This window comes from Aegilops tauschii, chromosome 3, assembly GCF_002575655.3.
Source record: "Aegilops tauschii subsp. strangulata cultivar AL8/78 chromosome 3, Aet v6.0, whole genome shotgun sequence".
In the NCBI taxonomy this organism is placed as follows: Eukaryota; Viridiplantae; Streptophyta; class Magnoliopsida; order Poales; family Poaceae; genus Aegilops; species Aegilops tauschii.
The window spans coordinates 611,357,078-611,428,310 of NC_053037.3; the positions used below are offsets into that span (position 1 = coordinate 611,357,078).

General features: G+C 45.4%; 5 protein-coding genes and 1 long non-coding RNA gene across 6 annotated transcripts; 1 reads left to right on the forward strand and 5 right to left on the reverse strand.

Moving 5' to 3' along the window:
* Positions 1-2,373: 2,373 nt before the first annotated feature.
* On the reverse strand, positions 2,374-3,295 carry LOC109764737 (alpha-amylase/subtilisin inhibitor-like). The gene has a single exon (XM_020323521.3). It carries the CDS (start codon positions 3,264-3,266, stop codon positions 2,544-2,546), a length of 723 nt encoding a protein of 240 aa, XP_020179110.2. The 5' UTR covers positions 3,267-3,295; the 3' UTR covers positions 2,374-2,543.
* Positions 3,296-7,777: 4,482 nt separating this feature from the next.
* Positions 7,778-9,463, reverse strand: LOC109764725 (glutathione S-transferase U8). Its single transcript, XM_020323514.4, has 2 exons — positions 8,658-9,463; positions 7,778-8,469 (listed from the first exon to the last, which is right to left on the reverse strand). The coding sequence occupies exons 1-2, from the start codon at positions 8,970-8,972 to the stop codon at positions 8,095-8,097; spliced, it is 690 nt and encodes a 229-aa protein (XP_020179103.1). The 5' UTR covers positions 8,973-9,463; the 3' UTR covers positions 7,778-8,094.
* Positions 9,464-12,277: 2,814 nt separating this feature from the next.
* Positions 12,278-14,124, reverse strand: LOC109764724 (glucan endo-1,3-beta-glucosidase GV). The gene is made up of 2 exons (XM_045233952.2): positions 14,022-14,124; positions 12,278-13,321 (listed from the first exon to the last, which is right to left on the reverse strand). The coding sequence occupies exons 1-2, from the start codon at positions 14,026-14,028 to the stop codon at positions 12,378-12,380; spliced, it is 951 nt and encodes a 316-aa protein (XP_045089887.1). The 5' UTR covers positions 14,029-14,124; the 3' UTR covers positions 12,278-12,377.
* An 18,869-nt stretch (positions 14,125-32,993) lies between these two features.
* On the forward strand, positions 32,994-36,508 carry LOC109764723 (gamma-secretase subunit APH1-like). The gene is made up of 6 exons (XM_073511312.1): positions 32,994-33,245; positions 34,424-34,579; positions 34,698-34,783; positions 35,258-35,383; positions 35,614-35,741; positions 36,072-36,508. Exons 1-6 carry the CDS (start codon positions 33,133-33,135, stop codon positions 36,204-36,206), a joined length of 744 nt encoding a protein of 247 aa, XP_073367413.1. The 5' UTR covers positions 32,994-33,132; the 3' UTR covers positions 36,207-36,508.
* Positions 36,509-36,921: 413 nt separating this feature from the next.
* LOC141042559 (uncharacterized) lies at positions 36,922-37,200 on the reverse strand. Its single transcript, XR_012205758.1, has 2 exons — positions 37,061-37,200; positions 36,922-37,019 (listed from the first exon to the last, which is right to left on the reverse strand). It is a non-coding gene; the product is annotated as an uncharacterized lncRNA (long non-coding RNA).
* A 40-nt stretch (positions 37,201-37,240) lies between these two features.
* LOC109764722 (mitochondrial import inner membrane translocase subunit PAM16 like 2) lies at positions 37,241-39,457 on the reverse strand. The gene is made up of 4 exons (XM_020323511.4): positions 39,199-39,457; positions 39,016-39,103; positions 38,035-38,165; positions 37,241-37,534 (listed from the first exon to the last, which is right to left on the reverse strand). Exons 1-4 carry the CDS (start codon positions 39,199-39,201, stop codon positions 37,412-37,414), a joined length of 345 nt encoding a protein of 114 aa, XP_020179100.1. The 5' UTR covers positions 39,202-39,457; the 3' UTR covers positions 37,241-37,411.
* Between the last annotated feature and the right edge of the window lie 31,776 nt (positions 39,458-71,233).

Consider the following 71,233-nt stretch of genomic DNA (forward strand, 5'->3'; position numbering starts at 1 on the left):
TACAATAACAACTGGTACTCTGCACTGAATAAATCCCCCTTTGAGATCATATATGGACATACTCCTCGTTTCTTTGGAATATCTTCTTCAGGTACAATTGCTCCAGTGGATATTCAATCTTGGCTGTACTCAAGGCAGTTGATGATTGATTCAGTCAGACAGCATTTGTTGCACCAGGCAGATAAGAAAAGAACTGAAAGAGTTTTCGCTGTTGATGATGTCACGTTCCTTAAACTGCAGACCTATGTGCAACCGTCAGTCGTCAGAAGGGCTAACCATAATCCTTCAAGTTTTTTGGACCTTACAAGATCATAGAGAAGATTGGAGAGGTTGCTTACCGACTGGAGTTGCCTCCTGACAGCCGTATACACCCAGTGTTCCATGTCCCAGCTTAAGAAGTTCATTCCGCCAACAACTCAGGTACAAGCCCAGTTACCTTCTCCTGCAGCATTTCTACAAGTGCCTGTGCAGGTTCTGGATCACCGCGTTCGTCAGTCTGGACGAAAGACAGTTATGCAAGGTTTGATCCTCTGGAGCGGTGGTACTCCAGCTACATCTACCTGGGAGGACTTGGACTCGTTGAAGCAACAGTTTCCGCGTGCTCCGGCTTGGGGACAAGCCGGTTCACAAGAAAGGGGGGATGTCAGCATCGCCAAGGAGAAGACTGAACCTCTAGTTCGGTCGGAGCGAGCTGTTGCAGATCAAGGCAATGTAGTTGTTCCGACAATTGAAGCTGGCGCGGGAGAATTCGAGCGAGAAGGTGGGCCGGCCCGGTGGCCCAAGCAAGCGACCAACCCACCGCGTTGGCAAAGGGACTACATTGGTTAACGGTCACTAGTTTAAATAGGCGTAGCTGGCTCTCTGTAGTGGTTGGCTAGGATTTGGATGACGGCTTCGGCCGGTTGTAATCAGATAGATGTGAGGGTGGATGGGCGCATAGCTACTGAATAATTCCCCAATTTTCGAATTTGAATCCCTAACCTCTACCAGATCTTGTGTTGCTTACATGAACGAACGTGGGTAGAAGAAGGTCTTAAGATCATCTCTAGTAGACCCGTATAAATGGTCAAACCCGCAAAATAACTGTTTTTTACAGTTTCAGTCGGAGAAATGAGCCCAAACAGACCTCGCAAAATTGTTCGACCCTTAAAATTTTTTAAGGGGCCCTGCAAACGCAACGCGAAACCCTCATATATACAGTTTTGAGGGCAACTTTACCAGGGCCCTGCATACCGGTCAACGTTGGCAGTTGAGGAATCTTTGCTCCCGCCAACGCCATGAAGCTCGCCCGGCCGCCGCGCCCGTCCGCCCCGGCCCCCGCGCTCGCCCGCCGGTCGTCCAATAGCCGGCCAGCCGTCCGTCCCGGCCGCCGCGCTCGCCCGTGGCTCCGCGGCCCTCGAACGGAGCTAGCTAGCTAGTTCAATCCATTCAAACGAAGCTAGCTAGCTAGCAGCTCAATCCATTCGAACGGAGCTAGCTAGCTAGCAGCTCAATCCATTCGAACGGAGCTAGCTAGCTAGCTAGCAGCTCAATGGATTCGAAGAGCTAGCTAGCTAGCTCGATGCGCCGGCCCTTGGATCCCGTCGCGGCTCGCGCCGCCTCGGCAGCCCTGGCCTCCGCGCGCGCTGCGCTCGTCTCTTGTTTTCCCTCGTCCGCCTGTTCATCAGATTGTCGCGAGGAAGAGGACGACTAAAAAAAGAGCTAGCTCTGAGTCTGTTCGGTATATTAGGAGAATATTCTTTTTACCGGTTGATTATACGGGGTCTGAGTCTATCCTCGCCCGCGCCGGCCTACATATACCCTTTTTCGCGAACTGCAAAAGACTTATGCGGGTCGGGATTTTGCGGGGTCTGCTAGAGATGCTCTAAGTAGGGGAGCGTGGAGGCGCAGAGCGGCTGCATGCGCCATTTGAGATTTATTGAGCTCAAGAATCCAAGGGGCATGCGGTTCATGACCTCCATTTACTGTCAATGTTAGATCGCTCTTGGGAATTGACAACGACAGCATTTTTGACGTATAAATGTATTGCCTAGTCTCTCCCATCAGATTAGTCTTTTGGTTGTATTGGCTAGAGCATGCACTTCTACAAACGTTACTACTCTCCTATTTCCAAGCTTCCCTCATTTGAGGTCTCCAGTTTCTTCTAGCTGTGCTCATTTTTCCTCGATTTGTCGTATATAGATCAATTCGTTGCTTTATCTATCAAGCAGGTGAAAGTATTTTTCCGGTAATTTTTTTATTGAAAAATAATAGGAAAATATTATTTATTCTTGGCAATGATCGGTTTACTAGCGATGTGGGTGAGGGTAAGAATGAAAAACGCAAAGATTTCGTAGCTTTACGGGACTTCAACACGCAGACGAAAAAGTCATATATTTCGGTATAGAGGGAGTATTTATTTATTCTTGGCGATGATGGGTTAACTAGCAAGCTAGTACTGTAGTATATAATACTCCCTCTGTAAACTAATATAAGAGTGTTTAGATCACTACTTTAGTATTCTAAACGATCTTATATTAGTTTACGGAGGGAGTACATGATTACTAGTGAGGCAGGTCCATAGGAGGAAAGCACGGCTTAGGACATTTTTCGAACACAACCACCAGGGGCAGCCCCTGCCACCCTTTTTCCTTAACTACCAGCCACCACTTTTTGTTATATTTGTACAACACCAGATCACGGCAACCGCACGGCTCATCTTTGCACCCCGGGGCATAGCACGATGTCAGCTTGTATGCGCCGTGATGCCTCTCGACGCGAAAAATGAACTTTTGGTCCCTGCCATCTGTCAGCACGTCGCTCCCCTCCGTATTTATGCAGTGGCCGACGGTCACATGCAAATTATGCGTGATACCTGCGCCGATGTACCACTGGAGACGCTGCTTGCACTTGTTGACGGTGTCGCCGAATTCGATCACGACGTCGGTCGAGAGGCGGGGTGATGCCTCCTTGTCGGAGCCGTTGATCGCCGCCGCCAGCTTGATCGACACAGCCACGCTTCTACTGCTGGTGGAGTCGTCGCATAGTGCCAGATTCACGTTCCTAGGGCACCCGGACTTCCATATAGAGCTGTGGTTAACACATTGACCATTCAGTAAGAGGTCCACTGGCATGAGATTGTAGAAGTTGTCACCTGTTAGCTCATGATCTTCTGTGTCATAGATCGGTTGTGGCTGAGCTCGCGTAGCTTGACATGGGGCGCTCAACTGCAAGGCCATAGCCAAGCCAAGGAGTGGGAGGATGACCAGGAAACGTATGTGTTCCATGGCAATGAATGTATTAACTCACGGTTAAGTTGGTGGCGTTGCTTTGCTCGGGGCATCCAGATAGTACGATTATATAGATGGTGTGGGAGCAACCTTAATTTGCTAGCATTTACATAGGATATATATGCATAGTAGTTTGAGATTGTAGGTGGACCACATTCAATTTCCTAGTTTAAGTTCTTTCCGCCACAATATTTTTCGTAGATAAGCCTCATTAGTGTCATGGATTTTTTTTCTTTGATCAATTTATTCTATGTGCATAGCCACGCAGATATACAGTGCTCCATATACTAATGAAATCTTTTCTATTTATTCTGCAGATAGGTAGTTGGACATCCAATCCTCCATTTATTAATGATAGGTTTTATCAAGAGAGAATTAGGTATATCGAAAATCTAAAGTACTATGAGATCGTAGGTGACTTCATTTAATGGTATAGGTTTGGTTCTTTCTGCCACACTATTTTTTGTAGATCGGCTTTATTAGTGTCATAGATTTTTTTTTTGGATTCGGTATGTAAATATACTCTTTATTCATGATTTTTTTTTCTTTATTTTATAGATAGATAGGTGGGTATACAATTCTCGATTCACTAGTGATGGAGAAATAATTATCTATATGAAAAATCTAAAGAGATGAATTCACCACCTAGCCTTACTCCCATTATCCATATGCTGGCTGTGTGTATGGACGAGATGGAAGCAACATAGGTAGATCCTGGAAGGAAAGAAGCAATAGGTCGAGTTACTGCAAGTCATCTTCTGCTCACGAGGTCATTTGAGCTCGTGATGAACAGTAAAATCCAAAAAAATGATTTTTTTTTTGGGTGCAAACATTGAAAATTGTTTTACGTGATCACAAAATGTCATCTTAAAATGATGTTCATGGAAGTGGTGGTAAGAAAAAGTAAAACACTCCAAAATGCTTTAAAAATAGCAGCTTTGGAGCGTAATTATTGTGTTTTTCGCAACACAAATTCCAAGGATGTCATTTCGTGATGAATTTTTTCGAGCTCGTAAAACTTTTGTCAATGTTTGCATCAAATAAAATTCAGAACATTTTGATTTTTTTGAAGAAAATGGATTTTACTGTTCATTTGAGCTCGAGCTCAGAAACTCCATGTCCTACTCATTGCCACTACCATGGGATATAGGTGCTAAATGAGTTTTTTTTTCTCCAGTTTAGAGGAGTGATTGTGTGAACTTGGTAGATGGATCATCGTCCAGGCATGCAATAGAACAAATTCGGGCAAACATGGTCGATTTTTTTCCTTTTTGGTTGTTCAATTGTGTGGGTTATATAGCTCACGGTTTTATGGGTGCACATATATCTATAATATAGCCGTCTCATGACCCTCTCTCTGGTTATGGTTATGAACATGTTATGGCACATCGTAAAACCTTGCTCATATTTTCACTGGCTATGACCTATGGTCTTCAGGGAACCTTGCTCATGTAGAGAGATTCTTAATTTTGTTATATCTAGAAACAAATGACCTTTTTGTTTGCCGACATCCATGTGCTCCCCAAATAAAAACTCACAGCTCCCCTTAATCTACACTCTTTTTTGTTTGTGAATCTCTTAGTCTACACTTAACGGAGTAATGACAGTGGGAGATAGCTGTCTTCGACAAAGCTAATAACTAATTACATAAAGTGGGCTGATGCGGTCAGCTAACAGATCCATCTTGTTTAATCTGTCTAGTCATTGGTTTTAATTTCCATCCATATCGCTAACTGATCCATCCACGTGTCCACCACATGCAGTTTGCAAAAAAAAGGAGAGCTGGCACGATGGACCATGGAGTACCCTATGGCTTATATAACCGTACAAGGAAACTGAACTGAAACTTTGAGCACAAACTTTATCTAAACTGATGTAGTATAAACGTAACACAACTCATGTTTTGTAGATTCATCCATGAGAACCAAAATTCAAACAAACAAGAATTCAAAATCAACAACTTACATTAGACATTCCTGAGGCATCAAATGCATGAGCATGCTACATACACAAAGTTTGATGTCAAAAAATTGAACCATGGGAGGTTTCCACAAAATTCCATGTGAATTCTTGGCAGCGTCCTGAAGAAGCAAAATCAACTTCAGCTATTGGATCCCAAACTTAGTCAGGAGGAGAAAAACACCTAGGAGAACTTCCTCGCCTAACCCTGCAAGATGTCTACATCATAAATCACACATTTAAGCATGTAGCATGTAAAAAAACAGAACATGGATTTTCAAGCCAGATCAAATTTACGGAGAGCCTGGCCATTCTTTTCTTCCTTTCATAGAGAGAAAAAGAAATACATATGGCAGCTGAGCAAAAAATGAAAATAATACTTCAAAAATGCAGTTTGCCGTTCTTCATTGGCATGCAGTTGGGCTGATCTCTCCACAATAATTTCTCTTTAGTTAATGCTCAAAGCAAGCAATAGAACAAGTTCAAGGCAAAAGCATGTACTAGTAGTACAGGGCAACATTGGTATACGTTATTTTCATTTTTGGTTGCTTAGTATGTGGGTTATCTAGACCACAGTTTTAGGGGTGCATTATATAAACAAATTTATCCGTCTCGGGACCTTACAAAGAAATACAACAGTAAGTCCGAAGCCACCGTCTAGGCAACATCTGTTGCTACTCCGATCCAGTTGATGAAGGGATGCTGATAGTCCGGGCCTAATACCAAACAGACCTCGCAGCCAAGCCTAACATCTAAGACCTGAGGCCCCAACCAAGCCACTTGCCGGGTATGGGGTACACACCGGTCTGGCACGCTTTCAGAGGCCGCCGCCGCCAACTGCCACCACTCCACTTTTAGAGATGTACTGATGCATCAAGCTTGCCCGGTCTAGCTGCCGTCGACGCCACCACGATGGCAGACAACGCGACCATCCTGCGCTCGTCCATCAACACACGTCCAGCAGCGAGACCCCGCTGCTCCATGCTGCAGAGACCAGCCATTGTTGACATGTCAGATGCAACGCCGCTCCTCCTTCGTGAACACCACCTGCTACCACTGGTCCCATCCCGTCCACCTGCAGATCCTCTGCACTCCCAACCGAACCCTAGTGCCCCTGACAACACCTTCAGGAAGGTCACGACGCGAACAGCGCCGTGTCGCCAGATCCGAAGAGGATTGATTTTCACCCGCCCGGGATCGGGGTGCGTAGGTTGGGCCCTCAGCCGCGCCTTGATGAAGGAAAGCGGCGCCCATGGGTGTCGCCGCCGCCGGGCCGGCCAGACTGGCCAAGGTTTCCCGCCCACCCAAAGTACACCACCAGGGCTCACCATCACCGGACGAGAGAGGCAGCATGAGAAAGGGGAACCTCCAGATCTGACGCAATGGAGCACCGCGCCACGGCCGGACTCCAACAGCGCCCCGCCGCCCGCGCAGTCGAGCACGCTGGCCACCATCGCCTGCAGACATCACCAGCCGCCGGACGACGCCGCCTCGCCAACAGGGCCGCCGCCCAAGGATCCGCAGGCCACCGATGCAATACTCCGACGGAATGATCCGGGCGCCGAGATCCCCGCCGCCACCTTCCCCGGCGCCCGCGCGGGCTTTGCCTTCTGTCGTCTCCGGTGGCGGCGAGTGACGAAGGGGAATGAGGGGAGGCCGGGCGGCGAAAGATCGGATCGCCCCTGAGTTGCCCGGGGGCGACGCAAGGGCCGCGTCTGTTTTCCTTTAAAATTGGGAGAGAATTTCACTTCCCCGGCTCGTGGCCTGCTCATGTTATAAACCATGTCCAATTGGGGGAGAGTTTCACCATAGGTTACAAACATATTATGGCACGTCATAAAAGCTTGCTCGTGTTTCCATTGGGCATAACCTATGGTGTTTGGTGAATCTTACATTTGATTACTCCCTTTATTCATATATATAGGGCCTAATGCATTTTTCGAGGTAAACTTTGAACACATGTTAGAGCAATAATATATGGCATGCAAGTTACATATAGCATACCATCAAATTCTTACAAGAAAGGAGCTTGCAATAATATAATTTTCACATTATACATCTCATATATTATCAATCTTATCAATAGTCAAAGGCCATCACGAAAAACACATTAGGCCTTATATATATGGATGCGCGTTTCAAATTCTTAAGCTTCATAAGTAGGCATTGCAAGTAGGTAATGTTTTTACAAATGACAGGACAGATATTCAGTTTCCAACCAGAACTAAGATAATCATTCTAGTAAAACTGAATCACATTATTCTTCAACTCCTACTCATCGGAACCAAAAATTAAGCTAGTTGGTCACAGATGCAGTGTGCTGTCCTTGAGATCTGCTATATAGGTCTAATTTATTAATTTGCCTTGGGCAGGCACGGATTAAGAATAGATTTATCCAGAACCCAACGAAGCTGGTCAGTGGTACAGAGCTATGGATGGTGGGTGCAGGAAGGCAATTTTAGATCTCTGCCCTGCTCTGAGCGTTGTCATCATCAAAATTAGGACAAAATAATTCCAGACCCTCTCTCACGATACGTATACCATCAAAATTAACAAGAAATATTGATTGCTCGTAATGGTGGCTGCACCCTGTACTGAAAAAGAAATACAATCTGCCATGTCTCTACCGATTTCTGGATCTGAGAAAGCAAGACAAGTTACTGCAACCAAATGGGAATTACACCGTAGTATAGTACACTAGGACTCTGTAGAAATCCGGCACCACACTTCAGTAGCTTGTTCCTTCTCCCAGGAAACCATGATCATTAATTAACATGTCTCCCCGCAAAAAAAAATAAAAAAATTAACATGTCCATACGATTGATTCATGTCATAACCATGATATCCTCGCACTGATAACACTGGATCACTTCTGAACCTCTGCCATTGCTAGAAACTTCTTCTTCACTGCAGTGATCTTGGCGACCAGTTCATCCATGTTCGGCAGGCACTCCTTAGCACGCTCATCGCCGGCATATTCTTTCGCCCAGCGGCACAGAGCAGGGAACTGTTCATCTGTGAGTAGATTAACCCCGGAGATCTCTTCGAAGGCTCCAAGCCAGCGAGCTAACCCACTTGCAGCTATGTCCACAAGGCCAATGGAGTTGCCTCCAAAGAACCTGTTCCCCTTGAGCTGCCCCTCGAGAAGCAGCAGATTCTTCTTGGCTTCCTTCAAGAAGTTCTCCTCCTCTTCCTTGTCACCATCAGCCATACATATCGACATCCAGAACGGCCTAGCAAACTGCAGTATAGCGTTCAGGACAGAAACATGCTCCCTCCGTTCCCAAATGTGCGTATTATTTTTTGAAAAAATCAAACTTCTCTAACTTTGATCAAGTTTGTAGACAAAAATATTAATTCTTAGAATACCAAATAATTATTACTAGATTCATCTGTGAGTATTGTTGAGAAGTTCACAAGAGATGGTACCTTTTGGTCGATGAACTGCGCCCAGAAGCGGGCCGTGGCCCTCTCGTAGGGGTCAGCCGGCAGCAGCCGCGGCCCCTCGAAGGCCTCGTCGATGTACTCGACGATGATGAGCGACTCGCAGATGGACTTATCGCCGTGTAGGAGCACGGGGACCAGTTTGTGGACAGGGTTGTGCGTGAGCAGCAACTCGCTCTTGTTGTTGGGCAGGTCTTCCAGGAGCAGCTCGTAAGGTATTCCCTTGAGCCTCAGGGCCACCTCCGGACGATGGCCGTATATGCTGCCAAAAGTGCTCATCACCTTCACCGTCTCACTCATTTTTGCTTCCAAATTCTGGACCTTAAACTCAAAGCCCGTGACTGCTGGCTGATATGAATGGGTGGTACTGTTTATATGGGTCAGGGGATGCTTTGTTGCGGTATCTTCTCTTGAAAGGTGAGATGTGTAAAGATGGGGAGAGAAACTACTCAGCTGCTTCCTTCCAAAGTTGAGATGTGTAAAGAAACCTATTTGATCCTCATCCCAATAAACTTGTTCTTGGCTGAAAGCATCTGTACAGGTTCAGTGGAGTTACTCGGGAGCCACACATGCATGTATTTAAAAAATTTAAGTAAGCGCCTCGAGATGATGCCAGCCATGGGATAATCAAGCCCATTTTATATAAAGCTTCCGTTCAATGGAGTTACTCTGGAGCCAAACATTTTGAAAACTCCTGCAACATTTTTTCAAAATTTCCAAAAGTTTGTGTGAAAATAGTGAACATTTCAAAATTCCAGAAACATTTTTTTGAAGAAAAAGAAAAAAATACAAGAGCGAAGTAAAAAACGGATGAATTAAACCTGTAAAATATAAGAGAGAAAGCAACTGAAAACCCAAACAAGAATTTACTAGAAACCATTTTAATACTCGGCAAACCTTCCACAAAGCCTTCCCAAATCCGTGCAAACAGGAAATGCCTTTTGGGCCAGCCCAACTTCTCTTGGCGCTATTTGGGTCAGCCAACTTCACTTGATGTGTGTGTTACCCCGACATCTTATCTCAAAGGGCGACAAATAGGATTCACTGTTTTCCAATGCAGCAAAAACTAAAAACCAAAACTTTTTTCAATAAAGGATCCTTATTGTTAAATTAAAATATAATCAAGGGTATATAGCATAATGAACATCTTCTTCAAGTTTATGTGTGGACATCTAGGCCAACGCACAGGCAACTAGGAGCTTCACGGTTATTGACGGATTGGCCTCTAGCGTCTTTTCCTTTTCGAGGCAAGGGACTCTAGCAACTGCTTTTCTTGCAAAGTGCATAGGCTGGGAGCTCGGTATAACGCTCGGCTGGGCTGGGCTGGCCAAGAAACACCACGTGCAAGCACTCCCCGCTCGAGGAAAGACTAACTTTCGCTCTTAGCAAAACCAGTCAGATAAAAATCGACAAATCCTGGTTCTGGAAAATCTATCATGTAGGAAAAGTTCATAAACAATTGAAACTGTTGATTTTTTTTAAAAAATTGTTCATTTAAAAAGATATTCATAATTTTATAATTTTTTTGTGGATTTCTAAAATGTTCAAAAACTTTAATGCTCATGAATTTCAATAATTTTCAGGAGTAACGGCTTAGTGATTTTTTTCTTAAATCTAATTGGATTTTCACTATACAAGTTATACACACTCAAAGAGAAAAATCCCTTTACCTTCTTGGAATCCTTTATTTTTAGTTTATTCATGCTTTTTACATACGCCGGGGAACACCAATAAACATGTGCACCTTATGTAAATGCCCACTGAGTTCACATATGACCAAACCTATGCATATCAGACCGCCGCCCACATCTAACCACACAACAATATGGTGCTCGTATTAATCATTCCAGTGAAAATAAAATAAAAAATAGGACACAAAAGTGACATATGGACTACGTGCCTATAGCCAGGCGGGCGCCCCTCTAGTACTCTTGATATCTGCATACCAAAGCCTAATGCAGAGCGCGTGAAAGCCTATCCAAAGACTATGATGCCACCCACGTGGGGTTAAAACATCCTTGATGAGTTGCTCCAAGAATGTATACACCATCTTTTTTTTAGGGAACACCACCTTATAACAGTGGAGTAATTTATCGTCTTGAGCTACCTAAAGTGCTTCTACCCAAAACCATTGGGTAAATTTTCATCCTATGGATTGGAATCGGTAAATGGGCGAAATTACATATTGAGGAGTACCCTTTGCAAAGGTCACCGTCCTGGGTTGCGACAAGTGGTGCATTGTATGTGCGCCACTTGTCGCAACGTGGGAGTTTCCCCCTTGTTTTAAATTCATTTATTAAAGTATTTTAGCTCTTAAACCATGCGTCCAAATCATGAATCATTTTCACCGTTGGATTTCTTGTGTTGAGATCTTTGAAAACGAACCCAGGTAGAATTTGTCGAATAATAGGTCTTGACGAACTTTTTTTTCATGAAAATACTTGAAGAAAAAAAACCGAGCCAGAAGCACTATTGTATTCTCACTTTTTTTGCTTTTCTGAGAGACACAGTTGTGCATCTCGCAGTGGCAAATCTGTGCCTCCATGAGAAACAAACTTGTGTCTCTTGTGGATGAATAAAAAACAATTTTTATTTTTATTCGTGCGACACAATTGAGCCTCTCGCGAAAAAAAACTGTGCCTCCATGAGAAGCAAATTTGTGCCTCCCGCGTAAGAAAAAAAACTTTTTTCTCATTCCACGAGGCACAGCTGCGTCTCTCGTGAAGCAAACCTGTGCCTCTATGAGAGAAGCAAATTAGTGCCTCTCATGGAAGCAAAGCTCTGTCTCCATGAGAAGAAAATTTGTGACTCTCACGAAAAAAATAATGTTTTTATACAGACAATTTATTTTCCGAAACCTAGGGGTAACTAGGCAAAAAAAGAAAAGCCAAACAAAATTCTCTAGAGTCCAAAAACGCATATAGAAAAAATATTCCTATGGAGCGTCCAGAACATGACACCTGGCGCCGGCTGAGAGCTTGCCAAGTGGCGCGCTCCCAACCCATCAAAACTGACCCTTAAGGGGCTTCCGTGACAGGTTCCCCTCAGTCAATTACTCTCGTACATGGCTCCTCCTATTGTACGCGTGGATGAATTGTTGTTAAAAAAGGCACATGTGATGGTCCAACATACGCCACGGGCCGCACCTCTTGTGCCAAAATAAAAAAGGCGCTCCTTAAAAATGGTTGAAAGAAACTTCTGGCTCTAGAAGAAAACCAGCAACCTGGTTTTTCTGACAAGTTTAAAACATATTACCTCCGTCTCAAATTAGTTATTTTAGATTTGTCTATATACGGATGTATCTAACACTAAAATGTGTTTAGATAGTTTCGTAGTTAGATAAATCTCCGACAACTAATTCGGGACGAAGGAAGTATGTTATTTAAAATTAGTTAAAGACATACATGAAATAATATACCTATAATATATCAAAATATGTCTGTTTGTTAGGGAAGAAATATTTACGTCTTTACACAATTCATGCATTTGAAAAAAAATGTTCATTTGTTTGTTTTGCAATTAAAAAAAGAAACATGAAAATAAATGGAAAAGAACAAAAGTAAAAATAAAAAATAAATTTATTCTCAAGGAAGATTCGTTCATAGGCTACATTGTCACAAGCACGCATCTATTTTTATTCAACAAGTGGCAACGCATGGATGCATGACAGGCCAGCTACGTACATAGACGTTGACTTTCGGCTTATTAATTGGGGAAGGTGGTCGGGTAGACAGGTTGCTTGTTGGGGAAGAAGAGCCCGAAGTTCCTCTCGACCTCATCCCCTGGCTTCTTCTTCTCGTTGAACATGGCGAATATGTACGTCTCGATTGCCCCTGACCGTTTCGGCGTGCCGTTGCGGATGTGGTCAATGAGGCCCTGGTTGTAGCTCCGCGCGTTGTCCACCGATGCCCCGAACCCACCCGCCGACGGCCACCCGCTCTCCGACACCACCACTCTGACGTTCGGCGTGCCGGCCTTCTCCAGCGCGGCGTAGATGGAGTCGACCATCGCGTCGAAGAGGCTGGTGTAGTTCAGCCCGTTGCCGTTGTCCCTCACCGTGGTGCCCGGCTGCAACGTCGCATAGTTGAGCCTGATGTTCTGGCCACGGTCGTCCTTGTAAGCGAAGTAGGGGTACACGTTGGCCAGGAACGGGGCGCCGGTGCGGTCCAGGAACCGCGCGATGGGCACGAAGCCAGAAGGGTCCCTGAACACGCCGCTGGAAGGCGGGAAGGAGTTGGTGATCACGTCGAACCTCACCGCCGTTGACACCTTGATGCTGCTGGAGAGGTTGGCGGACGCCAGGGCGTTGTGCACATTCTGCATGGCCGGGAGGATGACGCCCGTGTCACCGGCGGGGACCTCATTGCCAACGGCAATGTACCGGATGAGGACGTCCGGGTAGTAGGCCTGGACGTTGCTCCGGACCCAGCCAGCTGCATATGACGGGTCGCGGGCGAGGCGCTGGACCTCGTCGAGCCCACCGACATCCAGGATGAGGAAGATGCCACTTCCGCGGAGGGCTGCAAGGGCCTCCTGGTCCGGGTTGTAGATGCGCATGGCGTGGATGTTGCGGGACTTGTAGAGTTGCACGACGTCGCTCCGCGAGGGCAGGTTGTCGCCCACCATTCCGTAGCACACACCGTGCACGGCTGCACAAACACAATCAATGTCGGAACTTGTTTGGATCAGATCCATGACAACAAAATCAGCAATTAAGGACCATGTATAAAAGTAAAGCTTAACTTCATGGTAATCATAATACGCATGGATTATCTACAAGTGGCCCGTAATTAAAATTTGTGTAGGTCAATTATCATAGAGAAGAAGAAGGAGGGGGCGGAGACCTTGTGAGGCCAGACTCCGGATCTCGCCGGAGATGGAACACCGGGGTTCGCCTCCGTGTCGCCGGTAGAGAAGCTGAGGCTCACTAGTTCGGGTCATAATTTTCATTTTTGACGCCCCTTGGATTAAACAACGCGTGTGCTCGAGACAGGGACGCCTTAGCTGGTAGCGATATCACCGGTAGGGACTGGTTAGGACCGCGCGCACCGAAGAAGGTCGCCGGCGAAGGAGAGGCAAAGGGTGGAGAGGAGTAGGTCTGGCTGGAGAAGGAACAGCTGGTGGAGGAAAAAGGAAAACCGTTGGGTTTTCAATTCTAATATTACTGCGAGATCGACCGATTCGAAAACGATTTTCAGTCCACTTACAAATAGTCAATGCTACATAAAATTTGTAAAAGCTTTTGTAGGAGTAAGAGCGCTCATAACTACATATGTGAGACTTAATAAGAAGAAAAACAAATGAATCAGTACACTAGAGAGGCAGAGAGGGAATGGAGCAGATGCGTACCTCCCATTTTTGCTTAATGGCGTCAACCCGGATATACTCCTCAAATATGATGCTCGCTCAAATATGTGCTTTGCTCCTGGCTTGTTCCCATAAGTGGTCATTAGCCAGCCTTATATAGTGAGAGATGTGTGTCTTGTTCCATTAGCTAACCAGCTGGGTTTTCTCTAGCTAATGTAACAGCAAGGTGCCACTTGGGTTTTCCAAAAAGGAAGTGCCACTTGACGATGGATTTGCTCCCGTTGCAGACCTGCGAACGTGCCATTTGACCATTTCTATATCTTTCTATACAAAACTTTGGAAACTTGTTGGACTTGCATTGGTAGATGTTGAATCGATCATACATGCACTTCTTTTTCTAAAAACTGATAACGAAATCAATCATACATACACTTGTTTTAAAAAAAAAACTGATAACGAAATCGATCATACATTGAGATGGCATTAATAAGCAATCATGCCTTCTTTGGATAGGACCTTGACAAAACTTGATACCAATCCACGCACGATGTCAGTTGTCATGTCTGTTCGGTGATATCAACGGTGACTAAGATAAGATAATTAAGACGAGCTCGACCTTAAATGATGGCATGCTCAGGTTTAGTTTCCTGTACCTAGTCACTAGTCGACCGGGTCAGGATGATTAGATCATTCCTAAATAATATACGAGAATGGTTGTTCACATCTCATTAGACTAGGTGCTGCGTGCACGCACGTATTAGCAGCCCCCCACGACGTCGATTGAAGGAAAATGATGGCTTACTTGTTACTACGTGTCGACATATTATAGTTATACTCCCTCCATTTCATAATGTAGTGCATATAGATATTTTGAAAAGTCAAACTTTAGAAACTTTCACCAAGTTTAAAAAGAAAACTTTGTGTTTCGTCACAAGTTGACGCTTCTGAGTGCACGTCATCGCGCCATTCGCCGCCGAGTCGACGTCACAAGTCAATGCTTCCGTCCATCTTGCTTTCAAACATTTGGAACGAGGCCAACCTTTGTGTAACCGCGGGCGCAAAGCACTTGGGTCAAATCATGCCGGGAGAGTAGTGGCCTTGTAATATTTATTTTCGCTTTTCATTATAAAAGCAACTCTAAACTCCGTCTTAATTAATGGATGAGGCCAAATCTTTTGCCTCTGTTTTAAAAACAAACAATCGGAGGAGTAGGTTTTACTGGTATTAAAGTTAAGGACCTTTCCTATAACATCGGAAAAGTTAAGGAACGAAAAATATACTTTTCCTTTTTTTTATTATGTTACTATACGAATATAGAGAAAAGTATGTTTTCTGTCCCTCAAGTTTCCCGAAGGTCTACATCCGGTCACTCAACAATTTTTCGGCAACATTTGATCCCTCAAATCTCAAAACCAGACAAAATTAGTCCAAAACCAGATTTAGAGAGGAAAACCAGATATTCTTACATACAACTACACGTACATAATCTCGATTTTGACAGATACTACATAAAACATACAAAACAAGTATGAGGGTAACTACCACTGGCTTGTAGGAAACATTTGTCCTATATATTCCAATCCATAAGATGAAAAATTACTTCTTTCTTGTTTGTGGCAGCACTTTGGGTAGCCCAAGATGATAAACTACTCCACTGCTTTAAGGTGGTGTGTATACGGTTGGAGCAGCCGACCAATGATGTTTAACCCCACCTGGGTGGCATCAAAGTCTTCAGATAAACTTTCACCCACTCTGCATTAGAGTTAGCTATGCGGATGTCGAGAGTATGTTCATTATGCTATATGCCACTTGATTATATTTAATTTCATAATAAGGATACTTTATTGAAAAATGTTCTGTTTTTGTCTGTTTTTTTACTCGGGGTAGCCCAAAAATGTTGTGGAGTACATTTGTAAACTTTACGGACGTTGAGATAAAAATTGGTGAATCCTATTTATCGCTCTGGGCGATAAGATGTCGGTGTAACGCACACATCGAGTGAAGGTGGGCTGGCTAAATAGCACCGAGTGAAGTTGGCTGGACCGAAAGGCATTTCCTATTTTCACGGTTTTGAGGAAGGCTTTATGGATTGTTTGTCCAGTTTTACAAAGGTTTCTAGAAGGTTCTTGTTTGGGTTTTCAGTTGTTTTCTCTCTTGGTTTTGTTCTTTTTATTTTGGTTTTTTTAGGTTAATTATTTTGGTTTTTTTTATTTTGCTCTTGTTTAATTATTCTTTTACAAAAATGTTCAGACTTTTTTCGAAAAATATTAAAATGCTCGAATTAGAAAAGACAATGTTTGCAGATTTCGCGAAAGTTTGGGAAAAACATTTTAAAAAATGTCCATTCATTTTAAAACATATATAGGAAAAAATTCTAAATAATTCTTAAATTCTACAATGGTTTTTAATCCTTCATGGAAAATCCAGTAACCCTTCCTACAGAGGAAATTGAGCGGAAAATGGAAGGAAAAAATGAATCTTAAAAAATTCACACGGTAAGAGCCTCCCATGCACATGCAACGACGAAGTGCAAATTTCAATCTAGTTTCAATAATTTTCTTGTTAGCATACGATGGTTATCCCATGCACTACAGGAATCAGCTATTTTGCCGACATGAAGCCTCTCTGCCGTCAGCTAATCGTCGGGGCAGACGGCGAAGATTTTATTTTGCCGTCATGAACCTGACGGCAAATGATGACTAACGACAAAGATTAGGATTGACAGACGGCAAAGAATGACTAACGGCAAACACATATATTGCCGTCTGTATAAAAACTGATGACGGCTTTGCCGTCTGTAAAAAAAACTGATGACGACAAAGACATATTTTGCCGTCTGTAAACAAACTGATGACGACAAAGATATTTTGCCATCTGTAAAACAAACCACAGACGGCAAAACAAGAAACACACCTCGCGGATCAATCTCTCGGATCGATGAGGTGGCATGATCTTAGACGCACATCTCACCCACTCAAGCTGTCGGACGCACGCCCCCACCCACGCATTGACCCGCACGCGCCCCCAGGACTCCACCCGCCCCACCCATGACCGAACCAGCCTGGCTGCCCCCACCCCACCCCATCCCATCTCTCCTTATCCTCTCACGCGAGCTCCCTCTCTCTCTCTCTCTCTCTCTCTCGAACGCATCCAGCGCCCCTGCATCTCCCTCTCTAAGCCTCGTCTCGCTTCAGCCCCAGCCCCAACGCCGGCAGCCCCGCCCCCAACCCGGCATCCCCGCAAGCCTCCGGCAGCCCCGCCCCCACCGCTGCTCCACCCACCGGCGGCCGCCCGCGTCCCTGCCCCCATGGCGCCGCTCCCCCACCGCCCCGAGCAGCTGCATGCGGGCAGCCAGGGCACCGCCGACGCTCCCCCGTCGCCCTGAGCCGCCGCACATGGCCGGCCCTGCTCCCCAGCGCCACCGGCCCCGACCCCTTCCCCCTCTTCGCCCCGGCCCCCGTCGGCCCGAGAAGCCGCCGGCGTCCGCAGCGCGACGTCTGGCTTCGCGCGCTGCTCGCTGTCGACCACCAGCAGGCACCCGCCTCCGCCTCCGTTCCTCTCATGCGCTGCCACCTTCCCTTGCCACGGGATTCCGCCTCCTCTGTTCTCCCCTGCCGGCATGGGGCTTGGCATCGATGGAGTTGGCGGGGTCCAATGGATCCAGCGCCCAGACGAGGTTGGCGAGCTCCGGCGCGGCTGTGAACGGCTTGAGCTCCTCATGCGTCGGTGGCGCGTTGGTGTACTCTGGATCAAACTATGTACCCTGGAGTGTAATCCATTCGTGTGTAATTCGCTCATCTTGTTAAACGCAGTAGTTTTGTGGATTAGCACGTGACGATGAATAGTTATGTATAGTGAAATTATTTCCTTCGTCGTTGATTCTTGGAACAACAGTGTGTATGGATATTGTGGTGTTTTTGCCAGTTCTTTCCCCTCTGGACAGATTAGATATATATTTTTATATAAAAAAATCTTTGCCGTCTCTGATATTTGAGGTCAGGCCGTTATGTTACACGCTTTTTTGCCGTCTGGCAATTTTCGATGACGGCAAAATCGGTTGACTGACAACAAATTCTTTGCCGTCTGCCCGATAAAATGCTGACGGCAAAATCCCTCTTTCCCGACTTAGTCTATGCCGACATGGTTTGCCATCATGGGCTGACGGCAAAATCCTTGCCATATGTAATCCTGGCTTTGCCGTCTGTAGGAGCCTGACGGCAAAATGCCTGATTCCCGTAGTGATGCATCGCTTGCATCTTCTCGACCGAGACGCCTACTTAAAAAAAAACACCTTTGGTGGCTCCCAAGTTCCTCCATCGAACCGAACTTGTACATACGCTTTCAGCCAAGAACAAGTTTATTGGGGTGAGGATCAGATAAGTTTCTTTACACATCTCAACTTTGGAAGGAAGCAGCTGAGTAGTTTCTCCCCCCTGCCTGTAATCATGGCGTCAAAAGCTCAATCTTTCAAGAGAAATACAACAACAAAGATACCGAAACACCAACAAAGCATCCCCTGTCCCTAAAAAAACAGAGCATCCCCTGACCTCTGTAAATAGCACCACCCGTTCATATCAGCCAGCAGTCACTGGCTTTGAGTTTAAGGTCCAGAATTTGGAAACAAAAATGAATGAGACGCTGAAGGTCCTGAGCGGATTTGGGAGCATATACGGCCACCGTCCCGAGGTGGCCCTGGGGCTCAACGGAATACCTTACTAGCTGCTCCTAGAAGACCTGCCCAACAAGAGCCAGTTGCTCCTCACGCACAATCCCGTCCACAAGTTGGTGCCCGTGCTCCTCCATGGAGAAAAAACTATCTGCGAGTCACTCATCATCGTCGAGTACATCGACGAGGCTTTCGAGGGGCCGCCTTTGCTGCCGACCGATCCCTACGAGAGGGCCACGGCCCGCTTCTGGGGGCAGTTCATCTCTTCTCCTGTGAACTTCTAAACAATACTCCCTCCGTCCGGAAATATTTGTTGAAGAAATGGATATATTTAGATGTATTTTAGTTCTAGATACATCCATTTTTATTCATTTTTCGTACAAGTATTTCCGGACGGAGGGAGTATGTTCCTGTCCGATTAGTATGAAGGTTCCGACTGGCTTCTCGTCGAATACAAAGGGAATAATAAATATGCCAGAGAAAAAATTTCAGAACCTAAAGTCTCATGACTGCCACGTGATTATGACGCAACTGCTTCCGGTTGCATTGAGGGGGCTTCTACCGAAAAACGTCCGATTAGCCATTGTGAAGCTATGTGCATTCCTCAATGCAATCTCTCAGAAGGTGATCGATCCAGAAATCATACCAAGGCTAAGAAATGATGTGGCGCAATGTCTTGTCAGTTTCGAGCTGGTGTTCCCACCATCCTTCTTCAATATCATGACGCACGTCCTAGTTCATCTAGTCGACGAGATTGTCATTCTGGGGCCCGTATTTCTACACAATATGTTCCCCTTTGAGAGTTTCATGGGAGTCCTAAAGAAATATGTCCGTAACCGCGCTAGGCCAGAAGGAAGCATCTCCATGGGCCATCAAACAGAGGATGTCATTGAGTTTTGTGTTGACTTCATTCCTGGCCTTAAGAAGATAGGTCTCCCTAAATCGCGGTATGAGGGGAGACTGACTGGAAAAGGCATGCTTGGAGGGGACTCAATAATATGCAGGGACGGATATTCTTGGTCTCAAGCACACTACACAGTTCTAGAGAACTCTACCTTGGTGACCCCGTATGTCGATGAACACAAGAACAGTCTGCGCTCCAAACACCCGGAGCAGTGCGACGACTGGATTACATGTGAACACATCAGGACTTTCAGCAGTTGGTTGGAAACACGTCTCAGAGGTGACAACACTGTTTGTGATGAGCTGTACTCGTTGTCCAGGGGACCATCTTTGACTGTATTGACTTACAAAGGATACGAGATAAATGGGAATACATTTTACACGATCGCCCAAGATCAAAAGAGCACCAACCAAAACAGCGGTGTCCGCTTTGATGCAGCAACCGAGAAGGGAAAGGACACATATTATGGTTACATAGTGGACATATGGGAACTTGACTACGGACATGATTTTAAGGTCCCTTTGTTTAAGTGCAAATGGGTCAATCTGTCAGGAGGCGGGGTACAGGTAGACCCACAGTACGGAATGACAACAGTGGATCTGAACAATCTTGGGTACACTGACCAACCGTTCGTCCTAGCCAATGATGTGGCACAGGTTATCTATGTGAAGGACATGTCTACCAGACCGACAACAAGAAAAGATAAGGAAGCGAATACATCATACGATGAGCCAAAGCGCCACATAGTTCTTTCAGGAAAAAGGGACATCGTGGGAGTGGAGGGCAAGACAGACATGTCTGAAGATTATGAAAAGTTTAATGAAATTCCTCCCTTCAAAGTCAAGGCTGATCCAAGCATCCTGATAAACGATGAAGATTATCCATGGTTACGGCGCAATAAGCAAAGAACACAAGCGAAGAAAAAGTGAAGACTTTCTCTCCACAACTATTATGATGATACCATGCCAACTTTCAACCTTTTTGTAGTTCATTTGAAATGCCTGTTGTAACAGATGAGTTTTCGTCCGAAATCCTGATACTTCGAAATAGATTGTCCATTTTGTACAGGAAGTGCATCCAGTTTTTGCCGTAACCCTCTCAACTTTTTAGCACATGCTATGTGGGTGAAATGATGACACCATGCCAACTTTCAACCTTTTCAGAGTTCATTTGTAGTGCTTTTCAATTTCACGGTCATATAGCTCATGAAAATCAGTAAATGCATGAAAAATAACAAATTAAGTCAGAAAGGGTTGAAAATTGATGATGTGGCTTTGAATGGTGCATTTTGAACACACAAAAAGTCTGGAGTTCAAATAAGTTCAAAAAATGAAATCCCTTTGTAACTGATGAGTTTTCGTTCAAAACCCTGATACTTCGGAAGAGATTGTCCATTTTGTACAGGAAGTGCATCCAGTTTTTGCCGTAACCCTCTCAAATTTTTAGCACATGCTATGTGGGTGAAATGATGGCACCATGCCAACTTTCAACCTTTTCAGAGTTCATTTGTAGTGCTTTTCAATTTCAGGGTCATTTATAGCTCATGAACTAATAGCAAAAGAATGAACTAAAAATAATCAATGAAAATATGCTGTTATGATCAACTAAAACAAAACTATAATATTCTTCAATAGCCAAAAGAATCAACTAAAAAGCTTTTATAAAACTCCAATAGCAAAAGGAATTTTCATAAAGAATGTTTTTGTTAGAAACTTTAATAGCAAAAAGCATTATCATAAAGATTTTTTTTGTTAGAAACTAAAATAACAAAATCTGTTTTTGAATAGAATCATAAAACACAGTAATATTAAATAGCAGGAAAAAGAATCACTCCAAAATCTATTTTTATAGTAAAGTTAATCACAAACTAGTGATTCACACAAATTTCAAAGAATTCAAATTTAAACTATTCAAATTTGAAAACTAATGGCACTAATAGAAAGTTTATAATTTTTGTGACCTAAAAGCAAAAAGAATTAAAAAATAAACTTTAATAAAATAAATAAAAATAGCAACAGTAAGTATTTTGTTGTAAGTATAAACAAAATAAAATAAATAAAGCAACAAAGAAAAAAAGTGCCATCTACTGGGCCACCACGGCCTGAATACGACTTGAAACCCATCCATGGGCCAGGATTCAGGCCCGCAGAAGGCCCAGTAGGCCCCACAGGCAAAGAGAACGGTTAGGCCCGAAAGCCTGCAGTTGAGAGGAGCTCGAGAGGGTGGGCGCAGCAGCGCTTATAAACCACTCTCGAGCTCTCTCAACTAGCGAGGTGGGACTAAACTTTTGACGTGGGGCGGCACAAGGCCTTTGGTCCCGGTTGGTGCCACCAACCGGGACTAAAGGGGGGCATGCGTACCGGTTCGTGGCACCAACCGGGACCAATGCCCCCCCTTTAGTCCCGGTTGGTGCCACCAACCGGGACCAAAGGCCTCTTTTCAGCAGCCCAAAGGGCGGGAAGCGGCGGCCTTTGGTCCCGGTTGGTGGCACCAACCGGGACTAAAGGGGGGCATTGGTCCCGGTTGGTGCCACGAACCGGGACCAATGCTCTGAGTATATAAGAAAACACTTAGCGTTTTTCAGATTCATCTCTGCAGTTGCCCCGCCCCGACGACGCCGCCGGGCTGCCCGAGCTCGCCCCGTCGACGTCGTCGCCGCCCTCTGCCTCGTCGACGCAGCCGCCCCTGCCCCGACCACGCCGCCGTTGGCCCGCCCCGACCACGCCGCGCGCCCCTGCCCCGACCACGCCGCGGGCCCTCGCCGTGCCTCTGCCTCGCCCTGCCCTGATCGACCACGCCGCCGTCGCCCCTGCCCCGACCACGCCGCCGTCGCCGCCCTCTACCCCGACGCGCGTCGTGCCTCTGCCCCTGCCCCGACCACGCCGCACCTCTCCTTTGGTCAGGCTGGCGCCGCCCCCTGCCTCCCTATTTTTTTGACATATATATCATGTTTTTTTCCAGATTATATGTATATGTGTGAGTATATGTATGTGTGTATATATGATTATATGTCCTCTTTTCAGATTTTTTGTTTTTTGCATTTTTATAAAAATGTATATATGTATGTATGTTCTCTGTGTATATATATCTTCATGTATGCAAAACATAGATTTTTAGAAAAGTTTTATCTATATATGTTCTCTTATTTAGTCCATTTTAGGTCAGTTTCATTTTTAGAAAAGTTTTATATATTTAGGAAAAGAAGGAAGAGAAGGAACAAGGAAGAAGAAGAAATTTTTTTATATATATGTGAAAGTTACATTTTTAGAAAAGTTTTATATATCTAGCTAGGAAGAAAAGGAAGAAGAAGAAAAAGAAGGATAGGAAAAAAGAAAATAAGAAGAGGAAGAAAGGAGAAGAAGAGGAGAGGAAGAAGAGGAGAAATAAACAAGAAGAGGAAAAAAGAAGAAAAAGAAGAGGAGAAGAAGAAATTCTTCTCCTCTATTCCTTTCTTCTTCTCCTCTATTCCTTTCTTCTTCTCCTCTTCTTTTTCTTCTTTTTTTTCTTCGATCTTCTCCTCTATTCCTTTCTTCTTCTCCTCTTTTTATTTCTTCTTCGTCTTCTTATTTTTTATCGGGTATGTCGTTGTCGATATACCCCCTCCCCGATAACATTATTTTCCCATGTATGTATGTCGTCGTTGTCGATATATATAACTCCCTCCCAGATAACTTCGACATGATGGACGGTCGATATTTATACCCCCTCTCGGCCGTGATAACTTATACCACGGGAGCACCCCCCCCCGGCCCTCTCGCTCGACCAAAACTCTCGAGGACACCCAAAACCTAGAAAAAAACGATGTCGGTCTCCTACCCCCTCCCGCCGCGCCCCTACACTTGAAGCATTGCCGAGGCCACCCCAAACCCGGAATAAGCTAGGTCTACGTTTGCACTAATATATCCCCCTGCTGTCATGTTTGTGTAATAATTGCCATGTTGTAATATTTGCAGAAACAATGGAGCACGGACGAGACGAGCAAGCAGAAGAGGTGTTGGGGGACATAATCTTAGCCGGAGGTGATATCTTGTCGTATCTTAACGACAATGATGGTCTGGAAGAACAGGGTGAAGAAGCAGGCTACGGTGATCGAAGAGTGGAGGAGGAAAGACATGATTATGATGGCTTCGGTGACCCAATGCTGGTGCAAGAAGGAGTCCGTGGTGACGGCTCCGGTGACCGAACAGAGTCCGGCCAGATAAATATATTAGTTAAGCCTGTGCTGACTAGCTAATTGATGCATTCATTGTTTTGGTATGTACACATATTAATTAACTCTCGTCTTTCTTCTTTTTTCTAGCCCTCCGGATCAAGCACAACTTCGGTAAAGAGACGAGGACCGAAGAGAAAGTTGCGCTCGGATGAAAGGTTTGAGATCACAGCAATCGCGCGCGACGGCCAACCGATTGAACCCATCCGGAGAAAGGAAGCATTTGCTGCTCAGTGCGGGGTTCTTGTTAGGGACAAGATCCCGATCAGCATCCACCAATGGTATAAGCCTAAGAAGGAAGACCCTGAGGTGTCTTATGTCAATGATATGCAAAAAGATGATCTTTGGACTGAGCTGAAGGCAAATTTCACCCTACCGCCAGAGGAGGATCCGGAGAAGCCAATTAAAGAGCAATTAATCAAGTCTCATGCTCTTAAGAAGATGGCAGACCTATTCAGGAGGTGGAAGAATGAGCTGAAAACGTTTGTCGACAAAAAAGAGACACCGGAATTCATCGGCCGGTATGAGAAGATCAGAGATCACTGGCCCGCATTTGTGGCCCACAAGACATCGGAAAAGAGTAAGAAGATGTCAGCGACAAACAAGAAGAATGCTGCGAAGAAGAAGCTTCACCATCGCACGGGGTCAGGTGGCTACCTCAAAGCCTGGCCTAAGTGGGCCAAGGCTGAGAATGATCTGCTTGAAAAAGGGATTGAACCACAGACAATGAACTGGCCAGACCGTTGCCGGACTTGGTTCTTTGGGGCTGGCGAAAAATTGGACCCTGTATCAGGGAGGTGCGTTTGGACGAACGAGCTTTTGAGAATACCAGTCAAGAAGATTCAGCAATATATCGATGCAGCGCAGGAAGGGACGTTCGTTCCAGACAGAGAGAACGACGAGCTCACAATGGCCCTCGGGAATCCTGAGCACCCTGGACGGACACGAGGCACGCCAGGCTCCGTTCCGTGGAAGGCTGGTTTTCCGGACGCAGGCGGTTACAAAAGCCAGGAGAGGAGAAAAAATGGAGCAGACCCAAATTCAGAAGCTGCACGAAAGGGTTCAAGCGCTAGAGGAACGAGACGGCAATCGACATGCCGAAACTACTCCCGAAGCTACCCCGCCATCTCAGCGGAGAAGCAGTGTGGCTTCCACCGAGCTGCTTCAGCCGGAGCATGTCTTGACGGCTCCTGCTAGCTACCCCGTGGATGCTATCACGGAGTCTCAACATTGCCACTTTATGGCGCAATGGCAGAACTTCAAAGTCAAGGCGGCTGTTGGCTCTGTTTTACCTCCTGAACCCGGCGCAACCTACCACTGCCGGCCGATTCCAGAAGGATATGCTAGGGTGATGGTGGATGAAATAACGGAGGGATTTGAGGACCTCCAGCTTGACCACCCTACCGGTGAAGGGGAGACTCGGCTGGGTTTAGCTCTGAAGACTCCGTGCCTATGGCGGAAGGAGCTCTTTAACCTTCCGAACTGGACGCCTCCGGCGAGTAAGGGCACTCCGCCGCCTCCTCCTCTGGCGAGTGATCAGGGCACTCAGCCTCCTTCTCCGGCGCGTGGCGGCACTCCGCCTCCTCCTTCGCCTCCTCCTCCGGCGAGTGATCAGGGCACTCAGCCTCCTTCTCCGGCGCAGGGCGGCACTCCGCCTCCTTCTCCGCCTGCGCCGGCGTGCCAGAGCAGCCAGCCTCCTCCTTCTCCGCCTCGTCAGCAAGGGCGGAAGAGACCCGCCGCCGCTCCGGCTGCTCCGGCGCGTCGTAGTCCTTCTCCTCCGCCTCATAAGCAAGGAAAGAAGACAGCCGCAGCCGCTCCGTCTGCTCTGCCGGCGTCTAGCAGTACAGCTGCCAGAAGCGGGAGGCAATACAGATTCGGTCCTTCTCTGAAGACTCCAGAGAAGTTACCATACGAGAGGACCCCGGAGGAGAACGCGAAGATCGTGCGAGCCGAAGTGACAAACTTCTTTCAAGGGGTGAAAGCAAAGAAACATCCACCTCCGGAGGAGAAGGTAGATCCGGTGAAAGCGAAGCGCACTCTGGCTGCCCTGACAAAACCACCAAAGTCTCCGCCGAAAGGCAACTATGAGCGCATTATTGCAAAGACATTTGTCGAAGCGGAGCGGTCGGGAAGTACTGTCAGTGATCAAGGATTAAAAGAACGACGAGCTGGGAAAAAAATTGCCCAGCTCGGCGAACAAGTGAACCAATCGTGCCCCCCGCTGAAGGTGTCTAAAGACATCGTCGCTAATGATCCGAGGATGGTGGCCGGTTATAGAAATCTTGGAGATTACCTGCCTGACGATGTACATTATGAAATCATGGAGGTGGACGAACACAAATACCATTACGGGAAGCCTCTCGTCAAAGATGAAAGATCTCTAACAACGATGATGCGAAGATTACATGATTGGTACATGAAAACCTGCAGAAAGTCTGATGGGATGAATACTTTGACGCTGAGAGCTAAACCGGAGCATGACCTCGTTGGAATTGAACTGCTGAATGTTCCATTTGAGGAGTTCTTCCAGTTTTTCAATCAAAAGGCCCTCGATAAATCAACGATCACTTGCTACTGTCTGTAAGTAGTACTACTTCTGTCATTAAGTCTCTCTATATAGGTCAGCTCTTTCATTGCATGTATTTATAATTATCCTCACTATATTATGCAGATTGAAGGTCGCCGAATTGAAGAAAAGACAAATCGGTGATATTGGGTTCATTAACACAAATCTCATAGATGCATATACGGTTGAAAAACGTGCCAAAGAAGCCGAGGCCAACTTGCTACGATCGTTGGTATTAAATCAAAACAAAGATATAATACTCTTTCCTTACAACTTCAAGTGAGTGTTACTGTCTTGTGCATATTCGGTTTCCCTTATTAGTCCAGGTTATGGTGATGTAATTGAGGACTTATGCATGCATCCGCAGCTTGCACTATATTCTCCTAGAGATTAAGCTTGAGTAGGGAGTAGTAACCGTCTTAGACTCGAGACGAAAAGATCCCCAGGACTATGCGGACATGACTCAAATGCTCGAGAAGTAAGTTAAATCGATCATTATCCACCATATCAGCAACTTTGTTCATTTCCTGATATCAAGTAATTGTTTTCTTTGTCTGGCAGGGTTTGGAGAAAATTCACCACAAAAGCTCCGGGACTGCCGAAGAAGCTGCAATTTAGACACCCGAAAGTAAGTACTATAGTAGCATGTTCCGCACATCTCCTAGTGATTCAAGCGCTAGTTTCATCAATACCATTTAGCATGCTTGCTTATCAGTTAGATTGACCTCTATTTCTTGTAAAGTGGTTGTGGCAGGAACAAGGGAATGATTTCTGTGGATACTACGTTTGCGAGTCTATCCGCCACACGACCTGTGAGCGGGGCTACTCTGACGAACAATATGAAGTGCGTAAGCAATAATATTCACAATTTTATTTTATTACCATCATTCGTGTCGAGTTTCATTTACTCATATATATATATGTATTGACCCCCTTCTTCAAATTAGATCTTTCGAATGCGGGATGAACTCCTAGCACCAGATCGTATGCGAGCAATTCAAGAGGAATTGGCGGCATTCTTCCTTGACCACGTGATCGCTGAAAACGGAGAATACTATGTGGACCCTGTGTTCTTACAATTTAATTAGGAGATTATATTGTAAGATATAATTATTGTATATATGTATCCGGTAGTGTCAGATAGATATACGAGAACTTGTTGTTCGACCAATCTCTCGGAAAAGGAGAGGTGGTCGATATCACTTCTCTCTGTATGCATATGTTCATGACGATCTTCTGTTTCCTTCATTTGCTTAGTAGCTAGCGTGCCTAGTCCTCTCCATACGTATATAGTACGTAGCGTCCACCAAGCACGGAGATAAGAGAGGACACTTCTCTCTATTAATTAGCTAGCTAACACAATATATGAAACACCTAAATTAACCCCCCAAAACCCCCCCAAACTCCCCCCCTCCTTTAGAAAAAACAAAAACCCAGCCCCTGAAATGCTGACGCGTGGATGCCTATTGGTCCCGGTTGGTGTCACCAACCGGGACCAAAGGCCCCCCTGCCTGGGCTGGCAGCAGCGGCCACGTGGAGGACCTTTTGTCCCGGTTCATGTAAGAACCGGGACTAAAGGGTTAGGGCTTTAGTAACGACCCTTTAGTCCCGGTTCGAAAACCGGGACAAAAGGCCCTTACCAACCGGGGTAAAAGCCCTTTTTTCTACTAGTGTATTTAAACCTATGAGTAAGATACGACAAAGCTAACAAATTTTAACCATTCTGTCAGTGAATCAAAATATGGCCCTTGTTCCTAGGAAAGCCATAATTATCCTGACATAGAAAGCTCATCTTACTTCTCATCCGAATTACACGGCCAAGTAGCAATTGATTCCAACATGGGTTGGCCTCGTACTATGTACGCTAGCCATCCAAGAAAAGTGAAAGAGCAACAAAGGACAAAACTAACAGCGCAGGAGTTTTTATTTGCACACATATCTCCCTCCGGTGACAACATATATAGGTTCTGGACTCTGCATCTAGCAAAATCTGAAAGCCTTACTAAAGAGCCAAAGTTTTAATTCATGATGAGCATTTTTTTAATACGAGTAAAAAGAAAAATAAATTCAAATACAAATGACCACTTTTGGATATGCATGAATATTGTTTGGCACCAACCGGGACCAAAGGGTGCCTTTCGTCCCTGTTGGTGCCACCAACCGGGACCAAAGGGCTTTGCTTCCCGCCCTTTCGGATGCTGAAAAGGAGCTTTAGTCCCGGTTGGTGGCTCCAACCGGGACGAAAGGGTGGCCTTCGTCCCGGTTGGTGGCTCCCTTCGTCCCGGTTGGAGCCACCAACCGGGACTAAAGCCCTTTGTATATAAGGGAACGCTTAGAAAATTTCCGACACTCTCCATTCTCTCCCCCGACGCTGACGCCCTCGCCCTCGACGCCGCCAGGCTGCTGCCCTCGACGCCGACGCCCTCGCTGACGCCTTCGCCCTCGCCGGGCCTCCTCGCCGTCGCCGAGCTGCCCCGACGCCGTCGCCGCTCCCACTGTGAGCCGCGCCGTGCCGTTCCCCTCCTCTCCCGTTCCCCCCCCCCACACCCCGACGGCGCCGCTCGCCGCGATGCCGACGCCGCCCACGCTCCGGCCCTCGCGCTCTCCGTCTGCCTGTGCTATGGCCGCCCGCCCCGATGCCGATGCCGCCCGTGCTTTTGGATCACCGGATCAGTGGCTTTTGGATGAACTATATATGTTTTTGTTTTTAGTCGATTATTGGATGGAATGAACTATGTTTATGTTTTGTTGTTGAATTTTTTCATTATGATGATGTAGAATTTTTCTGTAGATGATATGATGATGATTATGTTTTCTTTATAATTTTTCTGTAGATGATATATAGATAAGTTTTCTATAGAATTTATTTTGATGTTCATTGTAGAATTTTTTTCATTATGATGATGTATGAAAACTTGAAGTTCATTTTTCTGTAGAATTTATTTAGATTTCATTTTGAATTTATTTAGAGTTCATTTTGATGTTCATTGTGATGTAGCTCCTCATCGCCGCCCCCGACACCGTCCCTGCCGCGACGCCGAGCACCCGATGTCGGCCGCTCTCTCCCTGCCCCGACGCCGAGCCCCCGATGTCGGCCACCGCTCCCTGCCCCGATGCCGAGCCGGCCGATCTTTAGCTCATGTGAACATATTCCCATTGGTTTTTTTTTTCATAGAAATTAGTGCAAATTTTTTGTTCATACAATTTTTTTTTCATGTTGATCTTGCTAAAAACTCATATTAAGTTTGATATTGTTTTTCTATACACTTGGTTAAAATTTACTAACGTTAGTTATGGAGAAAGGGAGTAAAAACTCATATATTCAAAATTTACTCCCCGCTCGCCCGACCAACTCTCGAGGCCACACAATCCCTAGAAGAAAGAGCATTGTCGGTCTCCTTCGCCCTCCTGCCCCTACCCATTTGTCGAAGGTGACGGGTGGGGTCTTATATATAACCCTACAACAATAATATCGATTTATTCGATAGGCGGAATAGCGATTGTCGTAACTCTCTCAGGAATTCAACATATCCCCGATAACTTCGACATGAGGGGGGGTCCGCAAAGTATCCTCGACGATCACTAATCCATCTCTCATGTTTGTATATCCCCATGTTTGCCACTAATCCATCTCTCATGTTTGTATATTGTCATGTTGTAATATTTGCAGAAACTATGGACAGAGACTTAGAACAAGAAGAGTTGTTGGGGGATATAATCGGTGACGGAGGTGATCCCTTGTCGTTTCTCAACGACACCGATGGTCAGAAAGGAGAGCATGACGGATCCGGTGATCCAACAATGGAGGAGGAAGGAGATTATGGCGGCTCTGGCGACCGAATGGCAGAGGAAGGAGATCATGATCACGGCTCCGGTGACCGAATGGAGGATATATATATATATATATATATATATATATATATATATATATATATATATATATATATATATATATTGGTATGTACATATATTAACGCTTCTTTCTTCTTTTAGCCCTTCGGATCAAGCAAAACTTCCGTAAGGAGACAAGGCCCAAAGAAAAGGTTGCGCCAGGATGAAAGGTTCACGGTCACAGAAGTCGCGAAAGATGGCCAACCGATTACTCCCAAGCGTACCAAGGACACATTTGTACATCAGTGCGGAGTTGTTGTTAGGGACAGCGTCCCGATCAGCATCCAACAATGGAATAAGAAGAAGGACCCTGAAATTTCTTATGTCCAAGATAGACTGAAAGATGATCTTTGGACCTCGCTGATGAAAAATTCAGCTTACCACCAGAGAAGGATCCAAATAACCCAGTTATAGAGCGAAAGGTCAAGGTTTGCTCTTAAGAAGATGGCAGCACTATTCAACAACTAGAAGAAAGAGTTGAACAAAAAGTTTGTCGAGAAAAACGAGACTCCATAATTGATCGGTCCATATGAGAAGATAAGAGATCACTGGCCCGCATTTGTATCCTACAAGACATCGGAGAGGGGTAAGCAAAGGTCACTGAAAACAAGCAAAATGCTGCAAAGAAGAAGTATCACCATCACACGGGGTCAGGTGGCTACTACAAAGCCAGGCCATTGTGGGACAAAGCTGAGCAAGACCTGCTTGCTAAAGGGGTCCAACCAGCGACATTGCACTGACCAGATCGGTCAAGGACTTGGTTCTTTGGAGTTGGGGGAACTTTGGACCTAGAAACAGGGAAGTGTGTTTGGACAAACGACCACCTTGCAATACCCACCCGGAAGCTTGAGAAAGCAATCAAGGCAGCGCAGGAAGGGACATTCATTCCCGATAGAGAGAAGGACGAGCTGACAGAGGCCCTCGGGAATCCTGAACACCCTGGACAAACGCGAGGCACATCAGGCTCCGTTCCGTGGGTGCATGGGTTTCCCGATAGCGGTGGTTATAGAAGCCGAGAGAGAAAGAAGAAAGAGGAAGCAACCGAAATGCAGAGGCTCAGTGCAAGAGTAGCAAAACTAGAGAAACTTGAGAGCCAGCAAGCTACCGACCAACCATCTCAGCGGCACGAAGATCCTTCCTTCGATGCTGCCCTAGAAGCTACCACACCATCTTAGCGGAGAAGCAGCGTGGCTTCCACGGAGCTCGTTCTGCCTGATTTCACGGCTCCTCGCTACCCCGTGGATAGTATCACGGAGGCTGAACATTGTGTCCTAATGACGAAATACCAGAACCTGACCTTGAAGGCGGTGGTCGGCTCTGTTGTACCTCCTCGGGCTGAGGGAACTTTCCATCGCCGTCCGATTCCACATGGCTATGCTATTATGACGGTGGATGAAATAATGGAAGGATTTGAGGGGCTATTCTTCTGGAAAATGCTTTAAGAAGTACCTGTCTATGGAGAAAGGTGTACATCAAGCTTCCAAACTGGATGCCCGCCTCAGCAGGCTCAGCCGGAGGAGGCCCCTCAGCAGACTCCACACAGTCCAGCTCAGCCGTCTTAGCTGCCTGAGTCGTCTCCAGCGCGTGACCTGTCTCCGCCGCCTCAGCTGTCGTCTCCGGCGCGTCAGCGGACTCCGCCTTCTCCTCCGACGCGTCAGCGGACTCCGCCTCCTCCTGCGCCTCCTCCGGCGCATCAGCGGACTCCGCCGCCTCAGCAACGGCGGAAGAGAGACTCCGCTGCTCTGGCGGCTAGCAGTACAAGATGCGGGAAGAAATTCAAATTTGGTCCAATCTTCAAGCCTCTTCCAAAGTTACCATATGGGTGGTTCTAGCAAAAAATCAGAAAATGGGAGTAGCAAAACACAAATACGGTGGTAGGAAAAATCAAACACTGTTGTAGCAAAACTTGAAGTTGTTCCAGCAAAAATAAGATGGATCCAGCAAAAAAATCAAAAAGATGGTGGTAGCAAAAAATAAGACGGCCGTACCAAAAATCAAAGACCATGGTAACAAAAAGTTTGACTGATTCCAGAAAAAGATGAATCTAGTTAAGCAGAAAGAAATCAAAAGACGGACTGCCAACGGTGGTAGCAAAAAGCAAAACGATGGTAGCAAATTATTGGACTGGTTGCAGCAAAAAAATCACTCAAAAAACATGGATCCTAGCAAAATTTGTGGATCTTGGTTGCAGCAAATCCAGGCGCCGGTTGCAGCAAAATCGCATCACCGGTTGCCACCACCTCCAGCCTCACCTGTTGCGAAACGTCCAACCTCGTCGAGGGGGAGGGCGAGGAGATGGACGGCCATGGCTCCCCCGGGTTGCATCAGCCCTCGAGTACTCCTTGCATCAGCAAGGAGTGGAGTGGACGAGCAGAGCCCCGTCTCGACCAGATCTAGACGCAAAAAAGGGAGGCGGGGAGCATAGGTGATTACCTGATTTGGGTGCTCGTGTTGTTGGTAGGGGATGAGGAGCGGCGCTAGAGGTAGGGGATGAGATAGGAGCGGGACGAGTGGACGGGCAAAGGGATAAGAGCGCCGAGAGGGATGGGGAGCGGTGGTGGGCCAGGAGGCTGCGGTAGCGACGTAGCAAGTGGGCTTCTGGCCAGGCCGCCCCACACCCAGCGAGACCCGCCAACCCACAGCTGTAGCATCAATCAATCCGTCCTCGCTCGCTCGCGCGGCCATATTGGAAACTCGTTCCGGGCCGTTCCCGGCTCTTCTTCGCACGTGGTGGTACGGGCCCCAAAGCTAGCTGAAGCCCATGGGCCCCAAGCCCATATCCTTCAGCTACCAAGCAAGAACGTACTGTAACAGCCTACAGACCGAGTGCGGCGGGCCCCACCGCCACCGCGTTCGTCGTTGGACAAGCTCCGTCGCCGGCCCGAGCCCGAGCAAGGAGAGCAGGCGGCCAGCGAGATGACGGTGGCGGCGGGGGTGGGGTACGCGCTCATCGCGCTGGGCCCCGCCTTCTCCCTCTTCGCCGGCGTCATCGCCCGGAAGCCCTTCCTCGTCCTCACCCTCCTCTCCAGGTCCCTCGCTCCCCTCCCCCCAACCCCACCCACCCCGCCCTACCCATCTGCCGCATCCGTTTCCATCGAATCCGGAGGGACGCGGTTCTCGGCTTGCCGTGCCTGCCACGGCCATGGGGCTGGGATTCCTGTGGCCGTGGGGCTCCTGGATCCGGGCCGCCCCTCGTGCTAGGGTTAGCCTGGTCCGGTGCCTGCGGCTTCGTGAGATCCGTCCTCTGCTGCCGGTCGTTGCAGACAGTTTGGTTTCATGGCGCGGACGCTTTGGGACCGTGGATCTGGTTGGGTTGGACCGAGCTTGTCGAACCCACAGCTAGGATTTAACTTGCATTCTTATCCTCAAAGTGTTGTTCACATGTCTCGATTCTCAGCACCATATCACTACCGTGTTAGTGTCGTTTGGACCTCGCTCGCTACTTCTGAAACTCCAGCGGGTTTAGGAAGTGATGAGCAGTCCTTTCTAGCTGTGGTGTAGGCTGTGTCAACTGTGAATGATGATAAATGGTCCTTCAAAAAATGTAATACAATAGGTGATTTTTCTAGTCGAAGCGAAATTCAGTCTTGTGCTGATTGTACCTCTGTGGGGACTGAATCCATGTGTTCTTCGGTGGGAATGAAGCGTTAGAGATTAATTCAGTCATCTTTTCCATGGTGTATGGCTTTGTGACTATGAGCGTTTCCATTGTATGGGTGGGATCTTAGTACTACTCTGGACAGGAGAATAACTTTGTGCTGTAACTGGCATCATCATTTCCATTCCTGTGTGAATTCTGTTCCATTCCAAGGCTCCCATCTGTTTATTTGTGTTCCGGAGATATGCAGATCACGCAGAGGTAGCGGCGTAGTACCACCTTTAAAAAACTATTAACCTGACCACCTGCAATTGATTCATGATATTTTGCTGTGCCTACCGTCTTTAGATCTAGAATACGCAAATACTTGGTACATGCTGGTGTTGCTAACTGGTTAACATTGTGCTTCAGTGAGAAACCTAAGGCTATGTCTGTGATATACAATTTGATATCTATTTTTTTAACTTTTGAACTGCTTGGTATGACCCTATGACATAATCAGTCAGAGCATATCAACGGCCTTTCTAGATTGGAAATATGTTCGGCAACCTATGGAAATACAGTATCATGATGTGAATATTAACTTTTGCCAAAAACTTATTTGTGCAGCACGTTGTTTTGGCTTATAAGTTTGATTGTCCTCTCGGGAATATGGAGGGGGTTTCTTCCTCTAAAATCAGGAGTGTGGTGGCCATATGTGATTTTGATCCTTACATCTGTTGCATTTCAAGAAGGCATCCGTCTTGTCTTCTGGAGGCTTTACAAGTAGGTGGACCATATAAAATGTTGAAGAACTTATCTTCTCGTGTGCCGGATGCCGTAGATATAGAATATGTGGTTGATTGCTTTCCTGGTGATATATGCTGATAACTGTTTTTCCCAGGAAAATGGAAGAGATGCTAGATGCCTTTGCTGACAGAATATCTAAACCACGTCTCTGTTTGACAGACAAGATGCTAATCTCTTTGGGTAAGTTGTTGTGGTGCTACATATAAATGTTCTTAGGTCAAGGAAGGCCAAATGTTTCTTCATCTGTCATTTTACATAAAATCTTCATCTACTGCTGCTAGTGTTTATCCCAGGATTTGAATTGGAAATAGACACCTGCAGTTATCACTACCATCTTTTTATTTCTTCAAACGAATTGTGTTCATATCATAATTGCGGGATTTTCTGGTGATTGTTGTTCATTCCAACTCTAGCAATAGGTACTCACATAGGCTAATAATTTCTGTAGTCATGATAGAGCGAATCACAGCTTATATATGGCTCTCCATAATTTGATCCGGAAATACAGACCACATTGGTAACTCGAGTGAATCTAATCCAAGGATGTGCATTCAATTATTGCTCGTTGGGAGCATCTGTTCTTCATTACCTTGAGGATGTCACAAGTTATAACTGCTATTGTTTGCTCATTTCTATTTTGATATGTTGGTGCAGCTGGTGGTTTAGGTCATGGACTGGCTCATGCGGTCTTTTTCTGCCTCAGCCTCCTAACTCCAGCATTTGGTCAAGCAACATTTTATGTTGAGAGGTGCTCAAGGATGCCATTTTTCCTTGTGTCGGGTAAGTCCACATTTTCTGTACTCCCTAATATGAGTCCTCAAGGAACTAAAGGAGCCTTCTGATTAGATGGCTGCTGAGCAAAGTTTTTAAGCCAGCTCTGTTCGTTTTAGCGCAGTTTTATGTTATCTTGTCAGCATAGTTTGTTTCTCCAAGATCCCGGTTGTATTGTATGCCAAACTTTATTTTCCTGGTGTTGTTTTCCTTGGCTAAACCCTCTGTGCTATTGGCAGCAATTATTGCACTTGGATTCTTGGTCATCCATACTTCCTCGATGATTATTGCTTTTAATGGATATGGAGAGAGAAAGAAGAGGGACCAAATCTTTGTCCCAGTGGTTCACCTGATTGCTGCTGTAATGGTAAGAACTAGATCTTAAATTGTTTTTGTTGGATGATAAAGTGCCTCGCTGTCCCTTAACAACGGACCTGTCAATGCTTGATCAGATTTATGTTCATAAATAGACGACTGAATTGTTGAAGCATTTTCATATTTACACTATTACATTGTTGAGACACCGCGGACAGTAATATCTTTTTATTTTTATTTTAACCAAGCACTTATGTTTCCAAGTAGCATATCGCACGACATGTAAATGCTGGTACCAGAACCTGTTGCTTTTTAGACAGTATAAGTGCATGATTCAAACCATGCCCTATGCACCACTGATTGTGTGTTCTGTTCATTTCAGACATTGATCAACCTTGTGCCAGGGGGTTGCCTCGTCGGCACACCTTTACTGTGCGTGACGGCTGCGATGACCTTGTACTACTCCTGGCAAGTGGTGGGGCAGAGAATAACAGAGCACCAACATCGACAGTCTTAACAGCTAGCGCTTTGCCTTGTGCTCGTCGCATCGCATGGAGTTTCCTTGTGGGCTAATCTTTGTACTAGGACAACTGTATGTAGATTTAGCGGTTTCGCCACTAGTGGACTCGTCATCTTATGAAAGCCCATGCGGCCGTGAGATATTGACTCCCTTATGAAGTTATGATGGGTTGTGTATGGTACTTGTACTGAGACGGTCTACTTGTAATGAGATGTTTTCAGTGCTATCTGGTCAGGCAAGAGATTGCCGTCAGATTGGTGCTCGGTTAAGTTAAATACTACTGCTAGTTAGTAATCTAATCTCTTCATCATCCCAAAAAAGCATTATTAATTTGTTAACAATCTCCCTGTTTGTGAATAGTTTGCTTTTTTCCTTGCTGTGTATGTTCCGCGGTGTTTTTTTATTTTTCTGTTGTCCCTGTGCTTGGTCATGACTGAGTGACACATTCACAGCTATCTATAATTTCTCGGACATAAACGAAAGTGCTCATCTGATTTAGTTCATGTGTGTTTTGCATCTCAAACCCATGTACTCCCTCTGTTTCTAAATATAAGTCTTATTAGAGATTTCAAAATGGACTGCGTACGGATGTATATATAGACCTATTTTAGAGTATCAATTCACTCATTTTGCTTCATAAGTAGTCCATATTGGAATCTCTAAAAGACTGCAGACCTATTTTAGAGATTTCAAAATGGACTGCGTGCGGATGTATATAAACCACGTTCTTCTTTAGGGAAGAATGCAGTAATTGAGATTACATCTTTGGAACCATACCAACATCAAAGATTACATTTTCCAACCAGCGTACTTTCAAGGGAGAAAGTTGGTGTCTACCCCCATAATTGCACTTTTCAAGGGAGAAAGTTGGTGTCTACCCCCATAATTGCACTTCAAAATTAAGGGTGAATGCTAGCAACATGGGATATCAGGTTCAAATCACAAGCTGCTACAACAATCAAACATTGCTGATGATCGCAACAACACAAAGGTCTCAACATCTGAATCTGCAAGGGAACACAGGCATCGCCTTTGGAAAAGCAAATCAAACGGTGTTCCTTTTGTTGAATATATTATTCGAGTCAAGCAGAACAAACATCCTGTTACAACCAAATTTGACCTGATGCAGCAGCCCAGCATAGCTCAGACAGAACATCGACTGACAAAATCGATCGATTAGACGAAACGCTGCCCATCTCAGTTCAGTTCATTATGTCGGGCTTATCATGGTATATGGACTCCAGACATTCTTTGGCCCGGTGTACTTTCGACTGGAGATAGAAGCTTCCGCTCTTGGCATTCTTCTCAAACATCGTATCATACTTCTGCAAAATATTTAGAAGTCTGGGCATCAGTTTGTGTGTCTAAAGCAAATGGATATACATGTGCCTCCCACAAACATAACTATGAGATGTTGATACAGAGAAATAAAATGACTGTACATGATGTTGCCATTGTTCAATATTCCTGCAATTTAACATCAGTATTACACTGAAGCAAACTATTGTATATGTGCTTTGATAATCTTAATTTGACGAAACAAACCCATGGAGAGAAGACCTTAGTTCATGTGAATATCATGACAGGTGCTAGCAGATATAAAAGGAGCAGGCTTATAAAATGACAGTGTAAATGATGTTGACATTTTTTCAATACTCCTGCAATCTAACATCAGTTTTAAGCTGAAGCAAAATTGTGATGTGCTTTGAAACTCTTAATTTCATGGAAACAAACACATGGAGGAAAAACCTTAATTCATGTGAATATCATATGACAGGTGCTATAATAAGATGTATCAAGAGAATAGGCTTCTATCATCACACACCTTGACAATCTCTTCCCAACTCGTCTTTTCACTGATACCTAATATTTGCCGGGCTTCTTGTTCGGTCATAGCCTTGCTAGCCCTTCGAATACCATTCACAGCTTCCTGGGCAGCTCCGGTTCTCTGTGCATCTATAAGACAAATCAGGAATTATTAGTTGCATCCAGAAAACTGCATCTTGCTCAGGCAAATACTCAGGCAGATGTATGTCTCTATGCATCTAATAAGAAACCAAAGGAAGAACCCATCTCCAAGTTAGCTTTTATAATTATACAGCAGAACTGTGTCCTGTGCAGGATATGGTCAATATCTCAGCCCATATCAGTGTTCACTAAAATTACCAATGAGATGATAAACCTAAACTACAGAATGCCATAGGTGGGCAAACAAGGGCCCTGATCTAAAGGCTTGGGATTTGCCTAGAATGCACGAAGTTCAGAACACCTGTGGAGAAATTTGACAAGAAACAGTTCCAAACAGGGTCTAATGGAGCAAAGACGAAACAGGTTTTGATTCATTTTAATCAAATGATAGAATTCCCTGTGTGCACCCTTTAATACTACGTAAATGATAATTATATATGACAAGAACAAACACCAGTAAAGTGGAAGATAAAAAACTAGTTTGCATCATTCATTTACAGTTTAACAGTGTAGCATTCCAGAGTGCAGACTATGCCCATCAAGCAAAAAATAAATCCTCCTCACCATCATTTCACCAGCACCAAGTTTTGTACTGGACACCACAACATGTTCAAAAGGGGTAAAAAAAGGCATCTTTTGGCATCGATGCTGTGAGCTAGATATGCAGCCATCTAGTAATAGCTGCAAAAATTCCTCCCGCCACAGCTATCCTTGGCAACAACAGGCGGAAAACAAATACAGCAGTACCGCGGATCCATTCACATTGTCAGGGGCAAGGGACGGGAAGCAGGGAACAAATATTTTTTTCAGAGGGGGGAGAAGGAGAGGGGGCACTCACTGACGATGGCCTGGCGGTAGGCCTGGACCACGGCCCTGCCGACGACGGCGCCGCCCATGACGAGGAGCTGCCCGAGGAGCCGTCCGGCCTGCGGAATCACCCATCAGCAGAGAGAATCAGCCACGCCAACGCGGTCAACAAGGGATCAAATCGAGAGACGGATCGAAAGTCCAGCGCACGTACCATCTCGTCCCCTCCTCCCACTCCCCTCCTCTCCGGCGGCGGCGGAAACCCTAGGCGGGCGGGCGCGATTCTCGCGGGAGACGCGGGGACTTTGAGGGGACGGGGGCCGCGAGGGTGAGGCTGTTTGGAGGCGAGAGGGGCTCGCTCCCTGCAGGCTTGACGGCGGCGGCGAATCGCTCGCTCGCTCTCTGGCTGGCCGGTGGCGGAGGCGGATTTGGCGTTGGCGAGTTGTGAGGGGGAGGAGGAGGAGGCGAGTCCGGGCCGTTTTGTGCGTTTGGGTTTGGGTCTTCGTCTTGGGAAGCAAGAAAGACCGTGGTGGGCCTTGGAGTGGGACAGGCGAAGTGGGTGCGCACTTGCGTTGCGAGGCTGGCCTAATGTTGCTGGGCCTGCAAACAGGTTGAGAGCTCATCCAATTGATTTTTCAGACAAAAAACTACACATCCTAAAAAAAAAAACTACACGCACAAACGCTCACCATGACGCGCGCACACACACATACCTCTGTGAACGCATGCACACACACGTCGCATCTCTATGAGCTTCTCTTGAGACATTATGCCGGCGGATCCTGAGATTAACAGATTCACGGCAAACATCTCATAGCATGCTATTACCGCAAAAAAGAACAACATGGGAAAGACCGATATAAATCCAGCAAGTATGCGAGCACCCATGCCAAGTCTAGTACACCTGTGTGGGTTGGTTCCGCCTTAAGGAATCTATCAATCTAACTTATGCTTAATTAGTCGCCTTCCACTCGTGCTCTTTGGTTTTAAGATTTTGAGGGTGTGTGTGTGCGCGCCTCCTATAAGGTTTACAAGTGGTTCATGGGGCGGTAGCGGGTAATAGTATTCTCCATTGGGATCTATGACCTGGTCGAACAAAAATCCCGCTATTTTCTCTTGAAGTGCTCGTTTGCGCTCCGTTGGTAGGAGCTTTTTCCGCACGTCATGGAACTGTTAAGAAGGAGATCAATATGCATGCATGTGTATTAGTTGTGTGACTAGAAATCGATAATCATGTAAAAATTGTGAATAGTGTTCTGTCAAACGTACCCATTGATGTCTATCTGATCTGCTCCTTTTGGACGCCATCATGCGAATGTTCTCGCAAACGTAGAATGCACACACATCAGTCCCCGACGCCTGCTTCAGGGCCTTTACAAGAATTGAATTTAATCAGGTAATAATTAATCAAGCATGATAATTAATTAATGGTATTGAAACAAGAATTAAAGAGATGGTAGCTAGCTAGCTAGTACTACTTAATTACTTACTTTGGGTCGATACCAAAACAGCTTTTCTGCCCATTTTCCTGCAGTCACCTTGATGAATTTTGCCCAAGCCCTGCCCGCCGGCAAAGAAAATTAATAAAGGGGTTATTAAATAGTTCATATCAGGAAATGACGAACTAAATATGCCGAGATATAGTTAATAATGATTGAAATTACCTGTTGATTATCCCCTTCATGATGGTGTAGTCACATTCTTTTTTAAGTAGTGAGTCCAGTACTTCAACTTTTCCTTCTTCAACTTTAATGTCTACCAAGATCCAGTGGTAACTGCATGCGCACACGTTTGCATGTCTTAATTAAGCGAGCATGTGCATAACACTAATCAACTATCCTAAACCCTATACACTTAATTATTAACATCTAGCTAGCTAGTAAGAAAAAACAGAATTTGTAGTACAAGACAGTGTGACTCACAGGAAGTTATAAGGAAGTAGTATATCTTCATTGGTATTAAGGCGCTTCAAGAACTCTAGCATTTTATTCTCTACATCTTGTTTATACCATTCCAATGTCCATGTGTATTCATTAACGGTATTTGGGTCAATGAACCCAATGTCATAGCGTCCAGCTTTTTTCATTTCATACATCTTCATCCTGCATAATACCACAGAAAAGAATATAGTGAGGATAATTACAGGTAATGATCGATCAATGAGCACTAAAGCTAGCTTAAGACTTAAATTACAGAAAGAAATCACTTACAGACAATAGCAACTGACGATAGATTTGTCGTGTGCATCTTGATTGAATAACTGAAATAGTTCTGAATACTCAACGGACAGAGCTAGCTTATGGAAGTAATGCTCTTCCTTGACTTTCACCATGAGGGACTCTCGATTGGAATTCTTGGTAATGTTCATGTACCACAGATGCAATTCATACATTCTCGTTGGGAGGTTCTTGACCTCCTCGGGCTCGACCAAAGGTTGGCCCCGGACATATTTTCGTTTTATTTCCTCCTCTCTAAGAGGAGACATGGGCTCGATCTCGTGGAGTTGTCCAACACTGATATTGAGCATTTTAGCCTTGCTTATATGCTCCTCGGTTATTACCAGATTGTTCAGCTGGGGAACGGTTTGCCCACAATAATATAGGGCGCGCGTACTCTCATGTGCTGTTGGCACAATAAGCGGGGGGGGGGGGGGGGGGGGGGTCGATTGCGCCGCCTGTTCTCCCAGCTGGGGAACGGTTTTCCCGCATTTTTTGCCAGCTGCTTGTTGGCTCGAGCTCGAGCTCGCTTCCTTCTGTAGTCGTGCTCGATGTGCCTTCCTGATTTGGCGCTCATAGTCTGAGTCAACAGGCTTGGGAGCTGGTGGTCTAGCCATACGAATGAAGTGGTCAATCTTTTCCTCAGGCACTTTCTCCCTTGGCGGCGGTGCCGGTTTCGGTCCAAAATGGGCGTCCACTTGGGCCTGCACTATGGCTGCGTTTTGCTCCTCGGTCATGTCGTAAGGCCTCTGAGGAAGAGGAGCGAGGCTTGGACCATGTTTATATCGCTTGCCTCCGCCTGTACCTCCTGTACTACCTCGACTCGTACCGCTACGCACCATAGCTGCGGCGGCTCTCTTCTGCGATGGCTGAGGCGGCGGAGACGGCTGACGTGGCTGAGTTGGAGCAGGAGTCTGCTCACGCATTGGTGGACTTGGAGGAGCGGGAGTCTGCTGACACGGTGGCGGACTTCGAGGAGGAGTCGACTCACGCGTTCGTGGACTTGGAGGAGCGGGAGTCTGCTGACACGGTGGCGGACTTTGAGCAGGAGTCGGCTCACGCGTTCGTGGACTTGGAGGAGCGGGAGTCTGCTGACTCGGTGGCGGACTTCTCCGAGGAGGAGTCGGCTGACGCGGTGTCGGTGGCCTTCGAAAGATGATGCAATCCTTTCTCCATAGGATGATACGATGTATTGCCTCTCCCAGTGTGTGCTCGTCGTCACCTCCAGGAATGTCAAGCTCTAGCCCCGAATATTGGTCCACCACCTCATCAACCAAGACACGAGCATAGCCCACTGGAATCGGGTTGCAATGGAAGGTTGCTTCGGGGGTATGAGTAAAAGCAACGGCGTCCGCCACCTTCATGGATATGTTCTTCATTTTGAAGTGTAGCTCACAGTTAGTGTTCTCCATGATGTCATCCACAGGGTATCTATCCAGCAGTGCGTCGCCCGGGGAGGAACCAACGCTGCTTCTCGGCATGGATGGGACGGTGCTATCCAATGCTGGATCATCCGCTAGCTGCTGCCACTGCTGAGACCCCCTTTCCTGGCTAAGTGAGTCGATCTGCTGCTGCTACCGCTGGAATTTGAGTGCCAAGTCCGCGTGACTTGCTTCTAGGCCTTGAAGGCGTTCTGCTTCCTGCTTCCTCTGCTCCTCCTCCATCTTCCTCTTCTTCTCCTCCTCCATCTTCCTTCTTGCACGGGTCCTGTAGTCGTCCTTCCATTCCGAAAAGCCCTCATACCAGGGAATAATGCCCTTGCCTCGTGTTCTTCCCGGGTGTTCAGGATTTCCCAGGGCGCGTGTAAGCTTGTCGTTCTCTCTGCTGGGGGTGAACACCCCCGTTCGAGCATCTTCTATTGCTTGAAGTAACTTCTCTTCGGCTCCTTTTAGATTTGCCTTCTTTGATACCAGGCCTGTCTTCGGGTCCAACGCCCCCCATGCGCATAGAACCAAGTTCTGCACCTGGGGAGCCAGCTCCTAGTAACTGGAGTGACCCCTGCATTCAGCATATCTTGCTCAGACTTATCCCACTTAGGCATTGCCACCGCGTAGCCACCTGGCCCTAGCCTATGGAACTGCGTCTTTTTTGCGGCATTGGCCTTGTTTTTTCTCGACCGTTCCTTAGATAATTCTGATTCCTTGAATTTCACGAAAGCGGGCCAGTGTTCTCTTTGCTTCTCCAGTGTTCCCTTGAATTCTGGAGTCTTCCTTTCTACAGCGACGTAGTTGGCCCATACAGTTTTCTTGTGGGTGTTGAATGCAACTGCCATCTTCCTAAGAGCAGCGTCCTTGACTTTCTGCACATCTGCATCAGTGAAATGATCTGGTAGCGTGAAATGTTCCATCAGAGATCCCCAAAGCGTTTTTTGCTCTGTCATCGACCCAAGTAACATCTGGACGTTTATTTTTTTTAGCTCTTTCCATTCTTGAATGGAGATCGGGAGTTGGTCCTTCACAAGAACTCCACACTGACGAACGAACTTGTTCGCAATGTTCTTAGGCATGAGGGGTTCGCCATTAGCTTTGATGGAGTCGATGTTGTACTTTACACCCTCCTTCAACTTTTTGCCCGGGCCTCGCTTTGTCCTGCTGTCTGTAGAAGCATATTTGCTCGATCCGGAGGGCTGAAAGAAGAAAGATCGATTCGTTAATATATCTTCAAATAAAAAAACATGTGATGATCACCAGATGCCTGGTTATATAAATATATACCTCGCCGGTAGTATTTGTTATTTCAAGATCAACATTGTCTGCGTCATCATAATCAGAATCATAATCATAGTTCATGACTTCATCAGCTCGGTCGTCGAGATCGAATATCTTATCATCACCCTCCCCGGTATTGTTCAGATATGGGAGCCGTCATCTGCTTCATTCAAATCATCCGGCCTGCGAGGGCTGCGTATGATCTCGAACAGGGCCTCTTCTCCCTCTCTACCGGTATTGTCCGCCATAGTTTTTATTTAACTAATCCAGAAGAAATATAAAACAATTTAGTATTCAAATTACAATGCATGGATGCAATCAATAAGGGAAAACTGAATCATATAGTACATAATATGCATTGTCTCGAATAATATATAATCTCGAATACATCGTCTCGAATAATATATAATCTCGAATACATCGTCTCTAATAATATATAATCTCGAATACATCACTGGCTAGGTAGCTAATAAAGATCGAGTACTACAGAAGAATCTAGGCCACTCGAGGTTCATGGGGCGCGGGCGGTGGACACCCAAAGAGAAGGAACCATCGCAGGATCATATCTCCAGTCATTTGCCCAAAGAACCTGCCAGGTATTGGAGAACCTGACGTCCATAGCAGCCATGTAGCGATGGACGTGCTCGTCCTCCTCCCTGACACGACGACGCACCACCTCCGGCGGGGCCGGCTCCCTCTGCACTGAATATGGCCCACGCGAACGCCACCAAAGGAGATCAGGGTCGACGACGGGACCCGAGGCCGGGTTCCTCACCAAGCGGCGCGCCCCTGCAGGTAGCACCTCCCAGTGCCAGCCCGGCGGAGCCCAGTCCTGGACATGGGTCAGCCGGACGTCGTCGCGAACGGGTCGACGGCGAGGATGAGGGCCGGGCATCGTTGAGAACAAATACTATATGCCTGCAAAAAGTAACATTTTTTAAATAATTGGATTGTGATAACTAAAATTCCATATGCAAATTCTAAATTTGTCTAACAATTTGACATTAATCTAATTCATCTAGCTAAAACTAATTCTAAAATTGCTAACATTTCTATAAATATTTCTATAACTAAAAAACAGAAAAATTTATAACATTTCTAATATTTCTATAACTAAAAAACAGAAAAAAATCTAACATTTCTATAACTAAAAAACAGAAAAATTTCTATAACTAAAAAACTAAAAAACAATGTGTGTGTGTGTGTGTGGACATGGCGGCCGGGGCAGGAACTTGATACGTCTCCGTCGTATCTATAATTTTTGATTGTTCCATGCCAATATTCTACAACTTTCATTTATTTTTTGGCAACTTTTTATACTATTTTTGGGACTAACATATTGATCCAGTGCCCAGTGCCAGTTCCTGTTTGTTGCATGTTTTATGTTTCGCAGAAAACCCATATCAAACGGAATCCAAACGGGATAAAAACGGACGGAGAATATTTTTGGAATATTTGGAAAATTCCGGAAGAAGAATCAACACGAGACGGTGCCCGAGGTGGCCACGAGGCAGGGGGCGCGCCTGCCCCCCTGGGCGCGCCCCTGACCCTCGTGGGCCACCCGTAAGGCGGTTGCTGCTCAACTTCGGACGCAAGAAAGCTAATTTTTGGTAAAAAAATCACGGCGAAGGTTTCAATCCAATCGGAGTTACGGATCTCCATATATACACGAAACGGTGAAAGGGCACCGGACGGAGAGCACAGAAACAGAGAGAGATAGAGAGACAGATCCAATCTCAGAGGGGCTCTCGCCCCTCCCACGCCATGGAGACCATGGACCAGAGGGGAAACCCTTCTCCCATCTAGGGAGAAGGTCAAGGAAGAAGAAGAAGGAGGGGGGCTCTCTCCCCCTCGCTTCCGGTGGCGCCGGAACGCCGCCGGGGGCCATCATCATCACCGCGATCTACACCAACACCTCCATCATCTTCACCAACATCTCCATCACCTTCCCCCCTCTATCTACAGCGGTCCACTCTCCCGCAACCCGCTGTACCCTCTACTTGAACATGGTGCTTTATGCTTCATATTATTATCCAATGATGTGTTGCCATCCTATGATGTCTGAGTAGATTTTCGTTGTCCTATCAGTGGTTGATGAATTGCTATGATTGATTTAATTTGCTTGTGGTTATGTTGCTGTCCTTTGGTGCCCATCATATGAGCGCGCGCGTGGATCACACCATAGGGTTAGTTGTATGTTGATAGGACTATGTATTGGAGGGCAAGAGTGACAGAAGCTTCAACCTAGCATAGAAATTGATGCATACGGGATTGAAGGGGGACCAATATATCTTAGTGCTATGGTTGGGTTTTACCTTAATGAACGTTAGTAGTTGCGGATGCTTGCTAATAGTTCCAATCATAAGTGCATAGAATTCCAAGTCAGGGATGACATGCTAGCAGTGGCCTCTCCCACATAAAACTTGCTATCGGTCTAGTAAAGTAGTCAATTGCTTAGGGACAATTTCGCAACTCCTACCACCACTTTTCCACACTCGCTACATTTACTTTATTGTGTATTTATCTAAACAGCCCCTACCTTTTATTTACGTGCTCTTTATATTCTTGCAAGCTTATCCAAAAACACCTACAAAGTACTTCTAGTTTCATACTTGTTCTAGGTAAAGCGAACGTTAAGCGTGCGTAGAGTTGTATCGGTGGTCGATAGAACTTGAGGGAATATTTGTTCTACCTTTAGCTCCTTGTTGGGTTCGACACTCTTACTTATCGAAAGAGGCTACAATTGATCCCCTATACTTGTGGGTTATCAAGACCTTTTTCTGGCGCCGTTGCCGGGGAGCAATAGCGTGGGGTGAATATTCTCGTGTGTGCTTGTTTGCTTTATCACTAAGTAATTTTTATTTTCTGTTCTTAGTTGTTTTCTATCTTTAGTTATGGGTAGGAAAAGCAAAATACCAAAAAAATTAGTTGTACCTACTGAACCAATGGTTGAAGAACCACTCAAAATCCATCACACTCCTGAAGCTTTTTACTTGGATCATCTTCGATCCCTATGTGCTCGTGCCGAAACCCCAACTAGCTTAGTTGAGGGCAAATCCTTAGATGATCATGCTTGTTATGTGCGACACCGCATATCTGAAAAAGGGAAACTTTTACTGGGTCAAATTCATCGTTTGCAGTGCTATGCTTGGAATTTATGTGAAATATATGATTTTACTTGTTGTTCTGAAAACCCTAAGAAACACCGTCCCTATCAATGTGAGTTTAGTGATAATGGAATCGTATCTTCATATGCTAAAGGTGTTTATAGTTACTATGATGTTCAACAAATTGAAGAATTTGTTGCTTTTAAGGGTGCTTATGAAATTGCTTCTTTGATTGAAAAGTATGGTGCTACTCTTTACAAATCTGAAAATTTTGCCATACTTAAATATTGCTATGATAATTATGCTTCTAATGCCTATGTTGAACCATATATTGAGGACTACTCCGCTGTCCAAGAAGAGAATAATATCTTGCAGGAGTCTATGAAAGAAGAAATTGATGAAACTGTGAGCTCATTGGATGAAAAAGATGAGGAGGAGAGCGAAGAACAAAAGGAGGAAGAGCGGATTAGCTACCCGTGCCCACCTTCTAATGAGAGTAACTCTTCAACTCATACATTGTTTAATTTCCCTTCGTGCTTACTGAAGGATGATTGCTATGATGATTGTTATGATCCCGTTGATTCTCTTGAAATATCCCTTTTCGATGATGCTTGCTATGCTTGTGGCCAAGATGCCAATATGAATTATGCTTATGGAGATGAACTTGCTATAGTTCCTTATGTTAAACATGAAATTGTTGCTATTGCACCCACACATGATAGTCCTATTATCTTTTTGAATTCTCCAAACTACACTATATCGGAGAAGTTTGCTTTTATTAAGGATTATATTGATGGGTTGGCTTTTACCGTTACACATGATGATTTTGATAGATATAATATGCATGTGCTTGCTGCTCCTACTTGCAATTATTATGAGAGAGGAACTACATCTCCGCCTCTTTATGATTCCAACACGATAAAATTGCAAGAAACTGCTTATACTATGCATTGGCCTTTACTATGTGTGCATGAATTGTTCTTTTATGACATGCCAATGCATAGGAAGAGAGTTAGACTTCGCCATTGCTTGATTTTTGTTACTTTGTGCTCACTACTAAATGCCAAATCATTGCTAATTAAAATTGGCTTTGATATACCTTGGGATCCGGGTGGATTCACTACTTGAGCACTATATGCCTAGCTTAATGGCTTTAAAGAAAGCGCTGCCAAGGAGACAACCCGGAAGTTTTAGAGAGTCATTTATTTCTGTTGTGTGCTTTTATAAAGTTTAAGAATAAAAATAATGTGCCAAGGTTTGCCTTTAGGATGTTTACAATGCTTGTTGGTTTGTACGTACGGTGCAGGACAGAAACTTTGGCTGTAGTGCGCGATTTTTAATTTTTTTACTGGAATGTCAAATGGTTCTGATTCTTTTTGCACTGTCTTTCTAAACAAATTGTTTATTTTTCCTAATTGTGGCATAATTTTTCAAGTACCAGAAGTATGGTTAATGTTCAGATTGTTACATACTGTTCTGTTTTAGACAGATTCTGTTTTTGATGCATAGTTTACTTGTTTTGATGAAACTATTGATTTCTTTCAGTGGATTAAGCCATGAAAAATTTATATTACAGTAGACATAATGCAAAAACAAAATATGAATTGGTTTGCGACAGTACTTAGAGTAGTGATTTGCTTTATTATACTTAACGGATCTTACCGAGTTTTCTGTTGAAGTTTTGTGTGGATGAAGTGTTCGATGATCGAGAAGGTCTCGATGTGAGAAGAAGGAAGAGAGGCAAGAGCTCAAGCTTGGGGATGCCCGAGGCACCCCAAGTAAATATTCAAGGAGACTCAAGCGTCTAAGCTTGGGGATGCCCCGGAAGGCATCCCCTCTTTCTTCAACAAGTATCGGTATTTTTTCGGATTCGTTTCGTTCATGTGATATGTGCAGATCTTGGAGCGTCTTTTGCTTTAGTTTTCATTTTTTCTTTTATGCACCATGCTGGTATGAGATGGTCCTTGGTTGATTTATAAGAATGCTCTTTGCACTTCGCTCATATCTTTTGAGTATGGCTTTATAGAATGCTTCATGTGCTTCACTTATATCATTTGAAGTTTGGATTGCCTGTTTCTCTTCACATAGAAAACCGCCATTTGTAGAATGCTCTTTTGCTTCACTTATATTTGTTAGAGCGTGGGCATATCTTTTGTAGAAAGAATTAAACTCTCTTGCTTCACTTATATCTATTTAGAGAGATGACAGGAACTGGTCATTCACATGGTTAGTCATAAAATCCTACATAAAACTTGTAGATCACTGAATATGATATGTTTGATTCCTTACAATAGTTTTGCGATATAAAGATGGTGATATTAGAGTCATGCTAGTGGGTAGTTGTGGATTGTAGAAATACTTGTGTTGAAGTTTGTGATTCCCGTAGCATGCACGATGGTGAACCGTTATGTAACGAAGTCGGAGCATGATTTATTAATTGATTGTCTTCCTTATGAGTGGCGGTCGGGGACGAGCGATGGTCTTTTCCTACCAATCTATCCCCCTAGGAGCATGCGCGTAGTACTTTGTTTCGATGACTAATAGATTTTTGCAATAAGTATGTGAGTTCTTTATGACTAATGTTGAGTCCATGGATTATACGCACTCTCACCCTTCCATCATTGCTAGCCTCTTCCGTACCGCGCATTGCCCTTTCTCACCTCGAGAGTTGGTGCAAACTTCGCCGGTGCATCCAAACCCCGTGATACGATACGCTCTGTCACACATAAGCCTCATTATATCTTCCTCAAAACAGCCACCATACCTACCTATCATGGCATTTCCATAGCCATTCCGAGATATATTGCCATGCAACTTCCATCATCATCATATACATGAGTTGAGCATTTATCGTCATATTGCTTTGCATGATCGTAAGATAGCTAGCATGATGTTTTCATGGCTTGTCCGTTTTTTGATGTCATTGCTACGCTAGATCATTGCACATCCCGGTACACCGCCGGAGGCATTCATATAGAGTCATATCTTTGTTCCAGATATCGAGTTGTAATATTGATTTGTAAGTAAATAAAAGTGTGATGATCATCATTATTAGAACATTGTCCCATGTGAGGTTATCAAAAATAAAAGAGGCCAAAGAAGCCCAAATAAAAAAAGAGGCCAAAGAAGCCCACCAAAAAAATAAAATAAAAATAAAAAAGAAATAAAATAAAAAAATGAGAGAAAAAGAGAGAAGGGGCAATGTTACTATCCTTTTACCACACTTGTGCTTCAGAGTAGCACCATGTTCTTCATATAGAAAGTCTCTTGAGTTATCACTTTGATATACTGGTGGGAATTTTCATTATAGAACTTGGCTTGTATATTCCAACGATGGGCTTCCTCAAATGCCCTAGGTCTTCATGAGCAAGCAAGTTGGATGCACACCCACTTAGTTTCAGTTTGAGCTTTCATACACTTATAGCTCTTAGTGCATCCGTTGCATGGCAATCCCTACTCACTCACATTGATATCTATTAATGGGCATCTCCATAGCCCGTTGATTAGCCGCGTCGATGTGAGACTTTCTCCTTTTTGTCTTCTCCACATAACCCTCATCATATTCTATTCCACCTATAGTGCTATGTCCATGGCTCACGCTCATGTATTGCGTGAAAGTTGAAAAGGTTTGAGAACGTCAAAAGTGTTTGAGAACAATTGCTTGGCTTGTCATCGGGGTTGTGCATGATGTGAATATTTTGTGTGGTGAAGATGGAGCATAGCCAGACTATATGATTTTGTAGCTAGGGATAACTTTCTTTGGCCATGTTATTTTGAAAAGACATGATTGCTTTATTAGTAGGCTTGAAGTATTATTGTTTTATGTCAAATGATAGACTATTGCTTTGAATCACTCGTGTCTTAATATTCATGCCATGATTAGATACATGATCAAGATTATGCTAGGTAGCATTCCACATCAAAAATTATATTTTTATCATTTACCTACTCGAGGATGAGCAGGAATTAAGCTTGGGGATGCTGATACGTCTCCGTCGTATCTATAATTTTTGATTGTTCCATGCCAATATTCTACAACTTTCATATACTTTTTGGCAACTTTTTATACTATTTTTGGGACTAACATATTGATCCAGTGCCCAGTGCCAGTTCCTGTTTGTTGCATGTTTTATGTTTCGCAGAAACCCCATATCAAACGGAATCCAAACGGGATAAAAACGAACGAAGAATATTTTTGGAATATTTGGAAAATTCCGGAAGAAGAATCAACACGAGACGGTGCCCGAGGTGGCCACGAGGCAGGGGGCACGCCTGCCCCCCCTAGGCGTGCCCCTGACCCACGTGGGCCACCCGTAAGGCAGTTGCTGCTCAACTTCGGACACAAGAAAGCTAATTTTTGGTTAAAAAAATCGCGGCGAAGGTTTCAATCCAATCGGAGTTACGGATCTCCATATATACACGAAACGGTGAAAGGGCACCAGACGGAGAGCACAGAAACAGAGAGAAACAAATCCAATCTCGGAGGGGCTCTCGCCCCTCCCACGCCATGGAGACCATGGACGAGAGGGGAAACCCTTCTCCCATCTAGGGAGAAGGTCAAGGAAGAAGAAGAAGGAGGGGGGCTCTCTCCCCCTCGCTTCCGGTGGCGCCGGAACGCCGCCGGGGGCCATCATCATCACCGCGATCTACACCAACACCTCCATCATCTTCACCAACATCTCCATCACCTTCCCCCCCTCTATCTACAGCGGTCCACTCTCCCGCAACCCGCTGTACCCTCTACTTGAACATGGTGCTTTATGCTTCATATTATTATCCAATGATGTGTTGCCATCCTATGATGTCTGAGTAGATTTTCGTTGTCCTATCGGTGGTTGATGAATTGCTATGATTGATTTAATTTGCTTGTGGTTATGTTGCTGTCCTTTGGTGCCCATCATATGAGCGCGCGCGTGGATCACACCATAGGGTTAGTTGTATGTTGATAGGACTATGTATTGGAGGGCAAGAGTGACAGAAGCTTCAACCTAGCATAGAAATTGATGCATACGGGATTGAAGGGGGACCAATATATCTTAATGCTATGGTTGGGTTTTACCTTAATGAACGTTAGTAGTTGCGGATGCTTGCTAATAGTTCCAATCATAAGTGCATAGAATTCCAAGTCAGGGATGACATGCTAGCAGTGGCCTCTCCCACATAAAACTTGCTATCGGTCTAGTAAAGTGGTCAATTGCTTAGGGATAATTTCGCAACTCCTACCACCACTTTTCCACACTCGCTACATTTACTTTATTGTGTATTTATCTAAACAGCCCCTACTTTTTATTTACGTGCTCTTTATATTCTTGCAAGCTTATCCAAAAACACCTACAAAGTACTTCTAGTTTCATACTTGTTCTAGGTAAAGCGAACATTAAGAGCGCGTAGAGTTGTATCGGTGGTCGATAGAACTTGAGGGAATATTTGTTCTACCTTTAGCTCCTCGTTGGGTTCGACACTCTTACTTATCGAAAGAGGCTACAATTGATCCCCTATACTTGTGGGTTATCAGAACTCATCTGCGAGGCGAGGCGACGGGGGGCGGCAACGGGGACGGCGACGGGCGACGACGACGGGGATGGCGACGACAGGGATGGGGACGGGGACGGGCCCGGCGGGGACGACGGGACGACGGGGCGGGGCGCGGCGACGACGGGGACGGGGCGGCGACGGGGACGGGGACGGCCGGGGCGGCGACGACGGGGACGGGGACGGGGACAGGACGGCGACGGGGGCGTCGACGAGGGGTGGTGACGGGGGCGGCGACGGGGGGAGGCGGGCGACGGGGCAGAGGAGAAGAAGCAGATGAGAAACTGAATTGTTTGAAGTGTTTTCTTATATAGGATGGGCCTTTAGTACCGGTTGGAGCCACCAACCGGTACTAAAGGTCAATTTTGGCCAGGCCAAGCGTCGGGAAGCACCTACCTTTAGTACCGGGTGGTGGCTCCAACAGGTACTAAAGACCCCCCTTTAGTACCGGTTTGAGCCACCACCCGGTACTAAAGGGGGTGCGCTGGCGCAGGTGCGGTGCGGCATGTTTAGTCCCACCTCGATAGCCGAGGGGCGTCCGCACTGCTTTATAAGCCCCAGTGCGGTAGCTCTCTCGAGCTCCTCTCCAAAGCAGGCCTACTAGGCCTACATGTTCTGTGCTGCCTTGTGGGCCTACTGGGCCTTTGCGGGTCTGCATCCTGGCCCAACAACATGTTGGGTTTCTAGTCGTATGCAGGCCGCTGTGGCGCAGTAGGCGGGCTTTTTTATTTTCTTTTTTTTGCTTTATTATTTTTATTTTTTTCGTTGTTTTTTTGCTGTATTTAGAGTTTCTTTGTGAATATTTTTGCTTTAGGTACAAAAAATTACAAACTTTATGTTAGTGCCGGTAGTTTTCAAATTCGAATAGTTTAAATTTTGAATTATTTGAAATTTGTGTGAATCAATAGTTTGTGAATAACTTAACTTTGAAAATAGATTTTTCAGTGATTCTTTTTTCTTATGTTTATTATTAGTGTGTTTTATCATTATATTCAATTTGGTAATGCTTAGGTTATTTAAAAAATGAAATGCCTTTGTAACACATGAGTTTTCGTCCGAAACCCTGATACTTCGAAAGAGACTATCCATTTTGTACACGAAGTGCCTGCAGTTTTTGCCGTAAACCCTCTCTACTTTTTTGCACATGCTATGTGGGTGAAATTATGATACCATGCCAACTTTCAACCTTTTCTGAGTTTATTTGAAGTGTTTTTCAATTTCAGGGTCATTTAGCTCAAAAAATCAGTAAATGCATGAAGAATTTATTTGCACATAAAATTTCTTCGCGTTTCAAATGCCAAAACACATAACTACCCTAACTATTACAGAGATCCCCCCCGGGTGTGAAACACAGAAGAAAGTGATGATAGTGAAGCTGATCACATCCTAGATCTTTGGGTGTGAAACTTTTTCTTCGCGCGTGTCCCTTTGCGCCGTAACCATGGAAAATCTTCATCATTTAACTGGATTCTCGGGTCAATATTCACTGTGAATGGAGAAATTGCATCAAACTTTTCATAATCTTCTTACATGTCTGTCTTGTCATCCACTCCCACGATGTTTCTCTTCCCAGAAAGAACTATGTGGCGCTTTGGCTCATCGTATGATGCATTCGCTTCCTTATCTTTTCTTTTTCTCGGCTTGGTAGACATGTCCTTCACATAGAAAATCTGTGCCACATCATTGGCTAGGACGAATGGTTCATCTGCATATGCAAGATTGTTGAGATCCACGGTTGTCATTCCGTACTGCGGGTCTTCCGTTAACCTGCCTCGTGTCATATTGACCCATTTGCACCGAAACAAAGGGACCTTCAAACCACGTCCATAGTCAAGTTCCCATATGTCCTCTATGTAACCATAATATGTTTCCGTACCCGTCCTGGTTGCTGCATCAAAGCGGACACCACTGTTTTGGTTGGTGCTCTTCTTATCTTGGGCGATCATGTAAAATGTATTCCCATTTATCTCGTACCCTTTGAAAGTCATTATATTCGAAGATGGTAACTGGGACATCGAGTACAGGTCATCTTCAATAGAGGCGTCATGCATGGTACGTGTCTGCAACCAGCCGGCAAAAGTCCTCGTTTGTTCACGTGTAATCCAGTCATTAGACCGCTCCGGGTGTTTGGAGCATAGAAAATTCTTGTGTTCGTCCATATACGGAGTCACCAAGGCGGAATTCTGTAGAACTGTGTAGTGTGGTTCAGTGAGAGAATGTCCGTCCATACATATTATTTGATCCCCTCCTAGCGTGCCTTTTCCATCCAGTCTGCCCTTATGCCGCGATTAAGGAACTCCAATCGGCTTAAGGTCAGGAATAAAGTCAATAAAAACTCAATGACCTCCTCATTTTCATGGCCCTTGGAGATGCTTCCTTCTGGCCAAGCACGGTTATGAACATATTTCTTTAAGACTCCCATGAACCTCTCAAAGGGGAACATATTGTGTAGAAATACAGGACCCAAAACGTTAATCTCTTCGCATAGGTGAACTAGGATGTGCGTCATGATGTTGAAGAAGGACGGTGGGAACACCAACTCGAAACTGACAAGACATTGCACCAAATCATTCTCTAACCTTGGTATGATTTCTGGATCGATTACCTTCTGAGAGATTGCATTGAGGAATGCACATAGCTTCACAATGGCTAATCGAACGTTTTCTAGCAGAAGCCCCCTCAATGCAACCGGAAGCAGTTGCGTCACAATCACGTGGCAGTCATGAGACTTTAGGTTCTGGAACTTTTTCTCTGCCATATTTATTATTCCCTTTATATTTGACGAGAAGCCAGGCGGTACCTTAATATTGAGCAGGCATTCAAAGAAGATTTCCTTCTCTTCTTTGGTAAGAGCGTAGCTGGCATGACCCTGATGTATGCCGTCTTTTCCGTGCATACGTTGCTGGTCCTCCCGTGCCTCAGGTGTATCTTTTGTCTTCTCATACATGCCCAAGAAGCCAAGCAGGGTCACGCAAAGATTCTTCGTCACGTGCATCACGTCGATTGCGGAGCGTACCTCTAGGTCTTTCCAATAGGGCAGGTCCCAAAATATGGATTTCTTCTTCCACATGGGTGCGCATACGTCAGCGTCATTCGGAATAGGTTGTCCGCCAAGACCCTTTCCAAAGACTACCTTCAAATCTTTGACCATATCATGTACATCAGCACCAGTACGGTGGCGAGGCTTCGTCCGGTGATCCGCCTCACCTTTGAAATGCTTGCCTTTCTTTCTTACGGGATGCCTGCTCGGAAGAAATCGACGATGTCCCAGGTACACATTCTTCCTACAATTATCCAAATACATATTGTCGGTATCATCCAAACAGTGTGTGCATGTGCGGTATCCCTTGTTTGTCTGTCCTGAAAGGTTACTGAGAGCAGGCCAATCATTGATGGTCATGAACAGCAACGCCTTTAGGTCAAATTCTTCCTGTCCGTGCTCATCCCACGCACGTACACCTGTTCCATTCCACAGCTGTAAGAGCTCTTCAACTAATGGCCTTAGGTACACATCAATGTCGTTGCCGGGTTGCTTAGGGCCTTGGATGAGCACTGACATCATAATGAACTTCCGCTTCATGCACAACCAAGGAGGAAGGTTATACAAACATAAAGTCACAGGCCAGGTGCTATGGTTTCTGCTCTGCTCCCCAAAAGGATTAATGCCATCTGCGCTTAGACCAAACCATACGTTCCTTGCGTCACCTGCAAACTCCTGCCTGTACCTTCTCTCGATTTTTCTCCACTGCGACCCGTCAGCAGGTACTCTCAACTTTTCGTCTTTCTTACGGTCTTCACTGTGACATCGCATTGCCTTGGCATGCTCTTTGTTTTGGAACAAACGTTTCAACCGTGGTATTATAGGAGCATACCACATCACCTTGGCAGGAATCTTCTTCCTGGGGCGCTCGCCCTCGACATCACCAGGGTCATCGCAGCTGATCTTATATATAGCGCAATGCACCGCATACCGGGCAAGCGTTCAAATCCTCGTACTCATCGCGGTAGAGAATGCAGTCATATGGGCATGCATGTATCTTCTGCACCTCTAACCCTAGAGGGCAGACAACCTTCTTTGCTTCGTACATACTCTCGGGCAATTCGTTGTCCTTTGGAAGCATATTCTTTATCATTACCAGCAACTTTCCAAATCCCTTGTCAGATACACCATTCTCTGCCTTCCATTGCAGCAATTCCAGTGTGGTGCCCAACTTTTTCTTGTCAGCTTCGCAATTCGGGTACAACAATTTCTTGTGATCCTGTAACATGCGCTGCAACTTCTTCTTCTCCAAATCACTTGCGCAGTTTCTCTTTGCATCGGCAATGGCCCGACCTAGATCATCAACGGGCTCCTCTGATGCCTCTTCTTCAGCTTCTTCCCGCATTGCCGGCTCAGCTTCTTCCCCCATTGTTGTATCATCGTATTCAGGGAACCCATGGCCAGGATAGGTGTCGTCGTCCTCTTCTTCTTCATTGTCTTCCATCATAACCCCTCTTTCTTCGTGCTTGGTCCAAACATTATAGTGGGGCATGAAACCGGACTCAAACAGGTGGACGTGAATGGTTCTTGACTTAGAGTAATTGTGATCATTCTTACAGCCAGCACATGGACAAGGCATAAAACCATCCGCCCGCTTGTTTGCGTCAGCCGCAAGCAGAAAAGTTTGCACGTCATTAATGAACTCGGGAGAGCATCGGTTATCGTACATCCATTGTCGGCTCATCTTCATTACACAACACCGAAAAGACCAAATTAATACAAGTTCATACATAAAGTTCATACAACACTTAAATGCAACAAACAAATAACTCTCTAGCTAAGGCATTTAAATGCAACAACAAATGCGATCAAGATCGCAAGTAACAATTGATCCAATAGCATAATGATACCAAGCCTCACTATCAATGGCATATTTTCTAATCTTTCTAATCTTCAAGCGCATTTTCTCCATCTTGATCTTGTGATCATCGACGACATCGGCAACATGCAACTCCAATTCCATCTTCTCTCCCTCAATTCTTTTCAATTTTTCTTTCAAATACTCGTTTTCTCTTTCAACTAAATTTAACCTCTCGACAATAGGGTCGGTTGGAATTTCCGGTTCACATACCTCCTAGATAAAAATATCTATGTCAACTTGATGGGCATAATTTGTCATAAACACGAAATGCAACAAATAGTTTTAAAAGAGAATATACCACATCCGAATCATAACAAGGATGAGGGCCGACGGGGACGGATATCAAAACCATGGCACTATGTATAACAAACAACGTATGGGTAAGATAATTATACGAGTAACTATATATCCAAATCACACAAACATCAATTTTTTTATATAAAACATTCATGAACAAGAGGCTCACCACAAGGTGGTGCCGGCGACGGGACGGTGCGGGCGATCGACGGTGGTTATGACGGAGATTTAGAAGGCACTAAGTAAACCACACCTACATATGCAAACTAAGTGTTATTTTTGACCTCAAATTGCATATAAATCAAATACTAGCACATATAATTCCTCCCAAATTACTAAAGCATTGCAAGAGCTAATCTAGCAATGAGAGATGAAAGGACAAAGTTGCTAACCTTTGTGATCATTTGAATGGATGGGGGCCTTCAAATCTTGACAAATTTTGGGCAAAATGTGTGATGAGCTCGAGAGGAAGAGGGGAAGAATAGAGAGGAGAGGGGAAAGGGGAAGAACAGAGTGAGCTCGGGTGGACGAAGGGTTTATGTAGGACGACCTTTAGTACCGGTTCGTGACACGAACCGGTACTAAAGGTGCTGGAGGGGCCCCAGACTGACAACATCCTGCCACCACTCTCATTAGTACCGGTTCGTGGCATGAATCGGTGCTAAAGGTTCACCACGAACGGGTACTAATGAGAGCGGCCCGGCTAGCTGTTGGAACCGGCACTAATGGACACATTAGTGCCGGCTCAAATTCAAACCGGCACTAATGTGCTTCACATTTGACCCTTTTTATACTAGTGGACTCCTGGAGACACTCGTTGCTTGAGTGCACCATCACAAGGTGCGTCTGGGCGCTGCTTGTCGACGGTGAGTTGGCTGAGCACTTATGCGAGACTACTGAACCGAGTGCCAAGCAGTGGTTGTTTGCGATGATTGATGCATTATCACATAAGGCTTTCGTCAAGTTGTCAGTCACTTTGCGGGCAATATGGTGGGCACGGAGAAAAATTATACATGAAGAGTTTTATTAAAGTCCCTCATCTACATATGAGTTCGTTAAAAGATTTATTGTTGAACTAGAGATGTCAACGCAAAAGGAGGCAAAGGAGTCAGCTGAGAGTAGAAGAACAACGGCAAGGCCAAGGGCGCCACCTCCGGGTTTTGCCAAAATCCATGTCGATGCAAGTGTAGCAAAATCTGAGATGAGAGGAGCTGCATCTACAGTGTGCCGCGATGAGGATGGACTATATATGGGCAGCTCCTCTCTAGTTATTCTGGGGATCACTGATGTAGCTACACTCAAAGCGATGTCATGCAGGGAAGCTTTGGCTCTAGCAGAGGACTTGATGATCCAAAACTTCATAATCGGTTCAGACTCAAAGCAGCAGTAACAATTACAGTTCTATCATTATTGAAATTAAGCAGCGAGCTAGTTTAGTTAATTGCAAGTTTACTTTTGAAGGTCGCGCATCAAATACTGATGCAGATAGGTTAGCTAAGTTTTCAAACTCTTGATAGGTTAGCTAAGTTTTTGAAGGTCGCGCATCAAATAGTGATGCAGATAGGATAGTTTAGTTAACAGTACGATAGTCTGTTAAACCAAGATAATGCCCTGATCATGTTCATGTTAAAAATCATAATAAAATTAACAAAATTTGAAAAGGATACATAAAATATATAAAAAAGAGATATATGTATTGCAATGGAACAAAACCAAACTAGAAATTGTATTGAATATATGAGTACATAGATCAGATGTAGATCCTCATGTATCCAAAGTTTAGTTAAAGATTGACTACTCAGACGGAAGAGTGAGTCTAGAGGCTTGGTCATGAGAGCGGTAGATGAAGTCAATGGACAAGTTTGAGGTTGCGAGAACAAGATCGCTAGAGCTGTAAGATCAAGGAGAAGGTTGTTGGTGTGTAGAGGTTGTTGATGAGATCACGAAGGAGACGTCGTTGAAATTCATCTAACTGTCATGTTGTTATATACTGTCTATTTTACTAGATCAAAATCGCTCGTCATTGATGTTCATGGGTCGGCAACACGCCAAATTCACCAACCTCGGTGTGTACTCATTCTCAATCACGTTACAACACCAAATAAAGTTCTGATAAATTTTGGGCGTGAATATTTATACTGAACTATTTTATATTTTATAAGTCACTAGCATGAGATGTTTATCGCTTTTATTCATAAATCATTTAACATATAAATAGAACTTTATATTAGCCACCTAATTGTGTCCGCAAATTAGTATGTAATGCTTGTCATATGAATAAAATGCATAATGTATATATTTGAGACATTAAAAAAAGGACAAATAAAATTCTGAAAATACTTTTTCCCAATTAGAGGTATTGCATTGTGTTTACATGCTCTTACACTATTATATTTGTGAGGGTATTTACATTAACTTTTTATGCTTAAATATCTTAGTAGAGGATTCTACAGGATATGAGTTGGCAAATATCACGACAAAAGGCGCAGAAGGGCATTCTTAAGAAAATTATGAGTTATGACTTGGTTTCATAACTTAACGTTGCACTGAATTGTGAGAGTGAAATATGTTTGCCAAATTCATATTTGCCATTCACCTAAAATGGTGAATTGTTTCATGTCAAGTATGCTAATTAATTAGGAACATGTGGTATTACCATGCCATTCAATTTTATATTGGTTGAAACACATCCCTCCTTATTCTAAAAATGACACCTAATGTAACTTCTATATTAATCCACATCACCCTAAAAAGAACGGTCGATTATATCAATGACCAATCACGTCCATTAGATTCTGACAGTTGGAACCAACAATCATGTCTTTTGATTAAAAGACACATCCCTTAATAAAGGGTGCCTCTTTGTGAAAATACACGTCTTTGTGAAAGATGTATTTTCTGGAAAGACCCACCCATTGGTGAAATGGTGTCTCTTCATGAAAAGACATTTTGAGTCTATGACCTCTCAAACCACAATTTCAATTGCCTTAACTGTGCAGAAAACTAATGTGATAAAAAATAACATTTGAAACTGTTTATGCACTTCAATGACATATGAAGTTTGCAACTCTTTATTTGAGCAACAACAAAATTATATGTAAACATTTAAAGATAAACTCAATAAAAACATCTAACAATCAAACCCATTAACCATCGCGCAAGTGGCGCCTCCTCGTGCTAGCCACGTCGGCATGAGGTATTGTTTCATCATTGAAATAATTTTGCCTCGTTGGTCCACTTGTCTCCTGGGGATTAGGGAAACTTCCTCTTCCCAAATACATCGCCCCCTCTGCTCCCTTTCCTCCTCGTACACGCAAGCCGTCCCCTCTCGGCCGCCGCTGTGTCAGGACTGGTTTTCGAGATATTAATTTCCCAGAAAATGGCCCTTGTGCTCACCAGCCCCAGGATTACTGTTAGCTGATGAGGCACCAACTTGTTACAGAAATTCCAAGCAAAGTACAAAGTAAGTAGTACAAGACCATTGTGGCCTATGGGTACAACAATTGGTTTCTAGTGGTTGATGGCGGAAGCGGTTTGTTGTTCATCTGCATCTATGGGACTCCATTTCCCACAGGAACAGCTGACCAGGATAACTCCTATCTTCGCGAGGCTGCTATCACCGTTGCTTAGGTTCCAGGGCTGTCATCGCAACGCTCCTCTCCAAGCAAGAAATCTGGCCAAGACAATAGCCAGGGACAAGCCAGTGAGTACTTTTGAATGTACTCGCAAACATTATGAACACGGGTATAATATAACAAGGGATAATCATGCTCCGAAATATTCTATGATCATAACGTCAGTCACGAAATAAACAAAATTCATGATGCACGCATGCAGGTTGTTCATATAAAATATGAATATGCAATACGGGAGTAGAAATAGAATGCACCGATCGAGTGTCTGAAGCGACGCCTCGAAAGGATAATAAGATAAATCATGCCTCAGTCGGGCGTCTGAGCGACACCACATAAAGGGCTTATAAATAAAAGAAATAACAAGCATGCCACAGTCGGGCGTCTATGCGACACCACATAAAGGGCTTATAAACAATAGAAATAACAAGCATGCCATAGTCGGGCGTCTGAGCGACACCACATAAAGGGCTTATAAATAAAAGAAATAACAAGCATGCCACAGTCGGGCGTCTGAGCGACACCACATAAAGGGCTTATAAAGAATAATCACAGTGTATATCCAGGAGGTAGAACCGTCCCAGGGATACTCAATAATACAAATAATGTAAATGGTTAGTTCACAATAATCAAAATCCTCATATGTCACAGGTCAAAATCAATGTTCTGGTTTAGCAGTTTTTCCTCCGAAGACCGACACTAAGACCGACACTTGACCCATCTCAGACTGTAGTCCTTACCCACGGACACGGCTATTCGAATAGGTTTAACCTCTGCAGAGGGTGTACTCTTTACCCCCGGGACTAATTCCGTCTACGGTCTTTTAATTGAAAACACACCTGACCGCACACACCAGCTTAACTTACCGGCGTCTGGAATCACCCACGACACCTGTCAAGCAAAAATCTAAGTGGGGAGGCTACAACCTCGACTTAGCATGGGATCAAATTTATATCGCGCGCTCTAAGGGGTGCCCCCCTCTCGGTCCCAACCGGAAACACCCATGCCCCCGGACCAGGTGGCATGCCTACCGGATGCATCCGGTATCTTCCACCATGGCCTCTCTGTACGGTGTGTGCTAGGGAGGGGTTGACAACTTACTGAACCATACCCTACCTGCGGCAGGGACAAGTGGTAGTACGAAACAAGTATGGGGGTTACTGGAACAAGACTCGATCTACGGCCGACTCAGGAGGTCCAAGTATTCCCTATATGATTAGCATAACAAATATATTTCAACTAACAGACAGAATCACCACTCATCATTCCTCATCATGCCATACCGGACACACTCGTCTCGACGAGGAACTAGGGACAAGCTCGTGTCTACCCAAGACAGAGACTTTCCCGGCTTCCTTCCGGTATGCATGAAAAGCTTACGAGGATGATTACTATCACCAGCATATCCATTTCTAACAGCAAAGAATCTTCATTATGCATTCATGCGTATGATTGTATCGCCACATAAAATAAAGAATGCTCCATGCCAAGGTGGTGTTGTAACCGTATCAAACAATACACAAAAATACTATGCCCGGGTTCAGAATGCTTGCCTTCAAGAGTATGCAAGAGGGAGTGCACTTTTTGAAAGTTGCCTTCTTCTTCAAAATCCTATTTTATGAAAATTTAAATTAACACATAGTTTTAAAACAGTACAAAAAAGTTGTTTGGAAAATTTTCAAATAAATACTAAAATAAACTAGACAGAATTTGAGAAAGGTAGGAAAAGGAATCAACTCATTTGGAGTTATATTTAAAAAGTTACAGCTAGTCAAAGATTAGTCAAATTCTGTTTTTAAAATAAAACAGAAAAAGGAAAACGCTTCGATACAGAATACGCTTTCGGGGTAGGGATACGTACTCGAGACTTTACGCTTTCACTTATCCAGCGTGGACGGGCGCGTGGGTCACTGACAGTGGGTCCACGGGGCCCACTGGTCAGGTTTGACCCGTCGTCTCTCCCTCCTATTCCCTTGCCCGAGCGGAGGCGGGACTCCGGCGATCGACGCCGGCGAACGACGGCTCCTCGAGGGCATCCGAGGGCAGGGATGGACCCGCCAGACCGGGGCGGTCCTCCCGGTGGTCATTGGGTCGTCGGGGGTGGAAGGAGTCGCCGGCGGCGAGCTCCGCGGCGGAGGAGGCTTCGGGTGGTTTGGGGTTCTGGGCTGCGGTGGTTTTCGAGCGAGTTTGAGGCGTTGGGTGGCTCCGCAAGATCGATGGGAAACGGGTGGTGGTGTTGGATGGACGGGGGAGGGTCTGGTTGCGACGAACGGCACCGGAAGGCGGCGGCGGCCGAACCGGCCGGAGTCGAGGAAGACGGCTACCAACCGCCGATTGCTGGCTGAGGGGGTGCTATGGGGGTGGCCTGGGGTCGCCTGAGTGCTCGGAGGAGCTCGGGGGCCTCCTTTTATAGCGCAGCGAGGTTGGTTCCGTGGTGGTGGATAAGAACGACGGCGAACCGCCGTTCTGTAGTGGCCAGGGCGACGTGGCGGCGACGAGCACTAGCAGACGGGCTTGAGGATAGGCTCGGGCTGTACAAGGGGGCAGCTGGCGCGCTGCTGCGGCTCGGGCGATGCCGTCCATGGCAGGAGCCCACTGTGGCCGGCCGCTAGCCGCCGTGGCCGACCTGACGGCGGCACTGTGGGGCTCCAGGGGCGGCTCTGCGGCGAGGGAAGGGGCGGGCGTGCTGGCTGCGGGTAGGGAAGGGCCAGAACGAGCGCGAGGCGACGGCAGAGGGACGCGGCGACTCGGTGCGCGCGCGTGCAAAACATGCGCTCTGGGCGCGCCCAGCGCACGCACGCGAGGTGGTCGGCAAAATGCCAACGCTTGATGGAGTCGTACTCGTCGTGATCCAAATTACCGATGACCGAGCGCCGAACGAACGGCACCTCCGCGTTCAACACACGTACGGAGCAGCAACGTCTCCTCCTTCTTGATCCAGCAAGGGGGAAGGAGAGGTTGATGGAGATCCAGCAGCACGACGGCGTGGTGGTGGAAGTAGCGGGGATCCCGGCAGGGCTTCGCCAAGCGCAAGCGGGAGGGAGAGGTGTCACGGGAGGGAGAGGGAGGCGCCAGGGGCTAGGGTACTGCTGCCCTCCCTCCCCCCCCACTATTTATAGGGGTCCTGGGGGGGCGCCGGCCCCCTAGAGATCCCATCTGGGGGGGGGGGGGGCGGCGGCCAAGGGGGGTGGCTTGCCCCCCAAGCCAAGTGGGGCGCCCCCCACCCCCAGGGTTTCCAACCCTAGGCGCAGGGGAGGCCCATGGGGGGCGCACCAGCCCACCAGTGGCTGGTTCCCCTCCCCACTTCAGCCCATGGGGCCCTCCGGGGTAGGTGGCCCCACTCGGTGGACCCCCGGGACCCTTCCGGTGGTCCCGGTACAATACCGATAACCCCCGAAACTTTCCCGGTGGCCGAAACTGGACTTCCTATATATAATTCTTCACCTCCGGACCATTCCGGAACTCCTCGTGACGGCCGGGATCTCATCCGGGACTCCTAAAAACTTTCGGGTTTCCGCATACTAATATCTCTACAACCCTAGCGTCACCGAACCTTAAGTGTGTAGACCCTACGGGTTCAGGAGACATGCAGACATGACCGAGACGCCTCTCCGGTCAATAACCAACAGCGGGATCTGGATACCCATGTTGGCTCCTACATGTTCCACGATGATCTCATCGGATGAACCACGATGTCGAGGATTCAATCAATCCCATATACAATTCCCTTTGTCAATCGGTACGTTACTTGCCCGAGATTCGATCGTCAGTATCCCAATACCTTGTTCAATCTCGTTACCGGCAAGTCACTTTACTCGTACCGTAATGCATGATCCCGTGGCTAACTCCTTAGTCACATTGAGCTCATTATGATGATGCATTACCGAGTGGGCCCAGAGATACCTCTCCGTCATACGGAGTGACAAATCCCAGTCTCGATCCGTGCCAACCCAACAGATACTTTCGGAGATACCCGTAGTGCACCTTTATAGTCACCCAGTTACGTTGTGACGTTTGGTACACCCAAAGCACTCCTACGGCATCCAGGAGTTGCACGATCTCATGGTCTAAGGAAATGATACTTGACATTGGAAAAGCTCTAGAAAACGAACTACACGATCTTTTGTGCTATGCTTAGGATTGGATCTTGTCCATCACATCATTCTCCTAATGATGTGATCTCGTTATCAATGACATCCAATGTCCATAGTCAGGAAACCATGACTATCTGTTGATCAACGAGCTAGTCAACTAGAGGCTTACTAGGGACATATTGTGGTCTATGTATTCACACATGTATTACGATTTCCGGATAACACAATTATAGCATGAACAATAGACAATTATCATGAACAAAGAAATATAATAATAACCATTTTATTATTGCCTCTAGGGCATATTTCCAACAGTCTCCCACTTGCACTAGAGTCAATAATCTAGTTACATTGTGATGAATCGAACACCCATAGAGTTCTGGTGTTGATCATGTTTTGCTATAGGGAGAGGTTTAGCCAACGGATCTGCTACATTCAGGTCCGTATGTAGTTTACAAATATCTATGTCTCCATTCTGAACACTTTCACGAATGGAGTTGAAGCGACGCTTGATATGCCTGTTCTTCCTGTGAAACCTGGGCTCCTTGGCAAGGGCAATAGCTCCAGTGTTGTCACAGAAGAGAGTCATCGGGCCCGACGCATTGGGAATCACCCCTAGGTCAGTAATGAACTCCTTCATCCAGATTGCTTCTTGCGCTGCCTCTGAGGCCGCCATGTACTCCGCTTCACATGTAGATCCCACCACGACGCTTTGCTTGCAACTGCACCAGCTTACTGCCCCTCCATTCAAAATATACACGTATCCGGTTTGTGACTTAGAGTCATCCAGATCTGTGTCGAAGCTAGCATCGACGTAACCCTTTACGACGAGCTCTTCGTCACCTCCATAGACGAGAAACATATCCTTAGTCCTTTTCAGGTACTTCAGGATATTCTTGACCGCTGTCCAGTGTTCCATGCCGGGATTACTTTGGTACCTTCCTACCAAACTTACGGCAAGGTTTACATCAGGTCTGGTACACAGCATGGCATACATAATAGACCCTATGGCCGAGGCATAGGGGACGACACTCATCTTTTCTCTATCTTCTGCCGTGGTCGGGCATTGAGCCGTGCTCAATTGCACACCTTGCAATACAGGCAAGAACCCCTTCTTGGACTGATCCATATTGAACTTCTTCAATATCTTGTCAAGGTACGTACTCTGTGAAAGACCAATGAGGCATCTTGATCTATCTCTATAGATCTTGATGCCTAATATATAAGCAGCTTCTCCAAGGTCCTTCATTGAAAAACACTTATTCAAATAGGCCTTTATACTTTCCAAGAATTCTATATCATTTCCCATCAATAATATGTCATCCACATATAATATGAGAAATGCTACAGAGCTCCCACTCACTTTCTTGTAAACACAGGCTTCTCCATAAGTCTGTGTAAACCCAAACGCTTTGATCATCTCATCAAATCGAATGTTCCAACTCCGAGATGCTTGCACCAGTCCATAGATTGAGCGCTGGAGCTTGCATACCTTGTTAGCATTCTTAGGATCGACAAAACCTTCCGGCTGCATCATATACAATTCTTCCTTAAGAAAGCCGTTAAGGAATGCCGTTTTGACGTCCATTTGCCATATCTCATAATCATAGAATGCGGCAATTGCTAACATGATTCGGACGGACTTCAGCTTCGCTACGGGTGAGAAAGTCTCATCGTAGTCAACCCCTTGAACTTGTCGATAACCCTTAGCGACAAGTCGAGCCTTATAGATGGTCACATTACCATCCGCGTCTGTCTTCTTCTTAAAGATCCAATTATTTTCTATGGCTCGCCGATCATCGGGCAAGTCAGTCAAAGTCCATACTTCGTTTTCATACATGGATCCTATCTCGGATTGCATGGCTTCAAGCCATTTGTTGGAATCCGGGCCCGCCATCGCTTCTTCATAGTTCGAAGGTTCACCGTTGTCTAACAACATGATTTCCAGGACAGGGTTGCCGTACCACTCTGGTGCGGAACGTGTCCTTGTGGAACTACGAAGTTCAGCAGTAACTTGATCCGAAGCTTCATGATCATCATCATTAACTTCCTCCCCAGTCGGTGTAGGTACCACAGGAACATCTTCCCGCGCTGCGCTACTTTCCGGTTCGGAAGGGGTGACTATCACCTCATCAAGTTCCACTTTCCTCCCACTTATTTCTTTCGAGAGAAACTCTTTCTCCAGAAAGGACCCGTTCTTGGCAACAAAGATCTTGCCTTCGGATCTGAGGTAGAAGTATACCCAATGGTTTCCTTAGGGTATCCTATGAAGACGCATTTCTCCGACTTGGGTTCGAGCTTTTCAGGTTGAAGTTTCTTGACATAAGCATCGCATCCCCAAACTTTTAGAAACGACAGCTTAGGTTTCTTCCCAAACCATAATTCATACGGTGTCGTCTCAACGGATTTCAACGGAGCCCTATTTAAAGTGAATGCGGCAGTCTCTAAAGCATAGCCCCAAAATGAGAGCGGTAGATCAGTAATAGACATCATAGATCGCACCATATCCAATAGAGTGCGATTACGATGTTCGGACACACCATTTCGCTGAGGTGTTCCAGGCGGCGTGAGTTGCGAAAATATTCCACATTTCCTTAAGTGTGTGCCAAATTCGTGACTTAAATATTCTCATCCACGATCTGATCGTAAGAACTTTATTTTTCTGTCACGTTGATTCTCAACCTCACTCTGAAAATTCCTCGAACTTTTCAAAGGTTTCAGACTTGTGTTTCATTAGGTAGACATACCCATATCTACTTAAGTCATCAGTGAGAGTGAGAACATAACGATAGCCACCGCGAGCTTCAACACTCATTGGACCGCACACATCAGTATGTATGATTTCCAATAAGTTGGTTGCTCGCTCCATCGTTCCGGAGAACGGAGTCTTGGTCATTTTGCCCATGAGGCATGGTTCGCATGTGTCAAATGATTCATAATCGAGAGACTCTAAAAGTCATCAGCATGGAGCTTCTTCATGCGCTTGACACCAATGTGACCAAGGCGGCAGTGCCACAAGTATGTGGGACTATCGTTATCAACTTTACATCTTTTGGTATTCACACTATGAATATGTGTAACATCACGTTCGAGATTCATTAAGAATAAACCATTGACCTGCGGGGCATGACCATAAAACATATCTCTCATATAAATAGAACAACCATTATTCTCGGATTTAAATGAGTAGCCATCTCAAATTAAACGAGATCCTGATACAATGTTCATGCTCAAAGCTGGCACTAAATAACAATTATTGAGGTTTAAAACTAATCCCGTAGGTAAATGTAGAGGCAGCGTGCCGACGGCGATCACATCGACCTTGGAACCATTCCCGACGCGCATCGTCACCTCGTCCTTCGCCAGTCTCCGCTTATTCCGCAGCTCCTGTTTTGAGTTACAAATATGAGCAACCGCACCGGTATCAAATACCCAGGAGCTACTACGAGTGCTGGTAAGGTACACATCAATTACAAGTATATCACATATACCTTTGGTGTTGCCGGCTTTCTTGTCCGCTAAGTATTTGGGGCAGTTCCGCTTCCAGTGACCACTTCCCTTGCAATAAAAGCACTCAGTCTCAGGCTTGGGTCCATTCTTTGACTTCTTCCCGGCAACTGGCTTACCGGGCGTGGCAACTCCCTTGCCGTCCTTCTTGAAGTTCTTCTTACCCTTGCCTTTCTTGAACTTAGTGGTTTTATTCACCATCAACACTTGATGTTCCTTTTTGATCTCCACCTCCGCTGATTTCAGCATTGAATATACCTCAGGAATGGTCTTTTCCATCCCCTGCATATTGAAGTTCATCACAAAGCTCTTGTAGCTTGGTGGAAGCGACTGAAGGATTCTGTCAATGACCGCGTCATCCGGGAGATTAACTCCCAGCTAAGACAAGCGGTTGTGTAACCCAGACATTTTGAGTATGTGCTCACTGACAGAACTATTCTCCTCCATTTTACAATTGAAGAACTTGTCGGAGACTTCATATCTCTCGACCCGGGCATGAGCTTGGAAAACCATTTTCAGCTCTTCGAACATCTCATATGCTCCATGTTTCTCAAAACGCTTTTGGAGCCCCGGTTCTAAGCTGTAAAGCATGCCGCACTGAACGAGGGAGTAATCATCAGCACGTGATTGCCAAGCGTTCATAACGTCTTGGTTCTCTGGGATAGGTGCTTCACCTAGCGGTGCTTCTAGGACATAATCTTTCTTGGCAGCTATGAGGATGATCCTCAGGTTCCGGACCCAGTCCGTATAGTTGCTGCCATCATCTTTCAGCTTGGTTTTCTCTAGGAACGCGTCGAAGTTGACGGCAACGTGGGCCATTTGATCTACAAGACATATTGTAAAGATTTTAGACTAAGTTCATGATAATTAAGTTCATCTAATCAAATTATTCAATGAACTCCCACTCAGATAGACATCCCTCTAGTCATCTAAGTGAAACATGATCCGAGTCAACTAGGCCGTGTCCGATCATCACGTGAGACGGACTAGTCAAGATCGGTGAACATCTTCATGTTGATCGTATCTTCTATACGACTCATGCTCGACCTTTCGGTCTTCCATGTTCCGAGGCCATGTCTGTACATGCTAGGCTCGTCAAGTCAACCTAGGTGTATTGCGTGTGTTCCAAGGCCATGTCCGTACATGCTAGGCTCGTCAACACCCTTTGTATGCGAACGTTAGAATCTATCACACCCGATCATCACGTGGTGCTTCGAAACAACGAACCTTCGCAATGGTGCACAGTTAGGGGGGACACTTTCTTGAAATTATTATAAGGGATCATCTTACTTACTACCGTCGTTCTAAGTAAATAAGATGTAAAACATGATAAACATCACATGCAATCAAATAGTGACATGATATGGCCAATATCATTTTGCTCCTTTGATCTCCATCTTCGGGGCGCCATGATCATCTTCGTCACCGGCATGACACCATGATCTCCATCATCGTGTCTTCATGAAGTTGTCACGCCAACGATTACTTCTACTTCTATGGCTAACGTGTTTAGCAATAAAGTAAAGTAATTTACATGGCGTTATTCAATGACACGCAGGTCATACAAAAAATAAAGACAACTCCTATGGCTCCTGTCGGTTGTCATACTCATCGACATGCAAGTCGTGATTCCTATTACAAGAACATGATCAATCTCATACATCACATATATCTCATTCATCACATCCTTTTGGCCATATCACATGACATAGCATATGCTGCAAAAACAAGTTAGACGTCCTCTAATTGTTGTTGCATGTTTTTACGTGGCTTCTATAGGTTTCTAGCAAGAACGTTTCTTACCTACGTAAAACCACAACGTGATATGCCAATTTCTATTTACCCTTCATAAGGACCCTTTTCATCGAATCCGTTCCGACTAAAGTGGGAGAGACAGACACCCGCTAGCCACCTTATCCAACTAGTGCATGTCAGTCGGTGGAACCTGTCTCACGTAAGCGTACGTGTAAGGTCGGTCCGGGCCGCTTCATCCCACAATACCGCCGAAACAAGATAAGACTAGTAGTGGCAAGAAAAATTGACAACATCTACGCCCACAACTGCTTTGTGTTCTACTCGTGCATAGTAACTACGCATAGGCCTGGCTCATGATGCCACTGTTGGGGATCGTTGCAGAATTTGAAAATTTTCTACGCATCACCAAGATCCATCTATGGGGTGTACTAGCAACGAGAGGGAAGGAGTGCATCTACATACCCTTGTAGATCGCGAGCGGAAGCGTTCAAGTGAACGGG

What these genes read in the sequence shown, in the direction of transcription:
- LOC109764723 (XM_073511312.1), top strand. Translation starts at nt 33,133, where the DNA reads ATGACGGTGGCGGCGGGGGTGGGGTACGCGCTCATCGCGCTGGGCCCC. An exon ending in GTCTTCTGGAGGCTTTACAA is followed by an intron (nt 34,580 to 34,697) that starts GTAGGTGGACCA and finishes TGTTTTTCCCAG; the next exon opens with GAAAATGGAAGAGATGCTAG. An exon ending in CAAGATGCTAATCTCTTTGG is followed by an intron (nt 34,784 to 35,257) that starts GTAAGTTGTTGT and finishes ATGTTGGTGCAG; the next exon opens with CTGGTGGTTTAGGTCATGGA.
- LOC109764722 (XM_020323511.4), bottom strand. An exon ending in CTACCGCCAGGCCATCGTCA is followed by an intron (nt 38,166 to 39,015) that starts GTGAGTGCCCCC and finishes TTTGTCTTATAG; the next exon opens with ATGCACAGAGAACCGGAGCT. An exon ending in GTTGGGAAGAGATTGTCAAG is followed by an intron (nt 37,535 to 38,034) that starts GTGTGTGATGAT and finishes AATATTTTGCAG; the next exon opens with AAGTATGATACGATGTTTGA.
- LOC109764725 (XM_020323514.4), bottom strand. Translation starts at nt 8,972, where the DNA reads ATGAGTGAGACGGTGAAGGTGATGAGCACTTTTGGCAGCATATACGGC. An exon ending in CGCAGTTCATCGACCAAAAG is followed by an intron (nt 8,470 to 8,657) that starts GTACCATCTCTT and finishes GCTATACTGCAG; the next exon opens with TTTGCTAGGCCGTTCTGGAT.
- LOC109764737 (XM_020323521.3), bottom strand. Translation starts at nt 3,266, where the DNA reads ATGGAACACATACGTTTCCTGGTCATCCTCCCACTCCTTGGCTTGGCT.